The 71,481-nt window shown below is 39.7% G+C and overlaps 4 protein-coding genes and 1 pseudogene across 10 annotated transcripts; 2 read left to right on the forward strand and 3 right to left on the reverse strand.

Annotated features, from left to right (window-relative positions):
* Nucleotides 1–355: 355 nt before the first annotated feature.
* DDX25 (DEAD-box helicase 25) lies at nt 356–41,320 on the reverse strand. Of its 6 annotated transcripts, XM_078147117.1 has the most exons (13): nt 41,202–41,320; nt 40,368–40,431; nt 36,251–36,295; nt 35,592–35,727; nt 34,044–34,136; nt 33,852–33,954; nt 30,482–30,596; nt 29,960–30,137; nt 17,592–17,829; nt 8,896–8,955; nt 6,354–6,516; nt 5,597–5,785; nt 356–566 (listed from the first exon to the last, which is right to left on the reverse strand). In XM_078147117.1, exons 1-13 carry the CDS (start codon nt 41,262–41,264, stop codon nt 505–507), a joined length of 1,509 nt encoding a protein of 502 aa, XP_078003243.1. In that variant the 5' UTR covers nt 41,265–41,320; the 3' UTR covers nt 356–504. The 6 variants fall into 6 exon arrangements, with proteins under 6 accessions (XP_078003243.1, XP_020856323.1, XP_078003244.1 ...); XM_021000664.2 differs by lacking the exon at nt 8,896–8,955 and having other exon boundaries at nt 41,202–41,318; XM_078147118.1 differs by lacking the exon at nt 41,202–41,320 and having other exon boundaries at nt 39,953–40,925.
* On the reverse strand, nt 8,962–13,507 carry LOC144454574 (carbonic anhydrase 7 pseudogene; annotated as a pseudogene).
* Nucleotides 41,321–44,634: 3,314 nt separating the features above from the next.
* HYLS1 (HYLS1 centriolar and ciliogenesis associated) lies at nt 44,635–48,230 on the reverse strand. Its single transcript, XM_021000565.2, is given in 3 exon segments — nt 44,635–46,767; nt 46,769–46,904; nt 48,140–48,230. Coding segments are annotated over 3 exon segments (957 nt in total). The 5' UTR covers nt 48,154–48,230; the 3' UTR covers nt 44,635–45,960.
* An 18-nt stretch (nt 48,231–48,248) lies between these two features.
* PUS3 (pseudouridine synthase 3) lies at nt 48,249–56,466 on the forward strand. 2 transcript variants are annotated; one of them, XM_021000564.2, is made up of 6 exons: nt 48,253–48,335; nt 48,877–49,296; nt 49,404–49,975; nt 50,723–50,913; nt 51,031–51,215; nt 54,507–56,466. In XM_021000564.2, exons 2-6 carry the CDS (start codon nt 48,913–48,915, stop codon nt 54,540–54,542), a joined length of 1,368 nt encoding a protein of 455 aa, XP_020856223.1. In that variant the 5' UTR covers nt 48,253–48,335; nt 48,877–48,912; the 3' UTR covers nt 54,543–56,466. The 2 variants fall into 2 exon arrangements, with proteins under 2 accessions (XP_020856222.1, XP_020856223.1); XM_021000563.2 differs by lacking the exon at nt 54,507–56,466 and having other exon boundaries at nt 48,249–48,335; nt 48,881–49,296; nt 51,031–51,709.
* A 6,501-nt stretch (nt 56,467–62,967) lies between these two features.
* LOC110218028 (small ribosomal subunit protein eS4) lies at nt 62,968–66,518 on the forward strand. The gene is made up of 3 exons (XM_021000566.2): nt 62,968–63,067; nt 63,297–63,383; nt 65,479–66,518. The coding sequence occupies exon 3, from the start codon at nt 65,492–65,494 to the stop codon at nt 66,281–66,283; it is 792 nt and encodes a 263-aa protein (XP_020856225.1). The 5' UTR covers nt 62,968–63,067; nt 63,297–63,383; nt 65,479–65,491; the 3' UTR covers nt 66,284–66,518.
* Nucleotides 66,519–71,481: the final 4,963 nt, after the last annotated feature.

The raw sequence follows: 71,481 nt of genomic DNA on the forward strand, positions 1-71,481 counted from the left end.
GTGGGGAAGAGGGTTAGGAAAAGACACAAAAGAGAGGCTCTCAGATTAGGTGTGCTAGTCTTTTCACTTAGGCTCCAAAGTTCATGTTGCTGTCATCACAAAGATAAACAAACTAGTAAGACTCTACAGCCATCTACTGGCAAAATTCAAGGGCTTCAATATAATTTTTGGGTAAAGGATTTAGTTATTTAGATTCATCAGTGCATTCTGGAATATGTTGAGGCCCTCATGCAAATATATTTACCAGTAAAAAGATGACGACAAATCCAGGTCAAAGAATGCTCTTGAGTCTTCGGCCAATGCTGTCCAATGAGCCACATTTTAACTGATGTGAAGAAGAGTTAGGGACTAAAACTTAAGACCATCAGGAACTTTATTTTGCTGTATGACAAACAATAGTTTTCCTTCTGAAAAACTCCCAACCATCAAATTACAATTGTAGCTTTCTGGAATCTGTTTACACATACATGGGAGTGTTTTGTAAACCCCTGCAAAGTCTTCACTTTAATATTCAATCTTTTCAATTTCATCCATGTCATCTGGGTCCAGCTGCTTAATCTTGCTGTCTGAAAGAATGTGAAAGGACAAAGAAGGCAAATCAATATCATTGTCTGTAGGCAGAAAAGCCATGAATTCTATCCAATCATTTCTGAATGACACTATGATAGCACTTATAACCAAGAAGATGCACTTACAGTAGCTTCTTTGTCAGAAACCTTGAACTAGAAATAACAGGACACATAGAGATGTGCTCTGTCACTGAAGTCCAACCTCCCTGTGCTGATGAGATGGCCCTGAGTTTTAGCAAGCCATGCCCATGCAGAAAGGCTCTAGCAGTTCCTAAGAGCAAGTTAGAAAGGCTTTGAATCTGGGCCCAAACCTGGACTATAAGCAGTCTTCTGAGGTCCAAGCTAGCTAAATAAATTTGCAGAAGCTCATCACCAGGATGCAGTGATGAAAAATTTGGCCACAGCAACTCAATGATTGTCTGCTAAGCCATACAGGCTTATACACTGACCCTGGTGCGAGGACACTGTTGCTGACAAAATTAGAGGTCCCTCCTGTGATGAAGGAGGGATGTGTTTCAAGAGGTCAGGGAGAAGGGAGAGAGTCATGGTACAAAAAACAGGTAGAAACTGATGAAAATAAGGCAAAGCATAACCAAAAAACTCCAAAATATGTATCTTGGAGCCTTGGGGTGAGATGAGCGAGCAGGGGTTAGATTAAAATCAGCAGAAATTGAGGGAGGGAAATGACAATAGCGGACTGTTGGAAGGTCTGGAGAGAGGGAAGCAGTCAGGTTGGCATGTGCTAAGAATACCGTGGTTCTAGAAAAGGCGACAGAGTCAAATACATTCCCTGGACTAGGCTCCAACAATAATCCTTCCACAGCAGCAAAGGTCTTTCTAAAGTTGCGAGGATGACCACAGACAATTGTGGTCCCCTACCTCACCCTAGGTCACCTTATATGCACTTAATTAGGTTTTCACATTTAGACTAGCAGCTAGTTAAAGTCTGTAGTCTAAAAATTGTTTTTTAGCATACTCTGACCTCTTTTTTGCCACCGTCACCACAGAAGCAAACAGGGATTGCAAAGGACTGAGGCTGTATTTTCCATGAAAACTGGTTCTTACAGGCTTTAGCGTATGTGTCACTCATGTAGATTTTGTGGGTTCACATGTATCTATCTAGATATGGCTCACACGGAGGCACCAATACTTATCTCTAGAGCTTCCTCCATCCGTACTTGTCCAAGGGAGACTGATTCCTGCTAGGAAAGGAGCCACAAGGCTGTCTCCTCTCCTCTCCTCAAGGAAAGCATACTAGGCTAGCATTATATCTATTTGTCTCTTACTAAATATATTAGTCTAGGGAAATAATTTTTAGGTTCAAGCTGCTCCTGATCATTGTCCCTCAACAGGGAAGGAGTACCCTAAGATATATCCGAAGGCTTGATTCCATTCCTACCAAATGCCAGTCACACAAAGATCTAGTGAATAGTAAATAAATTCACTTATCCAAGGTGATAGGAAATAGAAATCAAACAAGTTATACAGATGATAATATACCAGAGCACAGAGTGAATGAGCTCTCCCACTGGGAGTGAGATAGCACCATAAAGAAAATTTTAGGTCTCATCAAATGAGAAATTCCCCCAAATCTCTAGCACGGTAAACTGGGGATAGGGACATGATTGAGGCTCTAGTCTAGCTCCTCTGGCTTCTTTCTAGTCAGTCTCAGTATCTTTCTCTGTCTCTTTTAAGGAACCTCTCCCTGAAGAGAATTTGGAATTAAGTGTTTCCTCTTTCAAAGCTAGAAGCCAGAAGAGGAAGTCTCAACATCCCTTAATGGGGAAGGAGTGATAAGAAATGAGGAGAGTGTCTTGAACCTAAAATTATTACTCCTAGGCTAGCAATATTGGGGGGGAGGTAATATAGATATAATTCTAGCTCAGTATTGTCTTTCTCTGAGGAGAGAAGAGTGACCAGCCTTGTGGATTCTAGATTCCTATTCACATATCCTTGAGAATCACATGATCCATGTAGAGAAACATAACCTATATGGGCAACACCCTCCCCCCATGAGGCCATGAACATCTATCTAGGTTATGGAATTAGAAAATCAGATTATCTCATATTAATTTGAGTAATTATTAATTCTGTCTATATCACAATCTATATCTATATCTCTATATACATATGTGTGTGTGTGTGTGTGTATATATATATATATATATATATATATATATATAGAGAGAGAGAGAGAGAGAGAGAGAGAGAGAGAGAAGAAGGAAGGAGAGAGAGAGAGAGAGAGAAGAGAGAGAGAAGAGAGAGAGAGAGAGAGAGGGAGGGAGGGAGTTGGCTCTCATGCCCAACATCTTTCATAAGAATTCATTCTAAGGGGCAGCTAGGTGGTGTAGTGGATACAGCACTGACTCTGGAGTCAAGAAGACCCAAGTTCAAGGCTGACTTCAGAAAAACCTGGGAAGACTTATATGGTCTGATGCTGAGTGAAGTGAGCAGAACCAAGAGGACTTTGTACACAATAGCAGCCACTTTATGCAATGACTAAGAATGTTAAACTGAACCCTTCTCAGCATTACCAGGATCTAAGACATCTCCAGAGGCCTCGGGAAGGAAAATGCTGTCCACATCTAAAGAAAGAACTATGGAAGTAGAATCACTCTCACTTATTTTTACCTTCTGTTGAGTTTTGTTTCATCTTTCTGATGGTTCCTCCTATTGGTTTTAATTTTTACTTACAACTTCACTAATGTGAAAATATGTTTAATGGGTATGTAAATGTAAAGCCTATGTCAGATTGTGCACCGTCTTGGGGAGGGTGGGGGGCAGAAAAAGGGAGAAAAACTTTCAACTCAAAAGCATATGGAAAAAAAATTAAAAAAATAAAAATTAAAAAAAAATAGAAAAAAGAAAAAGAAGACCCAAGTTCAAATCTGGCCTCAGACACTTACTAGCTTTATGACACAGGGCAAGTCAGTTAACCCTGAATGATTCCTTCCATCCCCCCCAAAAGAAAAGAATTCATTCTGTCTTTCCTACCTGCCATGATACTTCTAGGATTTAGTAACTAAATAAAAATAGTCTTCTGTAGCTGACCAGCTGGATGCTAATACCCTGGGAACTTCCGAACTTTGGATACGTTACCCAAAAGGGTTCATCAAAAACAGCTAGTCCACTATTTCAACTAATTACCTTTATCCTTCTTTCCTAAAAGTCTGTGTTTGTTAAAAATCAATGACAGAAAAAGCAATTTGGAATTATGCCCCCATAGTTAACTAAAGGATGCATAACCTCTGACCCGTGATACCACTAGAAGTTCTATGCCACAAAAAGATCCAAGAAAGGAAAAGACCCATATGTACAAAATATTTATAGCAGCTCTTTTTGAGGTGACACAGAACTGGAGACTAATCAACTGCTGCCAATCAATTGGCACCAGATGAACAAATTATGGTAAATGAATACAGTTCTATAAGAAATGATTAAAGGGATAATTTCTCAGAAACTAGGGAAGACCTGTACAGCTTGATTCAGAGTGAAGTGAGCAGGGGCAGCTAGGTGACGCAGTGGATAGAGCACTGGCCCTGGATTCAGGAAGACCCGAGTTCAAATCTGGCCTCAGACACATAACACTTACAAGCTGTGTGACCCTGGGCAAGTCACTTAACCTTGTTGCCTAGCCAAAAACCAAAAAAAACAAACAAAAAAAACCAGAGTAAAGTGAGCAGAAGCAATGAAAAATGTATGCTCCAACCATATCATAAAAACAAACGTTTTGAAAGACTAAAGCATTCTGATCAAAGGGATGACCTAAGATTCTAGCAGACTAGTGTATGAAGCATGCTGCCCACTTTCTAACAGTGGTTATGGACTCAAGATGCACAAAATGAGATGTGTTTTTGGACATGGCCAAAGGAGGAATCTGTCTTGCTTGATTATGCATATTTGTTACAAGGGTTTTCTCTCTTTTTTTTTTCCAGGGGGGAAGATGAGGTAGCATCAAGAAAAAATAAATATTTGATAACTTTAAAATGTAATTAAACAAATGAACGTCAAAAGTTCAAGGTCTGTACAATGAAACTGAGATTGCTTTGTGAATGAATCAACACTTGTGTAATATGACTAAATATTGTTTCCTCTCAGCCAGTCAGTAAGCATTTGTTAAGCACCTATTGTGTGCCAAGTGCCATGCAAAATGCTGGAGATACAAAGAAAGGCAAAAACAGTCCCTGTCAAATCAATTAACATTGGTATTGGTATGCTTCTTCTTCTAAAGTCCTACTATGATGTCTCACTGCAGTGTCAATGAAACTCTGGCTCTCAAAGTTTCTTCCGGTAGAAAACCTCTGAGGTCCTACCAGCCTGGAAAGGTATCAAATAAAGGTCCAGTACCAGACTATGTATAAATGTGAGAACCATCTGAGTTACACAGGGAACAGCTTGTCCTCAAAAGTTTGGTCACCAGGTGTTACACTATTTTGGCCATAGTGATGAAAATCTGCTGGAGTAGGTAAAGTGCAGAATGGAGGAAGTGCCCACTAGTAAAATCATTAATCTTTTGGAAAACGGAAGAATGATCACGCGTGCACAGGTGGGCCAGTGCCTGGGTACTTCTGAGTTTGTGGAATATTGTGTTCCTCAGCCTTAAAACTCTTGAGGCCTAAGTACCACAAAAGCCAGTAACATTTCTCCTAAGGATGTGTGTGTGTGTGTGTGTGTGTGTGTGTGTCAGCAAAAAATGTATATGCCTATATCATTTTTTTTGTGGCAAACTGATCTGAATCTTCACAATCTTTGGTGAAGGAAGTCTCTTGATTTGCTGTAATTCTGGGTTACTCAACATACACCATACATAATTTCCCCCCAAACTGGCTTATAAAAACACCTGGGTCTTGCTAACGATATTCTCTGTAAGTGTATATGCTGTATATATTTGGTCCTTTTAGCAATATCTTATTTTGGGGTTGTGGTCTACGTTTGGGGATAGGGATGGGCCAGGAGGAGGGAGGATATATTTGAACCAATATGGCCAATAGAGCTATAGTTCACTTTATGGAGAATGTATTACTTACTGAAGTGATCCTGAATTTTGAAAAGGAAGGGCAATTTATTCACTTCAATCATGTTGAAGGCAATGCCCTTTTTCCCAAAGCGGCCTGTTCGTCCTATTCGATGGAGGTAGGTTTCATAGTCTGGTTCACCAGTTTGGTTTAAAGGAAGGTCAAAGTTCACAACAACTGTGACTTGCTTCACATCAATACCTAGAGAGAGAGAGAGAGAGAGAGAGAGAGAGAGAGAGAGAGAGAGAGAGAGACAGAGAAAGAAAGAAACATTGACAAGTAATTCTGACTGACAAGTCCCACAATTTTTCCCAGGAGAAAAAGCTGACGAATGACCAAGTATTTTATGGAATTATTACTCAATGGGATAGACAAGCTTGCTTTCAAACAAATGTCTATTTTGGATAGCATCCTTAACAAAGCTGGATTAAAAATAGGTAACTCCTAAATCTGTCTTTAAGGTAAATATATATGGAGGGGAGGTCCTAACTACACCAAATCTATTAAAATATTTCTTTCCAGTGCTGAAGTGAAAAGCATGAAGCCATCAACTTAAATTCTCCTTTCTCAAAATATGCATCCACCTGTGCTCTCCTAAGTCCACAGGGGTTTCAGAGGGATGAATGAGAAGACTGGAGGTAACAGATGAAGAGCTTAACCTTGATGAGGACAAACCTGGAAAGAATGAATGAACCGCTTGTGAGAACCATAGGCTTTTCCAAAGCAGTCAATACCACTATCTTAAAAAAAAAAAAGTCAAAACCCACACCTCTAGCACAGACGTTGGTTGTTATAAGGACTTTCTCTTTCCCATCACGAAACCTCTGGATGATTGAAGCCCGCTGATCAACTGTCAGCTCTCCACTTAGCAAAGATACCTGGTGGCCATCCTGCATCATCTCCACTGTTAACCACTTTGCATTTTGACGAGTCTGAAAAATTGACCAAAAAAATGCACCCACAAGGTTAAGGCACAGTTACTGTATGGAATAGGAATAAGAGAGAGGAAGAAAGATTCATCCTTTCATTTCCCATTAACCCTTTAGAGTATGCTGCTCTGATTTACTTCTTTTTCCTGCAGCAGTTCTGAAAGACCAAAAGACAGTTCCAAAATGACACACCTTACATTTGTCTTGAGCTTTACAGATGTAGCAATGCTTTGAAAATGTAGTCCCAACTGATATCACTGATTAGGGGTCTGATATTCAAGATATATAGGGAACTTTTACATATATGTGTGTGTATATGTGTATATACATATATATATACACATACACACACACGGAACATATTATACATAAACACACACATATATGTATGAGACCACGAGGCAATGGATAAGTGATCAAAGGCTATAAATGATCAATTCTCAAAAAAACCCTGCAAACTATTAATAATCATATGAAAGATTGTGCCAAATCACTAGTAAGAAAAATTTGTGTGTGTATATACACACTTATTTAAAAAAAAAGAAAAGTTAATGATCTATCCATGGAAGCCTACAAAATAGAACTCCTTTGGAGTACTGGAGTGAGAAGTTTTATCAGTGTGACAGCTTTAATATTATAGGACCATAGGCAAGTGATTTAACTTGTATATATCCTTGTGCATATGTGTATGTATGTGTGTGTGTGTGTGTATATAGATAGATAGATATAGATATATAAATTGCCAAGGGGACATGATGGGAGGGGTGGTAAAAAAACAAACACAGGCACACGTATATTTCTGGTAGAGCTATGAATTGATCCAACTATTTTAGAAAGTAACTGGAATCATGCTAAGAATTGACAAAAATGTCCATACCTTTCAATTCGGAGATTCTAGTGGTGGGCATATACCAGTATAAAGGAGGTCAAAGATAGAAAATAAAAGTCCCATATACATAAAAATATTGACAGTAGAACTTTTTGTAGTTGCAAAGAACTGGAAACAAAGAAAACAGATGTCCACTGATTGGGGGATGGTTAATCAAATGGTGATACATAAATATGATGGAGTGTTATGTGCTATAAGCAACGACAGATATGAAGAATTTTGGGAGGCACAGGAAAATTTATATGAACTGATGAAGAGTAATATAAGTAGAACCCAGAAAATAACAGTGATAAGTGTAAATGGAAAGAAAAAATAAAACAAAACTGTACACAGTAATTATGACCAACCTTGATGCAGAAGAATTGAGAAAATGTACCACTTCTCTCTCCTTTGCAGGGGTGGGAGACTGTGGGTACGGAATGCTGCATACACTATCAGACTTGGTTGATGTATTGGTTAGTTTTGCTGAGCTGCCCTTTCACTTCCCCACCCCCTTTCCTTTTTTTACACTGTGTCACAATGGCCAGAGAAGGGTGTCTTTGGAAATGAAGGAGATATAAAAACAAAAGGCATAATTACATTTTTTAAAAAAGTTCTCTCATTTGTGTCTTACTACAACTTTGTGAGGTTGCCAGAATGGGTGTAATTTATCATCTTCATTTTTACACTTGGACAAGTTGCTGTATATACAGGTTAAATCACTTGCCTAAGGTACTATAATATTAAAGCTGGCATGCTGATAAAACTTCTCACTCTGACACTCCAAAACTCCAAAGGAGTTCTATTTTGTAGGCTTCCATGGATAGATCATTAACTTTTTATTTTTAATAAGTGGCATTACATAATTGTTTTTAATGGTTTGCTGCGAAATGGTTGGACCATATATAGCCTTCTGCAGTTCAGTTGCCAGGACCTGCTTTCAACATTTGAGGTGACACTGGTAAGGGATCTCCCACCTGCTATAATGATTGCTTTTGTTTTTGTCAACAGCTGCCCATGGCCTTGGAGCACAGGGCCTTGTCACAGCAGAGGGCTCAGGAAGAGGCCAGACCTGTTGCAGGAGAAGAAAGTGTTTTTTTTTTCCTAGGGGGACAGTTTGTACTGTGGAGAGAATAGAGGGAAGTGCCCCCTGGGAAGAGGCAGGTAGGCCAAACCCCAAAAGTTGTTCCTTATAGTTACTAATACCCACCTCCACTCCATCAGTCAGAAACTAGAAAGCCCTTCTCACTCTTGCATCTGGCCCCTCCAAGTGGCTCTAACCCAGGCAGACTTAAAACTCTCCCCCAAGCTTGGATTACCAAAAAAAAAAATGTATATATCTATATATATATATCTATATATATATATATGTACGTGTGTGTATATATGTGTGTGTGTGTGTATATATATATATATATACACACACACACACATATATATATATATATATATATACACACATATATATATATATAAAATTCCCCCCCAATTACATGTTAAAACAATTTTTTAACCTTTTTTAAAGTTTTGTTCTTCAAATTCTCTCTGTCCTCCCTTGCTCTCCTTCCTCCTCCCTGAGATAGTAAGCAATAAGATATGGGTTATACGTGTATTATCATGTAAAACATTTCCATATTAGATATTTTGTACAAGTCATACTTGGAGTGGTGTGGTCAGGGACCCTGGGTAGGTCCAGTAATACAGGCTCATGAGTTGGAACTGCTGACCTGGGCTTTGGTTCCTCTGAATCTGACCACGTACAGTGCACCTGTCAATATGTTCATGCTGGCATGTTTGTCTTCGGGCTCCAGGGGGATGCCGACTGAAGCCAGGCCATCCAGGGCTGCAGCTGCTTCTGAGATGGTCTTGTACTTTTTCCCATTCCAGAGAACTAAATGAAACTCACTGGAGAAAGACTTCTCATCTACTGTGTTCCAATCCTAAGCCGTGTTTTTCCTCTGTGAAATTGGAATTGTTAGCCAGTAAGCCCATATTGAGGACCACCCTTCACCACCATCATCATCTATATCACTGAACTCCACCATGACAGAACGTCCATTGTTGGCAATGGTTGGTGACATGCAGATCTTATGGACCAGGACCACAGACTTCAAGGTGGGATCATACACACACAGCCCGATTGAAGACAATGTTGATGGGAGACTGGTGGTACCCCCTGGGCAGTGGGGTATAACCTATGACCCAGCTGTGATGGCCAGTCATACTGCTCTAGCCACCATCATTGCTATGCACCTGTCTTGGCTACAACTCTGGCTCCCGGAACTTGTTCTATACCGAGCCACTCAGCCATAGCTTAAAGCCTCCAGAGGCTTGGCTGTAGGAAGAGAATCATCACTTCTCCACACCTTAATAGTTCCATTAGTTGCTGTGGCTTCTCCAAGATGATCACTTAAAGGCCAACTTAGGCTCAACGAGGGTAAAAATTTGGTGGGTTTTGCCCTTTGTATCTCTAGTACCTAGTAATGTGCCCTACATATAGCAGGCATGTAATACAGGTTGAATTGTAGAGTAGAATGAACTTCCAAACTTAGCTAGATTCCCAGTCTATCAGCAGGCCTGTATTCAAGGCCCTTCCAGCCTGGCAGGATCCGCAAGAGCTACCGGCAATCTGTTGGTAAAGTTTTTGAGAACCTAGGTTCACTTCCATATAGTGCTGGTGTAGGACTTTAGTGAAGAAACAATTATTGCTTATGCTTATTTATAAAAAAATTTTTTTGAAACATATACTAGGTTGTTAGAGCTGGAGGAGATTTTAGAGGTGCTCTAACCCTTTCATTTTATAGATGAGATAACTGAGGCCTGGAGAGGCCAACTGCCAGATCTTCTGACTCTAGCCTAGTGTTGCCTGCCACACCTCAGGGACTCCTCATTTACAAAGCATTTCAACAACCCTGAGAAACAAATGGTAAGGGCCAGGATGAAGAAACTGAGGCTTAGAGAGTTGACATGAGCAGAAGGACTAAGCATTTATTAACTATACATTATGTGTCAGATGCTGTCCTCTCTGTAAACCTCTCTAGGGCTAAGGTCCTGCATGGCCTCCTTGCCTACCCTCTTGTCCTGGGAGGTTGGGGAGATGGACCAGCTGGAAGGGCTGCTTTTGCTTCATGACTTGAATTTTCCTACAGAAATCCTTTCTGGATTGGCATCACAAGCATGGTGGTACAGAGGGAACATATTCCACTTCTGGAGCTCTTCAAATCATTTCTCCTTTAAGGTTCCTCAAGCCAGGAAATCTATCTTTAATTCACATGTGCTCAAGTCCTGGGTTTTGCTCTTTATGAGGCCAAAACCATACCTCATTCTATGCTTCTTTGCCAGACAGATATGAGAGCTATAAACCTGTACTTTATCCATGTTATTTTATGACTAGAATTCACCTGAAAAAATAAAAAAAAGAATCTCCTGGAACTATTATGGGACTGATGGGGACTTCATTGGTCCCCATCAGTCAATAGCAAACTCTCCCCCCAGACCTCCTAGAATACTTTGTACCTCTCTGATGTGCTTTTGATGTATTATCAATATTTGTGTTTCTTATCCCCTTAATAGATTGGAGGCTACTTGAAAGCAAGGATCATAATTTAAACTTCATATTTCTCTTGCTGTGGTCTAGGGGTGCTAGGAACCCAGAAATGCAAGGGTACAGGGAGAGGTTGAAAGAGTTCAACCACTCAAGCTTTCTTTCAGTCCAAGTTGTGAGTTTATTATGACACTGGTTGGGGTGGGTGAGATTCCTAGCGAGTCTTCAGTATTTGTGATGCCAATCCAAGTGGGCCAGATTTTAAGAATCTGTGCATTTGATGAGGATAAAATTGGTACTTTTATACAGAAAGACTGTAGGAAGATCTGGATGGGACCTGGGAGTGGCAAGTAGCTGGGCCAGGTATAAACAATGAGTGCCACAATGAAAGGACAGTTAAATGGAGCATTGACTGGGATGGGCTGTGCGCCTCAGGTGAATGCCAGAGATCTGGGTACAGGGGCCCTGGGGCCCAGGTCCCAAAGATATGGTCCCTTCCCCTTAGGGGTCTAGTGTGAATCCCATCCCCTCTCATTCCTTGGTGTCAGGAGTTGGAACAGCTAAAAACATCTTAGCAGATTCTGCAGGTTTTGAGATTGATCATTTAGGAGTTTTGAAATACCTACTTACACTGGTCACTCCCTTTGCTTGAGTCAAAAGGGTATCTCAGTGTGGGGATTGCAAACAAGCCAGGTTTTCTGTTAACCCTTCTCATACCAGATAAGACCAGGAGAAGAGAATTTCACTCTTCCTCCCCCATCTTCGAATTCACCCTCCCTCACCTGGCAAAGGAAGGAGGGGGAAGGGGCAGCAGCTAATGCGTGGGCCCCACTGGTATGAGCACCCTGTAGCCCACCTAGAAAGCCTGGAAGTATCACCCAGGTTCAGTGCATCCTGCTCGCCACCCCCCAGCAGCCGTGGGGAGAGAGAAAAGGCAGTATGAGGTGAGAAGCTAGCCAGCCTCAGCAATTAGTAAGCCCATCCCTGTATGAATAATTTTTATATGATATGGAAATGCAATTCATGTCATCTGATGTCTGCATTACAGCTGAAACAATTTAGCTATCACTTACAAAAAGTGTAAAGATTGTTGGTTATTGTTTTAACGCCAAAACCTAAAGGTGGTAACTGATTTTGTGTGTGTATGTGTGTATGTGTGTGTGTGTGTGTGTGTGTGTGTGTGTATGTAAAAGGCACAGCACACAGCAGCTCTAAAGGTAGATGGGGTCGACAGGAAGCCCCGTCTCTGGGGGTCCCTGTTGATCCCTCTTTATTTTGTAAACTTGCCAAGAAGATTGTTTGGGTTGTAGAGTTCCTAAACAATGAACTTGGCTTGCTGAGAATTTGCAAGTATATTGAAATGATACCTAATGATTGGCTTACAGCAGGACAAATTTAAATTTGAGATATAAATCCTGGAAAATTTTCCTTAAGCTGTGATTAGTGAAACTTGCTTTTTGAGGTAAAAGCTCTTGGGACTGTAACTGATTTTGAGTTGTCTGATGGATCAATAATCCATCCATAATCAACCATCAGAGAGAAACGCCACCAGCTACTCGAAGAATGTGATTTAGGTGAAGGTCTGCATCTGTAAAAGCTGAGAGGACAATTTTAGCCTTTTTCTGAGATGGGATCCTCCTGGCTCAGTTTCCCCACTGTGTTCCTTTGAAAAGGAATGTTACCCACCTGGCTATTCCCGAATCTGGCTATGAGATGAAATTGATACTGCATGGTTGGAAAACTGAATTATCTGAATTCTAAGGATGTTTTATCCTGTCCTACGTGGTATAAATCTTGTCTCTGCTTTATCTTTTTGTAGCAAATTTCTATAATCAGAGCAAGTAGTCAGTAAAAGATATAAACATAATCCAAGTGTGTGAGATCTTGCTGTTTTGACCTGAATTCCACATCCCAAAACAACTGAAATTAAATCAGAAACACCTTCAGTTTGGTTTGGGGAAGAGAATTTCAGTGCAATCAGTTTTCTTAGAGGGAGGTAACCTATTTGGCCTAGTCATTACTTAAATAGCCTCCCAAGTCTTTTGTTATAATTGGAGTAAAAACCAGTCTCTGACAAATTCATTTGTGTAACTATTGAACCCAGGGGTGGGAAACTTCTACTGCAAAAGTGTGTTACTTCCCAATAGCACCTGATCCTCCTAAAGGAATAGGAATCAGAGAGGAAGCTGCAGGAAGTAACAAGATCAGATAATCCTGTATGTCAAAAGTAAACAATTCTAATGGGGCTCTTGCTTTCTTTCTTTGTTGTCCCCCATTCTGATATCACTTTTACTTCTCCCTATATTGGGCCCTACATTTTGAACTTGTTAGTCAGTTTTTTGTCTTCTAGATTACTGGCCATTCACCTACAGCTGGTAGCAAACAGTGAGTACCAGCCTCTGTCCCCCTCTTCCCTGCATCGTCCCCTGGATGCAGCCTGTGCTCGGTTCCAGTCAACCTCCTCTATGGGACTCCCTCAAGGCAGGGACAGCTCTACTCCCCTTGCCAGCAGGAAGAAGTTTTAGGAGCCAAGACCTTCACTCCTTACCCTAAAAGAATTTGGGTCCTATTTGTTTGAGGGAGGAATGATAGGTGATGGGATTCACACTAGACCCCTAAGGGGAAGGGACCATATCTTTGGGACCTGGACCCCAGGGCCCCTGTACCCAGATCTCTGGCATTCACCTGAGGCACACAGCCCATCCCAGGTCAATGCTCCATTTAACTGTCCTTTCACTGTGGTACTCATTGTCTGCACCTGGCCCACCCAGATCCCATCCAGGTCTTCCCACAGTCTTTCCGTATAAAAGTACCAATTTTATCCTCATCAAATGCACAGATTCTTAAAATCTGGCCCACTTGGATTGGCATCACAAATACTGAAGACTCACTAGGAATCTCACCCACCCCAACCAGTGTCACAATAAACTCACAACTTGGACTGAAAGAAAGCTTGAGTGGTTGAATTCTTTCAAGGCAGACTCTCTCCCTGTACCCTTGCATTTCTGGGTTCCCAGCACCCCTAGACTCCGCAACACTGGGACACCTACTAGCACAATTCACCTTACACAGTAATAATCATAACAGCACTAAGATTTGCAAAGCATCGTACATACGTTGTCATTTGTTCAGTAGGCATTTGATGTTTTCTAGGTTGAACTGTTAATTTTAAGATGGGAGGGACATTTTTGGAAGACAAAACTTTAAATATATACCTATAATTCATAAAAAAGGACAAGAATAGTTTCTTTTACCTAGTCAAGAAAAAAACAAAAGAAAACAAAACAAAAGATCAATCTGGGAGGGGGAAGACCCTCAGGGTTTCTGGCCAAAATATAAACTATTGCTATTCACCCTTACGCTAAGCTGTCAGAACCCAAACAATGACCAAGTGAGGCTTGGGCTGGGGCATTGTTGGCCTGACAACTAGAGCCAGAATGATTTGGGTTTAAGGCATGGTTCTTAAAAGAATTCTAGCCCATAAACCCCAAGATATCTTGCAAGGTTTCAGCAATCAAAATTTATATTCCTTTGGGCAGAGCACCCGCAAGTAAAGGTATGATCCCCTATGTGGACAGGGGGGAAGAAGGAAGGCAAACAGGCACGAAAACAGGAAAGGAGGAGGGAAGGAGCTGAGATGCTCAAATGGAACTGGCCAGCTGGGTCCCCCAGCGGGGTAGCTACTACTACTCACAGATTGTTTGTCCTTCATTCTTGAAAAGGACCATGACATCTGGAAGGTGATGCCATGACTTGCAAGTGAATTGGATTTCAGTGAGGGAGGGCTGTGCAAAGTCATCAGTCTCACTTTCTCCTCCAGAGCCATCTGGGTCCAGTGGCAAGATATAAATTAGGACTACCAGGCTCTGAGATATAAGGCAGATATGAAGCACAGTAGCAGCAAGTCTTGGGGTGGGGAGATAGAGGTAACAACTAGTAGAAGGTAAATGCCTTGAGGCCAAGGACCTTCCCTTTTGTCTTATTCGCACAAATGCTTGTCGAACTGAACTGAATACCTATATAGCCCAATTTAAGGAGTACCTCTTAAATTCAAATCATCTGGCTCTCATTGATTGGCCAACAATAGGTCCCAATCCAAGCCCCACGTGGTCTTTGGGCCCTGATGGTTCAGAATGAATGTAAATAGCAACTGTTTCTGCTTTGGCCAGAAACCCATAGGGTCTCCCTCTCCCAGGTTGACTTTTTTTGATCAGGTAAAAGAAGCCATTCTTTGAACGAACTGCTTTGGTGTTTGGTAGGCTCCAAAGGAAAATGTGGGAGAAAAGAGGTATTAGACTGACTACCAAACTAAAGGTCTATTGAGCGTTGTGCTGACCTCGTTGTTGTATGCCTGCAAAACCTGGACAGTCTACCAGTGCCATGCCTGGAAACTGAATCGCTTCCATTTGAATTGTCTCAGTAAGATTCTGAAGATCACCTAGCAGGATAAGATACTAGACACTGAGATCCTTTCTTGAAGTAAACTGCCAAGCATTCAAACTCTACTTCAGAGAGTGCAATTCCGGTGGGCTGGCCACACTGTTCAAATGCCAAACGTACGTTTGCCAGAAAGACTTAGTTTATGGAGAACTCACACAGGGCAAACGCTCACACAGAGGTCTGAAAAAGTGATACAAGGATACTCTCAAGGTCTTTTTTAAGAACTTTGGAATAGATTGTTTGACATGGGACACACTGGCACAGGACCGCCCAGCATGGCATGCTTTTGTCAGGGAAGGTGCGCAGCAGAATTAAAGTAGCTCAAAAAAAAGTGAGATGCGCAAATTTAGAGATTCCACGTCAAAGTTCACATGGACTATTTGTGCCTGACCTGTGGTAGAGCATTCTGAGCTTGTATTCATCAGACACACTATAACGACTTTAGCATAGCATGTCACTGTGGTCTGCTTCCAGAACGAAGCACAACAACCAACCACCTAGCCTTAATCACTGAATGGACATTGCCTCAGTCAAACTGAGACCTGGGAAAGACTTTAGCTTAAAAAGGCCCAGGTCTCCCACTGCATCCGGGGCCATCTCCAGTCATCCTGATCTATATCTGGCCACTGGGCCTAAATGGCTCAGGTGCAGAAAGTGAGCTGGTGACTTTGCACAGCCCTCCCTCACTTCAATCCAATTTATCTGCAAGCCATGGCATCCCTTTGCTGATGCCATGATCCTCTTCTAGAATGAAGGACAAACAACAACAACAATGAATACCTACAGAGAAGAGAACCAGGTGGGAAGTCCCAGTGGGTGCTTGGGGTAGGGATATGTGTGTGAGAGAACCAGGCAAACTCTGCTTGCTTCTAAGGCTGGCAATTCATTGTAGTTTCCATCCTGTCTACTGCAATGTTTGGGAAGGAATATCCAGTCCCTTGGTATACTGTTTATGATCTACTACTGTTCCTAGAGTACCCTGTCGAAGAAAGGAAATGATTACTCTGGCATGACTGCAATTCAAGAAACATTTAGTAACTGCTCCCTGTAAGGGCCTGGGCTTGGCACTTAGGATACACAGGCAAATGAAAACCAAACAAAAGTTTACGCAGGGTACAATCTGGGCACCACATTATAGGAAGGACACTGATAAGGGAGAAAAGATACTAAGGAAGAAGGAGCTAATAGATCACACCACTCTAGGATCAGCTGAAATAACTGGGGAGATTTAAGTCTTTCAGAGAAGAGATGGAGCTGATGGTCTCTTCAAGTACAGGCAGGGCTGTTACATGGAACAGGGACTTGAACTACCAGCAATGGGTAGAAGCTGCAAAGAGGCAGTTTTTAGGGTTGATGTTAAGAAAAACCTCTTAGCCGTCAGAGCACTTCAAAAGCTGAATGGGAGGCAGTGGGTTTTACCTCCCTAGGGGTCATCATGCAAAGGCTGTCTGACCACTTGTTGGGGAGGTTGCAGGACTGATTGTTTAGGAACCGTGTGGCCTGCATGGCTTGTGAGGTGCCTTCCAATTCTGACATTCTGTAATACTGAAGGGCAAGATAAGGTAATACACAGATACAAACTCACTTGTTCATTTTGTGTAAAAAGGCCTGTTCAAGGAGCTGCCAGTCCCCCACACCTGTATTATACCATACTGCCTCTACTGCCACCAAAACCCTTTTCAGGGATTCATCTTTGACTTTCCTATTGAACACTCCCATGCTGGTTTGGTTGCATTTCAGCTCACTATTCAAAAGCTGGCTGGGTATCCTGCTGCCATCTTCTCCTACACATCCATGCCAGTCAGGACCTTGAGACATGGGACTATCCAAGTTGCTGCATGTGTTAGAGATTAAAAAAAAAAATCTAGTTCTCTTAAAATCTCACCAGGCATTGTAGGGAGCAAAAAGAGGCCTGTGCAGATGTGGCCATGATCAAGTCAGCCTATTTTTCTTTCCTGCAAAGGAGAAGGAAGCACTAAACTAGTTGGAAAGAAGATAGAATGGGAAAGGAGAAGGAAAGCTGAATTGAGTAGGAATTCTGAGATGAAAAGTATCCCAGTTCTGATCCTCCTTTAGTTCTAGCAAGATTGCAAATTTAGTAAATATGTTTGAACCAAATGTGTTCCTGGCTACTGAGTGCCTACGCTGCACAAGGCACAAACACTGGGGAACTAGGGAAATCTGCTCGCGCCCCCTTCAGAGAGGATTCAACCCAGCCAGTGTTACCTGGCAAAAGATGATGGCCTGACCAATGGTGATGCCTCCATAGATGTTGCACAGGGCTTGGTATTTGTCTTTCCTACTGTCACACAGAACATAATACTGCCTGATGTTGTTCAGAGTCAACTCTTCTTTGCGTAGCTTGATCACATTAGGATCAGGAATGATTCGCTCGGCAAACTGCCACACGGAATCCTCAAAAGTTGCCGAGAAGAGCAGCATTTGGCATTCGGGCTGTAAAGCTCTGTAAGAGAAGAGGCCAGTTACCTGTCTGTTGCCTTTCTCACCTCTCAGAAGAGCCTGAAGAAGGCTGAGTTCCACCCTCACCCTCTGTACAACAGATGCTCTCTCCATCTTTTGCCTTGGGAGAGGCAGGTACCTCTATACAAACAGCCAAGGACAAAACAGCTAAAAATGTCCCACAAAATGCACCAAGCCCACCAACCAGGAAATACACTTAGAGAATAGAGAAGTCTCATCTGCATTGTGGGGCAGGGTCAGATTTCCTTATCATAAGGACCCATTAAATTCATTAACAATTTTTGGTTAAGAAAATGTCAAGTCAAGGATTCTGGAAAGATGGCAGAATAAAGGAGGAAATTATCTGGTTCTCCCAAATTCCCCCATAAACAGTTTAAAATAATGCCTCAAAGTGAACTTTAGAGTAGCTGAAGTAATTGAAAGTTGGTGTAAAGCAGTTGTCCAGCTTAAGACAACTCTGGAGGACATTAGGAAAGATCTGACCAGATCCCCCACCCCCTTTCAGGCACTTCTGACTTGACCCATGGACAGTGTGGGGGTCAGATGGCTTATCAGGATAAGACTGCAGGGCTCTCCAGTGGCACTGGACTCAGGGCCTAGATGTGCTGACCAGACCCTGCCCCAGGCTGTGGTTGCGGATGAGGAGGGAATACATGCTGGTGAGCGCTGTCTGTGGTCACTTGTAGGAGAGTGGAGTCCCTGGTTTTGGTTCCATGGCAGAGGGTGAAATGAAGCTTACAGCCTCTGGAGGGAACGCAGGGAGTAAGAATGTTGTTGGCTACGGTGTTGCTGGGGGCCCTGATTGTGGTTCAGGAATAGAGAGGAGTACCTGACATCAGGCCCTCAGGTAGAGCTCAGAAAACAACAGCATGAAAACTTAAAATTTGAGATATTATTCCCCATACCTAGGGACTAGAGCTGGACTCTAACATAAAGTCAACAGCCAAGAAATAAGCCACTAAAATGAGTAAGCAAAAGAGAAAGAATCTGACCACAGACAGCTACTATGGTGATAGAGACGATCAGAAGAAGATAGTGAAGTCAAAACTGCTACTTCAACTTCAAAGAAAAATGTAAAATGGTCATAAGCCCCAAAAGAGTTCTTGGAAGAACTTAAAAAGTACTTTAAAAATCAAATAGGAGAGATTGAGGAAAAATTAGGAAAAAAATAAGAGCAATGCAAGAAAATTATGAAAAGAAAGTCAACCAACTGGAAAAAAAAAGATCTGAAAACTTATGAAAGAAAATAACTCCTTAAAACTTAGAATTGGGAGAGAGGATTCTGGGAAGATGGTGGAATAGGTCAGAAAATTTCAAACTCTCAAGATTTTCCTCCACAAAAGAGATATAATATCACCTCTGGGGAACACAGAACCATGAAAACAAATAACAGCAGGAATAGAAGAGGGGTCCTTCTGGGACAATTAGAGAAGATCTGAAGAAAAACCCTGGAGGAGATTTCTTCCCTGTGAAGAGTAAACACCTCCAGGCTAGGATCAGCTTCAACTAGCACCAAGCCCTGGGGTTAGCTAGTTTGGAAGGCTGCCTCCATCCCAGCCATAGTAACTTTTACCCCCAGGACAATGAGGGGAGTTGGACATCTGACCTGGGGAGGATTGAGGGAAGCTCTGCTGACAAGGAACTCCAGCCCCAGCTGTGCTGTGGAGAGCAGCCTGGGCAAGAAGGAACCAGCACGTGCCCAGTGAGTGCAGAAGCAGTGGGGTGGGGACAACTCTGCTGCGGGCACTTACAGGAAGCTGGAGGTCTTGTTTTGAGTTCAAGGTCAGAAGGGTGAACTGAAGAGGATCAGAGGCACCATTCTCCATACCCCAGCACTAGAGGTGATTATAAAAACTAAAATATTACCCCCCCCCAAAAAAAAATGCACAGGCAAAGGAGAAAGAATCCAACCACAGAGACCTATTATGTGAATAGAGAAGACCGGAGTTCATCTTCAGAGAAGGATACTGAAGCAAAGAAACCCTTTTCTACCCCAAAGAGTAATATCAAATGGTTACCTGCCCAAAGAGAACTCACTGAAGAACTTAAAAAAGACTTTAAAAATCAAATGAGACTGAGGAAAAACTAAAAAGAAAAAATAAGAATACAAGAAGATTATGAAAAGAAAGTCAACCAATTAGAAAAGGAGATCTAGAATCTTAAGGAAGAAAATGACTCCTTGAAAATTAGAATTGGGCAAGAGGAAGCCAGTGAAGTCATAAGAGATGAAGAAATAGGAAAACAAAATATAAAGAATGAAAAAATAGAAGAGAATGTGAAACATCTCATAAGAAAAACAATGGATCTAGAGAACAGATCAAACAGAGAAAACATAAGAATAATTGGACTACCTGAAAGCTCGTTCTTTCTTTCCTTTTTTGTGAAGCAATTGGAGAAAAGTGACTTGCCCAGGGTCACACAGCTAGTAAGTATCAAGTGTCTGAGGTCAGATTTGAGCTCAGGTCCTCCTGACTCCAAGGCTAGAACTCTATCCACTGTGCCACCTAGCTGCCCTACCTGAAAATTCTGATAAAAAAAAGAATCTTGATACAATAATATAAGAAATAATTAAAGAAAATTATCCTGAAGCACTAGAACAAGAAGGGAAAGTAGAAATAGAAAAAATCCATCAATTACTACCTGAAAGAGATGCTATGAGGAAAACTCACAGGGATATTATAGTCAAATTTCGAAACTCCCAGATCAAGGACAAAATATTACGAGCAACAAGAAAAAAAAAATTTAGATATGGTGGTGCCACAGTTAGAATCACACAAGACCTAGCAATAGTGACACTAAGAGATCGAAGGTCTTGGAACACTGTATATCGAAGAGCAAAAGAACTGGGCTTCTGGCTGAAAATATCATACCCAGCAAAGCTAAGCATAATTCTGAATGAAAAAAAAATGGACATTTGATCAATTGTCAGACTTTCAGGTCTTTGTTAAAAAAAACAAACAAACCCTGAACTCAATAAAAGATTTAATGTACAAGAGCCAAGAGAAATATAAGGTATATACCAATGACCAATTACAAGGGACTAAATAAGTACAGAATATTCACCTTGTATGTATGAAAAATGTAAAACTTATAGCTAAGATTGTTACTAGTAACTTATAAGGAAGATTGGGTAGACCTGAGTATGATATGACTTCAAAAAGTAAAACTATTTGAACATAGCTAAAAGAGTAATTATCTTTTACAAATGAGGTACAAGAGGAAGAACCAATACAGAGGAATTAGATGGGGGAAGGGGCTGTTAGTTTTAGAAACCTGCTCTCATTGGGAATGGGTTTAAGAGGGGAAAATACATATGCACTTAGAAGAGTATAAAAGTCTTCTAAATTTAGAAAGAAATAAAATTCTAAGGGGATAGGGGAAGAGGGAGAGGATAAAGGAGGGATCATTAGAGGGGAGGGTATGGGAATAGGTTAAAAGGGGATATAGAAGGGGGTTTAGATTTAGAGGAATGGGGGAGGATAAGGAAGGGATTGCTGGAGAAGGGGTAGGTTAAGCAATAAGAGTGTGAGGTAGCAGGCAGAAGTAAAGTAGAGGAGTTAGGAGAGGCAGGAAAAATAAAGAGATATGCATGAATTTAAAAACAAAGATTAGGAGTAGAATCTCTTAGGAAATGTATATGTATATGTACATATGTATGTATGTGTATATATATGTATAAGTGTATGTACATATCAATACCTATATATAAATATATCCAATGTTCAGCTGTAATCTTGGGGTGGTTGGTAGGGGGGAGGGAGGGAGGGGAAAAAAAAGAACAAAGTAAAAAGTGTATAGCAGAGAACAAAAGAAAACCTACAAGGAAGCAAAGAAAAAATAGATAGCTTTCAACATAATGAACAGTATTTAATCTATAGGCTTTCTTGAAATGAAAAGTTATTACTACATAATTTGAATCCTCTCCTATGTTCTGTTGTACACATGATTTTTTTTATTTTATATTTAAGTTTGTTTCTTTTTCTTACTATGTATTAGTTTTAGCATTTGTCTAAAATTTAAAAAAAACATAAAAAAACCTTAGAATTGGGCAAGGGAAAGCTAATGACTTCATAAGATGCTAGGAAATAATAAGACAAAACCAAAAGAATGAAAAAATGCAAGAGAATATGAAACATCTCATTTGAAAAACAACTGATCTGGAAAACAGATCAAGGAGAGACAATATAAGAATTGCTGGACTACTTGAAAGTTATGATCAAAAAAAGAATCTAGACACTATACTTCAAGAAAATATTAAGGAAAATTGCCCTGAAATTTTAGAACTAGAGAATAAAACAGAAATTGAAAAAAATCCACTGATCACCACTTGAAAGAGATCCCAAGATGAAAACTCACAAGAACATTTTAGCTAAATTTTGAAAGAGAAAATACTACAAGCAACTAGAAAGAAATAATTTAAATACTGTGGAGCTATAGTCAGGACAACACAAGATTTAGCAGCTTCTACATTAAATAACTAAAGGGCATAAAACATGATATTCTGAAGAACAAAGGAGCTGGGTTTGAAACGAAGAATAATTGACCCAACAAAGCTTAGTGTTAAACCTGCATGGAAGAATTATGTCATCAGAACTGGGTTATAGAGGGAACATATACATCTAGAAGATATATAGTCTTCTTAACTTACATAGAAATAGGAGAATGAGGAGATATGATAAGGGAGGGATTCTTAGAAGGGTTTGCAGATTAAGAAATAGGAGGGATAAGGGAGAGACTCATAAGGTGGCTAGCTTAAGGAACAGGAAGGCAAGGAGAGAGGATAAGGGAAGGATTCTTAGAGGGAGTGTAGATTAGGGAGGCAGTAGTCAGAAATAAATTAGACATCTGAGGAGAGATAGTGTAAAAAGACAGGAAGAGAAGGACATAAGTGAGGAAAAATGGGATGGAGAGAAATATACAACTAGTAATTATAACTTTGAATGTGACAGAAAGGATAGCAGAATGGACTAAAACCCAGATTCAAAAATACGATGCTTACAAGAAAAACATTTTAAAATAGAGATATACAAAGAATAAAAATAAAGGACTGGAATAGAATTTACTATGCTTTAGTTGATGCAAAAAAAGCAGGAGCATGATCTCAGACAAAATCAAAGCTAAAATATTTAATTAAAAGAGATAAGCAGGGAAACTACATTATGATAAAATGTACCATAGATAACAAAGTAACATCAATGCTAAACCTATAATGCACCAAATGCTATAGCATCCAAATTTTTTAAAAAGCTAAATGAATTATAAATGGAGTTAGCAAAACTGCAGTAGTGGTGGACTTCAACCTCCTACTCTCAGAACTAGATAAATCTAAAAAAAATAAGAAAGAAGTCAAGGAGATGAATAGAATCTTAGATAAGTTAGATATGATAAATATCTGGAGAGAACTGAATAGGAATAGAAAGGAATATACCCTTTTCTCAGCAGTATGTGATACCTTTACAAAAACTGACCATATTTAAGGCATTAAAACTTTGCGGTTAAATGAAGAAAAGCAGAAATATTAAATGCATCCTTTTCAGATAATAATGCAATAAAATTATAGTTAATAAGATAACGTGGAAATAGATTAAAAATCAATTTGGAGACTAAATAACCTAATCTTAAAGAATGAATAGGTTAAAGAATAAGCTACAGAAACAATAAATCATTTTATTAAAGAGAATGTAATAACGAGACACACCAAAACCTATGGGATATAGCAAAAGTAGTAATCAGAGGAAAATTTATATCTCTAAATGCTTATATCAATAAAATTGAGAAAAAGCGGACCAATGAATTGAATATGCAATTTGAAAACACTAGAAAAAGAACGCATTAAAATTCTCCAATTAAACATCAAATTGGAAATCCTAAATATTAAAGATGATATTAATAAAATTGAATTAAGAAAATCATTGCATTAATAAATAAAAGTAGGAGTTGGGCATATGGAAAAACATAATACAGATAAACCACTGGTTAATATGATTAAAAAAGAGAAGAAAACTAAATCAGTAGTATAAAAATGAAAAGGGTGAAGATGAAATTAAAACAATTATTAGGAGTTATTTTGCTCAATTATATGCCAATAAATTTAAAAATTTAAGTGAAACGGAAGAATACTTACAAAAATATGAACTTGAAATAAGAGGGCAAAGGGAAAGGGTGGGGGGAGAGGATAACGGAAGCATCACTGGAGGGGGCAGATTAACTAATAGGAGGGCAAGGCAGTGAGTAGAAGTAAACTAGAAGAGTCAGGAGGGATAGGAAATAAAAAATACACGCAAACATAAAATAAAGATCAAGATTAGAATTTATTAGGGAAAAAAAACCAGGGGTAGGAATCATAACCTCAGAGAAAGTTAAAGCTAAAATAGATTTAATTAAAAGAGAAAAATAGGGAAACTACACTATATGTTAGCTATATTAATTAATATTGCTTTAGACTATTTAAAATAACTAGATATTATAAGGTTGGAATATTGCTGTGGTATAGAAAATGGTGAGTTGGTGGACTTAGACTTGGAATTATGAAGGAAGATATATCCATCCTCAGGGAAACAGAGGACAAACAAGTACAGTATAGTCTTAAATAGATGCCTATGAATGCATATAGCTATATATGAGTATGATTATAGATATCTTAGTATATGTATGTAAGTACATGTGTGTATATGTCTATATGTATGTATGTATATACATACACACATATGTATGTGTATATATGTATGTGTATCTATATAGCTATATCTATCTCCACACTTAATTGTTGCCTTCTTGGGGGTAGGGAGTGAAGAAGGAGGAAAAAAACAATAAAGTTAAAAGTGCACAGCAGAAAAAAAAAGAAAACTCACAAGGAAGCCAAGAAAAGATGGATAGCTCTGAACACCATGTATAATATTTATTATACAGGCTTTCTTGAAATGGAATTTATTGCTGTATATTTTGAATCCTCTCTTATGTTCTGCCATGCATATGACAATGCTTTTTTCCTTACTGTGTATTTAAGTTAAAATAAATTAATTAAAAAAACCCCAAAATATGAACTTCCTAGATTAACAGAAGAGGAAACAGAATATCTAAATAAACCTATTTTAGAAGAAGAAATTGAACAGGCCATCAGTGAGCTTCCTAAGAAAAAAAGCATCAGGACCAGATAGATTTACAAGTGAATTTTATCAAAAATTTAAAGATCAATTAATTCCAATATTAAATAAATATTAGATAATAGGAAAGAAGGAATCCTACCAAATTCCTTTTATGAAACAAATATGGTGCTGATACCTAAACCAGGAAGAGCAAAAACAGAGAAGACCAATTTCATTAATAAATATTGATGCAAAAATCCTACATAAAATACTTGCTAGGAGACTACAACAATATATTACAAAGATTATACATCGTTACCAAGTAGGACTTATGCCAGGAATGCAGGGTAGGTTTAGCATAAAGAAAACCATTAACATAATTGATTTTTTTTGACAGGGCAGTGTGCTTTATTGTCACGTTCATCCTTTGGAGGGTCCTGGGGGCTCTTGGCACAAACAGCAAAGGAGGCTGGGCTTATCCTGGTGCCGTGGGCAGTGTCAGACATCCAGCGCTCTCCTGACAGGCTCTGAGACCAGAGGTGAAAGTGTATGCCACCGAGCCCTGTAATGCGGACGACTGCTTCCAGTACAAGCTTAAAGGGGAGCTAACCCCTAACCCTTCTCCACCAGTCACCATAGCAGACGGGGTTAAATCAAGCATTGGGCCCAACACTTGGCCTATTATAAGGGACCTGGTGGATGAAGTCTTCACTGTCACAGAGGATGAAATTAAGGTAAGAAACCTTGGGAAATGGGGCGGGGGCGGGACAAGCTAGAAGCCTTCCCAGTAAGATCAAGAGTGAAACAAGGATGCCCATTATCACCAATATTATTCAATGTTGTATTAGAAATGCTAGCAATCACAATAAGAGAAGAAAAACAAATTGAAGGAATCAGAATGGGCAATAAGGTAATAAAACTATCTCTTTTTGCAAGACGATATCATAAATACTTAGAAAATCTTAGAGATTCAACTAAAAAGCTAGTTGAACAAATTAATAATTTTAGAAAAGTAGCAGGATAAAAATAAACCCACATATGACATCAGTGTTTCTATACATCACCAATAAAACTCTGCAAGAAGAGATAGTAAGAGATTCACAAAATATCTGGGAGTATACCTGCCAAGAAAAACCCAGGAACTACATCAACATAATTATAAACCATTTTTTAAACAAATGCAGATTTAAATAACTAGAGAAGTAGAAATTGCTCACGGGTGAGCACAGCCAATATAATAAAAAATAACACTTCTACCTAAACTAATCTACTTATTCAATGCCATCCCAATTAAATTACCAAAAAATATTTTATTGAGCTTGAAAATATAGTAACAAAATTCATGTGGAAAAAAAAGGTCAAGAATAGAAAAGGAATTAATGAAAAAAAAGTAAAGGAAGCAGGTTTAGCAGTATCAGATCTTAAATTATATTATAATAGTTGTTTTAGTAATTATCAAAAATATCTGAATCTGGCTAAGAAATTGAAAGGTGGATCAACAGAACAGAATAGACATAAAATGAATGGTAGTAAATGATTATAGTAACCTTTTGTTTGACAAATGTAAAGATTTAAGCTTGCGGGATGAGAAATTACTATTTAGCAAAAATTGTTGGGAAAATTGGAAAGTAGTCTGGCAGAAATTGGGTATAGACCAATATCTTACACTATTTATCAAGATAAGGTCAAAATGGATACATGACCTAGATATAAAGGGAGCTCGAAGGAAATCAGAAGAACATATTACCTGTCAGACTTATGGATAAGAGAATAATTTATGAATAAACAAGAGACAGAGAACATTGCGAGATGTAAATGGATAATTTTGATTACATTAAAGTTTTTGTTCAAATAAAACCAATGTAGTTAAGCAGAAAATTGTGAAAAAAATCTTTATAGACAGTTTCTTGGATAAAGGTCTCATATCTCAAATATATAGAGGACTTTGTCAAATTTATAAGAATATCAATCATTCCTCAATTGATAAACAGTCAAAGGATATGAACAAGCAGTTTTTTGATGAAGAAATCAAAGCTACATAGGCATATGAAAAACGCTATAAATCATTATTGATTAGAGAAATGCAAATTAAAACAACTTTGAGAGATCATCTAACACTTATCAGCTTGGCTAAAATGACAGAGAAGGAAAATGACAAATATTGGAGGGGATGTGGAAAAACTGGGACACTAACACATTGTTGGTAGAACTGTGAAGTTATCCAACTCATTTGGCGAGTAATCTGGAATTATGCTCAAACAGTTATAAAACTAAGCATACCCTTTGACCCAGTAAAAACATTATTATGTCTGTTTCCCAAGATGATAAGAGAGAAAGGAAAAGAACCTATGTGTTCTAAAATATTTATAGCAGCTCTCCGTGTGGTGGCAAAGAACTCAAAATTGAGGGGATACCTCTCAGGGAATAGCTAAACAAACTGTGGTATATGATTCTGATGGAATACTATTGTGCTGTAAGAAATAATGAGGTTTAGAAAAACATGGAAACACTTGCTTGAAATAATGAAGAGTGAAATGAGCAGAACCAAGAAAACATTTTATGTGATAAAGCAATACTGTGTGAAGAATAATTGTGAATGACTAAGTTATTCTGAGTTTTGTAAATACTAGAATCAACTACAAAGGACTTAGAATGAAGATATTTTCCTCCAGAGAAAAAACTGATAACTATGCATAATATGATAAGTATGCATAGTATGGTTTTACATATCTATCTATCATCCATCTCTCTCTCTCTCTCTCTCTCTCTCTCTCTCTCTCTCTCTCTCTCTCTCTCTCTCTCTCTCTCTCTCTCTCTCTCTCTATCTCCATGGCAAATGGTGGCCTTCTCTAGTGTGAGGTGGGGAGGGAGGGATTAAGACAGTTCAAAACTTAAAAAAAAAAACCCAACAAAAAACGCCAAGCTCCTCTGGGAACTAGTCAGGCCTGAGGTCACTTTTCTGGGCAAGATCACATTTCTAGAGAGAGGAAAAGAGATATTTAAAGATGAAATGTTTTGCTTCAAGATCATAGAGTAACCACATAATATTGCCTTGGCTATAGGGCACAGATTTTATGAACTCCTCAGGCACAAAATCTAGTTTTGATGTTCCAAATGAAAAGGAAGTTAGCCTTTGAAAACAAGTCAGATTATGAAGGAAGAAGACAAGGTTAAACAGAGGAGATGGGAAATTAAAACAACAATCAGATCTGATGGAAAGTAAGAGACAATTTGGAAGAGGAGAAACAAGTAGAAATTACTAACCTTATTCACAAGGATTGCTGCCTAGCCCTAAACATACAATATAAATGGGGCCAAAAGTATTTTAAGTAACAAAAATCAAAAAGTGACTAAAATGGAAAGCAGATGGAGAAGCCAAAAGAAGTATTTATCTACTCTCCCCTTTTTTATTTTTAGGCAATTGGGGTTAAGTGACCTGCCCAGGGTCACACAGCTAGTAAGTGTCAAGTGTTTGGTCTGATGCCGCATTTGAACTCAGGTCCTCCTAACTTCAGGGCCAGTGCTCTATCCACTGTGCCACCTAAGCTGCCCCTCTACTCTCCTTTTCAGGAGTGCAAGTATGTTGCATGAGAACTGGACAAGGATTAGGAGGACTGTTTTCTTGCAGAATTTTTGATGCCACTTCTTTTGAACAGTTTAAAAACTACCTTCTACAGCTTTTCCCTCTTTGCTTCCTCCTTTCTTAGTAAAGATGAACAAAGTGGAGAGAGGGGTGTTGGGGTAGAATCATAAGAATTAGGATTGTAAATGAAGGAAAAACTATAGTAAAACTATTCCCTTTCTTTTTTATTTCCCTGACTCAGAATCATAGACTCTTAAGAGATGGTAGTAACCTTTAGAAATCTTGGAGTCCAGGACTCAACGTACTTCTTTGGAAGCCAGGTATACTTTTTGGCTTTCAAGGAAAGGAAGACAAAAGAGAAAAAAAGTATTATGTTACTATAAGATATTGGTCACTAGTCTCTGGTCAAGAACCAAATTTGAGTGACTAAGGGTCCTAAGAAGATCAAGAGAAAACCTCTGAAAAGCTTCAGGGTTCAGAACAACTGAGTACATGCTGGGCACTGTCTAGTCTCCTGGAAAACTTTTTTTTTTTATATTATTGAGATGACAAAATAGTAACATGAATAGGAAGAGCAGGATACATTTATATAGTTTCATGTAAGATTGTACAAAAATATTTAGGTATAAAAAGAAATTGGTAGGGACCACGGTCAGCTGGCACCTGAGATTTTTCAAGCCCTAATCTAGTTTAATCCCCTCATTTAACGGAGGAAACAGATTCTAGAGATGAAGGTAGAAGTAACAAAACTAGTTAGGACCATGCCCCGACTCTTCTCATCATTATAACTATTTTGACATGGAACTCCGAGCTCATGAATATAGGAAACTCCTGAGATATAAACTCCACCAATGTAGATTTGCAACTCAGACGTAACTTAATGTAACTTAGACGTCTTAGAAATTTGCCTGGAGTACTAAGAGGTTAAATAAATTGCCCGCTGGTACACACAGAGAGTATATGTGTCAGAGACATGACTGGGACCCAGGTCTTCCCTACTTCAAAGCCAACCCTCTATTGATGTGGTCTCAGTTATCTACTGTACCCTCACAATAGCCTTTAAAAAGTGGGCAGGCAGGCATCAGAATTCTGTGTTCGTATATTTGCCAAGGGAGGAAGGGAAGGAAACATGAATAAACCTAGCACAAGGGCACAAATCCCTTGAATCTTCACTCTTGTGAATCAGCTACAGCCCAAGCCTTTGCTGCCCCCATGTGTCAACACAGACAACCTTTTTTCTAGATGAGCCAAAATAAAATGAGGCATCCCAGAAATCACAGAACTCTACAAAGCCCCTGAAAAAAAAATATGAGAAAAATGAGGAGATTAGGTGTTAATGGGGATGGCAATGGTGAGGGGTGGGGAAAGATGAAGTCCACATAACAAGGAGCAGCACATACATCAAGTATTATGATACAGGAAGAGGCACAATGCTCTGAGATTACCTCTGAATTCGAATGCTTTGGTCTGAGAATCCTTGGGTATCAATCATCACATCTGCTTCATCCAGGACAAAAACACGAATCTTATTCAAATCTATCACTTTTCGTTTAAAACACCAATCTAGAACAGTCCCAGGGGTGCCAATTACAATTTGTTTGGTTATATCAGTGCCTCTCGGAGCTAGAGGAAAAAAAGATTAAATTTTTTTCTTAGATGCAAAGTCTCACCTTTCATAATATCCAACTGGTTAAGTCAGAGTACACAGCACTGGACTGCAACTTAATGAAATAAGTTCCAAGATCTAAAAACTAAAAAACGCTGCCATTTTGGCTTTGTAAATGTGCAAGATAAAGTCCTGGAAACAGCTGGGTTAATAATAACAATCAAAAGAACAATGTGAGGGATATGATCCTACCACACAGGATACTGAGCCTATTTTAGAAGCCAGCCTGAATGAAATCAACTGTCTAGGAGCTTATAAGAGTACTATAAAGTTAGCCAAGACTTTCTTAGTTGGCACATACCTTGGTTTCCTCGAACAGCATACATCACTTCAACATCAATACAAAATCTTCCCATCTGCTCAACCACACGCCCAGTTTGCAGAGCCAATTCATAAGTTGGAGCTAAGCAGAGACACTTAAGATAGAATAGGGAAAAAAATTTACAAAAGCAAACCTTTGGGGACTGGGGCTAGAAAGAAGAACGGAAATGCCTAGTTGTAGAATTTGGGTTTAAAATGTCAACGCTAGCTGAATGCATTTAATGGCTGGCACATTAGTTGAAGACTTATGAGATCGGGAACGAGCTATCTTTCACATATTCCTTTTGAAAAAGTCACAACAAGGAATAACCAACAATATAGCCACTAGGTACTACTATATTTGTAGATGGGAGTAGGGAATACAAAGAGGTAATACTAGGAAATCATACTATAAATGTAGGTTCTTATTACTTTATCCAGGGACTATTATAATCTTCTAACTGGTCTCCCTGCCTCTAGCCTTCCCCCCCCCCTAAATTTCTCATTCCCAACATCCTACATCCACTTTAATCTTCCTATTTCACTGCTCTGCCTCATTTTACTGGCTCAAAGCCTTTAATGGTTTCTAGATACCAGGATAAAGTCCAAACCCTTTAGATTGGCATTCAGAGCTCTTCCAAACGTACATTCAACTTTATTTTTTACCTCTATGTGACTCTTCTACTCCAGCCAATATGGTCTACTCATTGTTCTTGCACATGGTACGCAGATATCTATCCAGTATTACTCTGAAAATCCTCTTACCTGGGTTGGCTTCCTCTTTCTCTATATATTTAAATCCTACTCTTACACCAAGGTCAAATTCAAGTTCTGCTGTTCTACTCAAAATCACTGTGATTCTGAGACCCTTTTTCAATCTCCCCAGTCCTACAGCCCCTGGTGTCTGCATCATTCATTTAGGACTTAACTTTTGCTACCCTTTACTGTTGTTGATTTTTGTACATTTATGTCCTATCTTCCCAATTATACTATAAGCCTTGGAGGCTAGAAAAGAATATTAGGCCTATTTCCTCAGTGCCAACCACAATACTCTGCACAGATTAGGTCTAGGAGGAATGATGCTGACGGTGGAAGAGAAAAATGGATGTATAGATCCGTGGCTGCTCCGGCCAGGGTATTATAATCCTAATATCAACTAATTTAGACTGAAAGAGGAAAATAATGTGCTATGAGGACATTGAAAAATATTTTATATTTGTGTCTTAACTTTAATGCAATGAAAAACATTTATTTTCTACTGTGTGCCAGGTATTAGAGAGAGAAAAATAAGACAGCTCCTGCCCTCAAGAAATCTCAAATAAAAATAAGTACAAGGTAATTTGAGGTAAGTGACAGCACTAAACACTGGAGGTGGGAAGGACTCAGGAAGGATTCCTGAAGAAGAGGGCACCTAAGCTAGGCCTTGAGGAGGATTCTGGGAGGCAGGGATCATGAAGGAGTACATCTCAACAGCTGTGTGAATATAGGGAGGCAGGTGCTGGGATGCCAAATTTGGCTAAGCTAGCAGTACTGTCTAGTTACACAGCAGAATTCACAAAATAAGGTTAAAAAGAGACAACAGGGGGCCTTAAATGATAGGCTAAGGAGTTTGCAGGGAGCTATAGATAGGTTTGAGTCAGGTAATAACATGGTCAGACTTGTGCCTTGAAAAAGATTATTTTGACAATTGTGTGGATGAAATGGAGAGGTCAGAGACAGAAAGCAGGAAAACTAGTTAAACGACTAGTGCAGTGGGCCAGGTGAGATGTGATGGGGGCCTGAAAGAGGATGATGGCTATATGAATGGAGAAAAGTGAATGAAGACAAGAGATGATGTGGAGATAGAACTGCCAGGTCATGGTGACTGAGTGGACCTAAGACATAAAGCAGAGGGAAGAACCTAAGATGACTTTAAGGTTATGAATCCTGGTAACTGGAAGAACAGATGCTCTCAGTAGAAATAGTGAAGTCTAGAGGAGAAGCACATCTGAATGGAGTAGATAATTTGTTTTGGAAAGGCTGGGTCTAGAATGTTGATGGGACATTCAGGTGAAGATATCCAGCTGGCATTTGACAGTGTGGGATTGGGGAGCAGCTAGGCGGCACAGTGGATAGAGCACCAGCCCTGAAGTCAGGAGGACCTGAGTTCAAATCTGGCCTCAGACCAAATACTTGACACTTACTAGTTGTGTGACCCTGGGCGAGTCACTTAACCCCAACTGCCTAAACATGCAAAAAAAGACAATGTGGGATTGGAATGTTGTTCCACTGTTGGTTAAGTTGTGTCTGACTCTTTGTGACCCCATTTGGGGTTATCTTAGCAAAGATAATGGAGTGGTTTGCCATTTTCTTCTCCAGTTCATTTTTCAGATGAGGAAACTGAGGCAAATAGGGTTATGTGACTTGCCCACAGTCACACAGCTAGTGTCTGAGGCCAGATCTGAACTTAGGAAGATGAGTCTTCTTGACTCTAAGGCCCCGCGCTTTATGTACTGTACCACCTAGCTACCCTAGAAATTAATACTGAATTTATAGATTTAGGAGTTACATAGAGGTCATAAAGAGGAGTAGATGAGATCACCAAAGGAGAAAATGTAGTGAGAAAAGTAAAGAGGGCCAATGGTAGAACTAAAGGAAAAAATGATATTCATGGGGTAGTAGAAGGATAAACTAGCAAAAAAAACCCTGAGGAATGGTCAGACAAGTAGCAGAAGTAGGAAAGTAGTGTTCTAGAAATCCCTTTGGTAGCTGTGTAGAAGATGAAATGGAGTGGAAAAAGACTTGAAGCTGGAAGACTAATTAGGTAGCAAATAGAATACCCCAGATGTGAAGTGACAAAACCTGAACTAAAGTGGTGGCTGTGTGAACAGAGAAAAGAGGATCAGAGGCAAGAAATGTTGGGGAGGTATAAATGGCAATATCTGGCAACTGACTGGATATGTGGGGTGAGGAAGAGTGAGAAATTAAGGAAAATGCCAAGGTTACAAGACTGAGAAGCTGGAAAAATGGTGGTGCCTTCTATAGAAATAGGGAAGTTGTATGGAAAGATAATGAGTTATACTTTGGATGTGTTGATTTTAAGATGTCTCTGGGACATCCAGTTTGAAATAACCAATAGACAGTTGGTGATGTGAAACTGAAGCTCAGGAGAAAGACTGGTGCTGGATATATAACTCTGAGAGTCATCTGCATAGAGATGATAATTAAACCCATGGGAGTTGATGGAGTCACCAACAGACTGTAGAGAGAGAAGAGAATGAATGAGTGGCTGCAGTTTGAGAAGAGGGAAGAGGTTTTTGTACTTTTTTCCCCTGGCTGGCCATTACATATACTACAAAGGTCACAATTATTTTATCTCACCTCTTTCTTACCTGGGGAAACAGCTCTGAGGCATTAACTCTGCTTAGCATTGCCAAGATAAAAGCAGCTGTTTTGCCTGTTCCAGACTGGCTCTGTGCTATGAGGTTCTGAGGTCTACAGGATAACAGGAAACCATTAAGCTTAAAGCCAGTCTAAGAAATGAAAACAAGCCAAGCCACTTTACAAGAGCCCTTGGGACTTACGGGTGTGCCAGCATCATGGGGAGGGCCATCTCCTGAATTTTTGATGGTCTGTTGAATCCCATTGCATAAATCCCTTTCAGTAACTCTTCTTTTCTATTAAAAATAAATCAGACTTACAGGTCTTTGGCTAATTTATATATTAATGATCTGTAGATATTCCCTACATTGGAATACAGGACAATCTACCTATTCCTTCTTATCCTGTGTGATTCCTGTCCCTATTCTCTGACAGATCCCCCACAGAGGATCAGCCTACCATGCTTGAGGTCTTCTAACACTGAATGGAGAGGAGGGGAGCACATGGTCCGCTCTCCTCTTATTCCTCATTCTGACTACACAAACATTTAAGACTTCAGAAATACATACCTGAATAGTAACTAAATGCTGCCAAGTTATTTTTATGGACACGGGACTGTGACTTGTCTTAAAAAAATACATTTAACATAACTTTCTTCATGACCCAAGTATCTACAAACATAGCTCAGACCAGAATACTTGCACTTTATCAATTATTTGCATGTAAATTACTCACCTGAATTTCTGAAAACCAATTTTAAATCTGAGAGGCTTCTTTACCTACCATTCATCAGGCCCCTGGGCTACTTCTCATCACGAGCAGGGTTGTGAAAACTCATTTTATTTACTCATTTTAAGTTAGCCAAGACAAACTTAAGTTGGGAAGATCAACATATATTCTTCCTGTTTCAGGATCACATGATTTATTCCAAAATTCAATAGAAATGATTTCTGGATTATCAATGCTACCATCTCCCTCCAAAACTGACATTCCACCTCAATAATAAGCACCCTTGACACAGCACTGTAACAGTTACAGAATATTTAATACACATTATCTATTTGCTTTTCATAACAGACTGGGGAGGGAGCATTTTTCCCCCTGGTTGGACTTGTGATTTCATTGGTGTGGTGAACGCCCTCTATGGAAACTGTACTAACATAGATCAGTAACCTACCTATAGCTTATAGCTTTAGAAAGCTCCCTGGGGCACTGACCAGTTAAATGACTTGCCCATGGTCACAAAGCTAGTATATGTCAGAGGAAGGACTTAACCCTAGGTCATCCTGACTCCTAGGTTGGCCCTTTATCCAGTATGCCACAGTTAACTCCCATGAGACAGTTACTTATATGTATTATCCTTATTTTATAGATGAAGAAACTGATGATCAGAAAGTGACTTGTCCATGGACACACAACAAATAAGCATCAGAGAAAGGATTTAAATTCAGGTTTCTCCTGATTCCAGGTCTAGCATTCTTTCCATCACATCACACAATCTTACGAGCAAAGCAAGATACACTTTTTTTTCCTTATCAACCGCTATTCAAAACAGACGTAGAAGTAATATTTTAATGTTCCTAATTTAGTTGTATTTTAACTATTTCAAACATACATGTCTCATTCAACATTGAAAAAATGTCAGAAAGCAAAGAAGTCCCTTCTTGAAGCTCCTTTGTGCTACTGACACAATCTCTCCTGAGCCATGGTTTTTGGCATTTCCAAAGCTGACCCAGTAATGAAATACTCACAGTCGCAACTCTTCAAATGTCTTTACTGAATAGAGAGGAGAGCTAGGATCCTTCTGTAAGACTTCCACACGGTGAGTGGACTCTACTAAGGACTGCCGAATTAGTTTGTTCAAGAGTGAGTTGGCAGCCAAATCCACTGGGAGAAACAAAATAAGAATGGAACACTGTGGTGAACTAGGTACATAGATTGCATCAAAATTGAGAGTTTACATTTTAATGCATCTGTGGTCACCTGTTTTCTTAATTAAAACTGGAAAAGTGACTGGAAAGGATGCCAGTGAACTAGGTAGAGGTTGTCTTCCTTTTTTTGTGAGGGTACAGAGCTTTCAATGTTTCTAGTACATATACCTGCTCTCCACCATAAGCAAGCCCATATCCACCTGAGACCCAGCTCTTCCTTATTTCTTCCCTTAATGAATGATGCTTAAACCTACTTTTGCTTATTCCACTGTCACTCCATTCTTCTTCCCCCAAATACACTTGGGCTTCTCCTGTTTTTTTCTCTACTCTTTTCTTTTTTCCTTCCTAAACAATTCCCATGATATATTTTTGTTCAAAAAGGAATCTCCAATGGAGATTAACCTTACACAAGGCTGTGAAGAATAACTAAATGGACTAAAACCAAAATGGCAAATAATATACATAAATAAACATTTTACCGATATCCTCTTCTTCATCATCTTCAGAATTATTAATGGAAGCACCTGAAAGGAAGAAATATTCCCCCCACCCCCCAAAAAAAAAGGGAAAGGTAAGATATATAAATCTTGGGAAGGGATATACTCTAGCCTCTTCCTCTCTAATACGTGTTGTACAAGCCAATGAACACACTGCTTTCATGTCACCCTCCTACTAAAAAATCTGCAATCTCTCTCCATTACTGACAGGATAAAGTTTAAATTCCTTAGTTCATCACTTTACACTTACAGTGGGCTGGGCACAGTTGTATATACCTGTAATCCCTGCTACCTGGGAAAGCTGGCAGATTGCTTTAGTTTGGGAGTTGTGAGCTGCAAGAGGGCTAAAGCTGATCAGGAGTCCATACTAAGTCCAACACCAATATGACGGGCCCCTGGCAGCACCAGGCTAAGGAGAGGTGAACTGATCCAGGTCAGAAAAAAAGAGGTTAGAACTTCTTTGCCAATCTGTTTTGGGATTGGGCATGTGAGTGGCTGCTGCATGTTCTAGCCTAGGTGAGATGGGACAATACAGTCTCAAAACAGAAGCAAAACACCTACACTGATCTCTTCCCCCTTTTTATTTTCCAGTACTATCCTATACGAATTCTGTACTCCAATTATATTGCTTTACTCGATATCCTCTGAACATGCCATGCACATTCCTTTTTCTGTACCTTTGCCGGAAGTATTTCCCTGCCCTCTCTCTGCTTATCCAAATTCTATGTATCTTCCAAGTATCCACTCAAATTCAATCTTTTCTATGAAACCACATCTGACCATCATAATCTCTCTTTTGTTCTTATAGCATTTACTACGTGTGTCTTGCATTTGGCACTTATCATGACTGTTTTATAATATGCTGTATTGTTGTCATTACTACTTAATTTTTCACAAGAATGTTTCATTTGTCCACTGGGACTATGTGTTTCTTTGTATAACATACAATATTATAAAGGATACACAAATTTCTGCTGAATGAATAACTTGCACTTATATAATACTTTAAGGGACATAAAGCACTTTCTATACAGTTAAGTGGTGCAAGTAACATGGTTGGTTTACATGTAATATCTATACCCCATCTAATAAGCCATTATGTCCAGCTCTCTCCAAAGATGCCAATGATCTCTTAATTGCCAAATCTAATGACCCTTTCCCAGTCTTCCTACTTTTCGATTTCTCTGTAGCCTTCGATATGGTAGATCATCCTCTTCTTGATACTCTCTTTTATCTAGGTTTCTGTGATACTACTTTCTCTTGGTTTTTCTCCTACCTGTCTGATGGCTTTTCTTTAGTTATCTGTGCTCAAACTTCATCTGCATTACATCCACTAACTCTGAGTGCTCCCCAAGGTTCTGTACTGGGCCCTCCTCTCTTCTGACTATACTATCTGACTTTGTAATTCCATCTAGCTTCCTTGGGTTCATTATTCATTTTTTCTGCAGATGATTTCCAGATCTACATATCGAAACCTAGCCACTTTTCTTAGTTATGGCTCCTTATCACCAACTGCCTTTTGGACATTTCCAACTGAATGTCCCCTAACCACTTCAAATTTGACATGTTCAGAACAGAACTCATTCTCTTTCCTCTCCCCCACCCTCCAATTCTCCCACTTATTCTGAACTTTCCTATCACTGTCCAGGACACCACGTGCACAACTAGTAAGTTTTAGAGCCAAGATTCAAACGCAGCTTGTGTCAAAGTCTAGCATTTTTTCTACTTACCATATTGTATCTCATGAGTGAATCCTAGACTTGCATAAAGGCTATATAGAAACTTCAGACCTTCAGAAAAATCCACTCATCTGTAAAATTTACATTTGCTTCCCCTACATTTACCAAAATTGCCTCCCTAGTCTTTATTCCCTTCCTTCTCTCTATAACTTGGGTAAACATTTGCCTCAAGAACGCAACAAACTTCTCCAGAAACACTTCTTCCCACAAAATCTAAACAATATGAAATCAATTTCTTTCTGGTCTGCTATCCGATTTTATAGGCCTTCCTACATTGTCATGGATTAATCATTTAAGCAACAAGGTTTATTAATTTCTCATTCTAGCAACAGGAGTTCATGTAACCAGGCATACTTTAAAGTTACCATTCATCCTCAAACACACAGCTGTCTCTAAACATGTTTGCATAAGCATAGTAACTATGCAGGGCTCAGGTACTCATTTAGCTAGCACTGCTAGTCTGTTTTTATTTTATTTTTTCTTCCCCCTTCTAGCTCACTGATAATAGTAGCAGCTGTTTCTAATGCATGGAGTCAAAGCTAGGACTACTTAGCTACCAAGAGGTGGTAAATTGTGATCTCTTGTAGGCAGAAATAGCAGAACCACCCAAATGCTTACACAAGGCTCTAGGATTAACCCCCTACTTCCTTGGCCGTTTTTCAAACAACTGTCACTCAGATATAGCAATCAAACCATGAGGGATGTTTCTCCTCTTTCCCCCCACTGACTTAAGCAGAGGCTGTTTAATAAACAGTTTGCTAACAAAATACATGATCAGCTTGAATATTTAATTCAATACTTAAAGGATCCTTTTTTTTTTTGTCAAGTAGATGCTCCTTCCAAATGTAACCTTTCTGCATCTTAGTAGACAGTTGATTTTCTTGTTTCATGAAATACCTTGGTCAAAATATTCATCACCCTGCTGCCAATCTTCTAGTGATAAGCCTTTTTGAATTTACCTATGCTGATTCTCAGACAACAAACATCCCTCATTTGATGCTTGTGCTCCAATGGCATAGTTTGAAAACCTGGTTACCTCCTTTTGGGAATGAGACACTGGAATGGGATTATAGTCATTTGTGCTTGAATTCTCCCAGCTTCCCTCCTGCTACTTTCAAAGGAGAATTTAATACATTATTTAATTTCAGTTTATCTTTATTTCACTCAGATTGGATAATGCATTTCAATTCTCTGGAAAGTACGATAGGTGACATGAATGGTTAATAATCAAAAAGAAAAACATTTGGTAGCTGGGCAAGCGGAAACAATAACTAGAGGAACTGTACCAATTCCAGGGGAGAACAAAGTTTACTCCCAGCTGGAGAGGAATCATGGTACGGTGGAGAAAGAGATGGCTTCCAAGCCAGTAAGATGTGGGTACAAGTTCCACTTCTGACACTTACTGGCTGTGTGACCTTGGGCAAGTCACTTACCAGTTCAGTGTTCTAGGCAACTCTCTAAAACTGTAAGTGCCAAAGAAGGTACCAACCTGCATTAGTAGAGGGAGCTTCTTCACCATGGAGTTTCCTATATCAGTGAAATCACAATTGCAGGTCCATTCCCCTGCCTATTTCTATGTTTGCCCCTCAACTAGAATACCATTACCCACTATGGATGCACATATGTATGCCTTTATCTGTATTCAAAATACATAATTTATATGCAAATATATAAATTCATTCACAAACATAAATATATTTGTATATAAATTGCAAGGTATATATAATACAAATAGAAAAGACGTGTACGTATAAATACACAAGGTATTAGCTTAAACCTATTAAAGCTATGTATGTATATATGACATGTATTATACACATATAAAATATAAAAATATATAACAAAATCGAAAATAAAACACACAATTATAAAAGCTATATAACATATAATAAATATATATTTTGTTATATAATAAAATAGTGTATAAATACATATAAATACGCACCTGTTTTTTCAATGTGTTTTCTCAGTGCTTTGCATATAGCTTTTAGTAAATACTTTTTCATTTATTCATATTTTCTCTAGGAAATGCTGATTAATTCTACCCCCTTTGACTATTTTTTTAAACTCTTGTCCCTAATTTAGTCTATATCATATCCATGTTTTTGTTGGTACTTTGCTCCTTAGTCCTTTTCTTGTTTCATGTATATTGTCATTCTTTTTTCCCCTCAACAACAGATGCAATCTCTCTGAGTACATGGACTACAGCTTATGAATATGGACTAGAGCTATAAGGACATTAACTAGAATGCCAGTGCCTTACACATGTGAAGTTCTCAACTGGTTAACAGAGACATGCATCAAAAGGCAATACATTTGCCTACACGATATCAACTAAGCTTTTTCCTAGCACCACTCACCTAGTCCAGGGATCGTGGTACTCTTAAGACCCCGAAGACTCTTCCGGGGAATGAGATTTGACAACTATTGAAAAACATAAATTTCAAGCAGTCTCAACTAGGGAATGTCAGCTGAGTACTAAGGGCTGGAAGGGTTTGTACTTAAAAATCATCAAGGATGCAACGATCTTGTAGTCCCATATAATTGGAGTGGCCTGTGGTCACGATTAACCTAAATCTGAAGGAATATCTCTGCTGGCCTAGTTATCCACATATTTTCTTCTATTATGTCACTGGTCCCAAATTGCGGGGTACCTGTCCCTTGCGTGGTATGTAGATGCTAAACAAGGACAAATCATTGTAGGCAGCTGCTGCCTGTTGGTTTACAAGGGGAACTAGGAAAAGACCCGCAGGTAAGTTGGGGCACTTGCAGTTTGCCCCTTTGTGCATCCCTTTCCTACTGGGCTCCTGCACGAGCAGCTTTTTTTCCAGCCAAGAGCTCCAGGGCGTCTCTCCCAGGGATGTCCAGACTCGGTCTCCCCCTCCCCCTGCCCTCCTCCTGAGGTGAGGTCCCAGGTCGGTTCCTCTGAACATCTCTTCCCTGCCCCGCGGCCCTCCCCCTCACCCCCCATTTTCGCCTCCAGGAAGGTCTCCCCGCCACCCCAGTGCTTTCCTTCGCCTCCAGGTGGTCTCCGGGACAGTCTTCGTCCCATCCCTACCTCTTCCTGCCTTCTCCCTCCAGGGTTCTCCCCGCCCCCCCCTTCCCCCAGCCCACACGGTGCCCTCAGATCCCTAGCTGGTTGTCCAAACCCAAGGCCCGCGTCTGCCCCAGCCCAAGGGGTGGGGGGCCGTTACGTGGCTACTGAGCCGCTCGCTCTCCGCTGCCCCAGCGTCGCCTCCCCAAAATAACGACGCCATAGCTCCTGCCGCTTGCCGCTACTCCCACTGAGGTTCCGGCCCCCCAGCACGTGCTTCCAACCCACGCACGAGGACGTGCCCCGCCCCCGCGCCTGGGCCAATGAGCTGGCCGAAGGGGTCGGCGCCTGAAAAATTTCACTAGGACGCAAGCTCCGGGCCACACGTGGGTTAGCTGAATTCACCTGTGTAGCTCCGTGGGCTCTTAAGCTTTTAGAGTTCAACCTTGGAGATCATGTAGCAGGGGGGGTCTTTACCTGCGACCTTGAATTTGCCTTTTTTTAAAAAAAAATAATGGTCTTTCCTTTATAATCTTATATATTTTATTTTATGCATTTTCAAAACGTGATTCTGAGAAGTGGTCCATAGGTTTCATCAGATCTATGACACATACAAAAAAAAATGGTTAAGAGCACCTAATATAGTCCAATTCCCTCATTTTTATATATGAATAAAGTAAGGCCCATAGGTGTGGGTAACTAGATTGGGCACTGAGCATTGCAGGTGGGGGAGTATGTTGGACATTGCCCTAAAGCAAACTTTCTCCAATGTCAAACCTAGAACCAGATAACTATTGATGACCTTGATGTGTGCCTAAGCTTCCTCCTTGCTGTGACTAAATGGGTTATTAGAAAGCACACATACACTTCAGACACAAAACATTGTGTTTTGCACACAATGCAAAACAGCTAGTAAGAAGCTTGGAGAAAGAGGGGTGACAAGCTTTATCTGAAGGGAGGGTGGAATGCAAAAGGATCAAGGTGATCAAGGAGCTGGTGGCAGAAGGAAGCCAATTTTTTTTTATAGCACAAAAACTTTAATTCTTTTTTTAGTTCCAAATTCCTTCCCTCCTCCTCCTCCCTTCTCCACCAAATGAGAAGGCAAGAGAAAAAAAAACTATTACATAGATATATGTATAGTCATGCAAAACAAATTTCTGCATTAGCCATGTTAAAAAAAAAGCAGAAAAAATATGCTTCAGTCTGCACTCTGAGTCCATTAGTTTTCTATCTGGAGGTCTATAGCACATTTCATCACTAGTTTTTTGAATCTGTGGTGGATCAATGTTGATCAGAATTACAAAGTCTTTCAAAGCTGATTATCTTTACAACATTGCTGTTACTATATACATGTTTCTGGTTCTATTAGTTCTTACAAGTCTTCCCAGGTTTTAGTGAAATCATCTCTTTCATCACTTCCTATGGCACAGTAGTATTCCATCACATTCATATACCATAACTTGGGGGCAGGTAGGTGGCACAGTGGATAGAGCACCAGCCCTGGATTCAGAACAACCTGAGTTCAAATGTGGCCTCAGACACATAACACTACACACTTACTAGCTCTGTGATCCTGGGCAAGTCACTTAACCCCATTGCCTAAAACAACAAAAACCAAAAAAAAAAAATCATATACCATAACTTGTTCAGCCATTCCCCAGTTGGTGGATATCCCCTCAATTTCCATTTCTTTGCCATTACAAAAACTGATATTTTTGTACATAGAAGTCCTGTTTCTCTTTCTTTGATCTCTGGCGTATAGACCTTGGTAGCAATATTGCTGGGTCAAAGGTATGCAGAGTTTAATAGCCTTTTGGGCATAGTTCAAAATTGATTTCCAGAATGGTTGGACTAGTTCACAACTCCACCAACAATGCATTCAAGTACCTGTTTTTCCACATCCCCTCCAACATTTGTCATTTTCCTTGTCATCTTAGCCAATTTGTAACATGGTACCTCAGAGTTGTTTTAATTAGCATTTCTTGTTTTTTTTTTATATAACTACTGATAACTTTGATTTTTTTCACTCTGAAAACTGCCTATTCATATCATTTGATCATTTATCAATGGGAGAATGGCTCTTATTCTTGTAAATTTGAATCAGTTCCCTATATATTTTAGAAATGAGACCTTTAGCAGAGAAACTCCTTACCAAAAAAAAAAAAAAATCCTCCCCTCCCACCTCCGTTTCCTGCTTTTCTTCTTATTTAAGCTTTAGTGGTTTTGTGTAGTTTTTTTAAATGTATATACTCAAAATTACCCATTTTACCTCCCACTTTGTTGAGACGTAGATTTTTTAAAACAAAAGGCAGAGGCCACCACCAAAGGCAGATCTCACCAAAGGAGAATAGTAGTTGTAGAGGCCCACGTTTACATTAGAGTGTTTTGTAAACTATTGCGCACTTTCACCTGTTGTCTTAAAATCTTGATCAGTGTCCAGGCCGAGCTGGAACGTGGGCAGATCTCTCCATGGTGCTGAAGCCTCCCTACTAATTGGCCACAAGTCTTCCTCGTAGTCCCTAGCCTGTTTTCACTTGAACACAGATTAAAGTTTATTGCCTATATCTTGGAAAGGTAGAGTTCCACCTACTTATTTATGTACAAATAGCCCATGTTTCTTAGCTCTCAGTCTTACAATTTACAGCAGAATTTTAAAAGTTACCTGTTTAAAAAAAAATAGCACCGAGTTCTCTCTCCTTTCCCTGCCACCTTAAGAGTGGAGTTGGGCGGGGTTAGGGAACTGGTACATCCTAGGCTAAAAAAAATGTGGTTGGGTTCCTCCCTTCAGTCCTAGCTCTGTGGTTCTTCGAACTACATTTCCCATCAAGACCTGAAAACAACACGTGACTGAAGCCTAGTAATCACTTCCTGTATACCAGAATGCTTCCTGGAAGCTTTTGCTGCCGGAAGGTGAGTGTGTTACGGCCAGCTCTTGGGCATGTGCCTTCTTTTTATCACCAGATCCTCGGTCCTAGGTATAAAGAGAGTATTGGGGTTGGGAGGACCACCACGCGCTGTCTTTACGTCAGCCCCATTCTCCCTGCTGGAGGTACAGTAGACGGGCGGCCCTAGCTTTGACCTGCGGTAGGTGCATACCCCGGCAAGTCCCCTGCTTTGGGGAACTGAGCCTTTCCTATGGAGTTCCATCCTTCCTGAAGGCTGGACGCTAGACGGGTGGCTCCTAGAGACCTTGGCGAAGGGAGCTGTAAGTATGGAGAAAGAGCAACACAGCTGTAGCTACTTTCTTAAAAGTTTGTAAAGAGTTTTTGTCTTTGAGCATAGCTATGCAAATGAAGAATCCTCACTTTGTTACTTTAATCAAGTCATCAAAAACTTCTCTTGAACACAAATATTACCGTGAGGAATTATTTGTACTTGGTGCATCCCTTTTCCCTAAACCAAAAGTCTGAGATCTGACCAAGTAGATTTGAAATAGAACTAAAACTTTGCTAGTGGTGAGAATGCAAAGCCAAAGGGGTATATTGCTGTGGGGAACACGTGGTTTTTAATTTTAAAATAAAATCTGGTGGAGAAAGGGAAATTTGTCTGGCATTAATGCTTCTAGATGGAATTGATTCAAATGCAAAACTAGATTGTGAATTATTTTAGGTTTTTATTTGAAAACATCCTTTGAACAGCTCCTGTAGTTACAAACCATATTAATAAAAACAAGTGGCCACAATATCAGCAGGGACAAACATGAGGGAAAAGAGTGCTAGTAAAAGACTGAACAAGCCCAGAGCCTAGGCTGTGACCTTATAACAATTCAAGAAAGCAAAATGTCATTGGTAAAGACAGAAAACGAAAATGAAGGTTTAGGGGATCATTTAAAGCACCTCTGGCTTCAGATACTTAGATGAAGATTCTCATTTTCTTTCCCTGCCCTTTCCCTACATCTCTACCCCCAAAGAGACCAATTAGTTGCTTCTACCCCATGCCACGAGAGTGAACCGGATTTAAATCTTGTTCCTAAATCCAGTTTTTATTTGTAGTAGAAGTTATACAACAGTATTCTGGAATTTTAATATAGTACAATTTGTTCTATAATATGCCGTAGGCCACAGGAATCAATAGGGTTACATAAGTTTAATCAATCCTGAAGTGACCAAGCTGATAAATTACATTCTTCAATTTAATAAATTAAATTCAACAGACATTTATTAAGTGCCTACTCTATGCAAGGAATTCTTGATCAAAGTTCTGGAATGAAACATAGTGCATCTATACATTATAAAAAGCTGCTTTTAGGAGCCTCACATTAATGACTGGATATATTAACAGCTTTCCTTTAGCAATAGGAAATTTGACCTCTGACTTAATTTCCTTTATTCAGGAGCTATTATGGGGAGAGCAATGTTCTTATTCCCTACCCTTCCCCTCAGGTGTTATAGAATTAGGAAGAAGGGGAGCTGGTTGGTGGGGAATGTAGGCAGGGACAGAATCCTATGAACTGGAGTTCTAGTTCATTATGATCTTGCTGTATTAGGAAGTACCTGGTAGAGATATGGGCAAGTTTATACATTTCTAAAACATTCTTTATTAAGACAGGTTTAACTCCCAGCAGCTATAAAAAATCACACACAGCAACAACTGACTAATAAAATCACACAACAACTCAGCCTGGCCAAATGGGGAAAAGGCATAGAATACAAGTAGTGCTTATTATCAAATGTGACAAAAAGACTACGAGTTTGGTTCTTTCTCTGGCATGATTTGTCTTAAGAGTGCTGGGTTTGTGAATGGTAATATGGAAGTTAATTGGCATCTGACACGGTTTGGAACAGAAAGAAAAAAGCCCGAGATGGATGAAGTCCTTCCTTAAAATGTTCTTTGTTTTTTAAAAGTCAGTTGTTTCTTTTTATGGAAAGTGTGAAAGGGAGTCACAGATTATCTTGAGTAGGAAACTAGACAGTAAAGGACTAAGAGGGAGAAACAGGGGAAGGGAGCTTCCTGGGCATGATACCATTTGCTAGGTCACAGCGCACACCCCAACGTAAGGCAGATCTCTTCTTCATGGTTGGTACTAAGTAGTTGTTGGGGACATATATGTGCTGAGGCTTGGGTTGGGGCTCTGACCGACAGATCATCTGCTCTCGAACACCCCAACGAAGGTCCTTCCTTTGATCTTCTCCTGGGAACCTCATTGAATCCCAATCTCTTTTGTACTCAAAATACCGTGCTACTCGGTCAATTTTTCCCCGGTTTCGGCCCAGCTGATCCAGCTTTGGGAGGATGAATGACTTGGGTCGGTTAGAAACAATCAGATCTTGTTCATAACCTGGAGGTTCCATTGCTTCTCTTTGTAGGTAGCAGATGATTTCTTCTTCTTCCTGAGAAATGTGATGGTATGAATGTTGTGGGTACAACTTTTCTGAACTATCCATACCTTCAGCCTCAGACTCATTGTCTTCCTGGCAGGGCTGCAGATTCATTAGTCTTCGCCTCAAGTCCCAGAGCTCCATGTCCTTTTCTATACTAGACCCTGAATCACTTACAACAGACTCATCTGTAACCATTACTTCACCATCTGGCTTCCTACGAAGCACTTTCCTCTTCATTACTGGCTTCTGGGCTATCTGGGAGGTGTCTGAGCCAGTCTCTGAAACTATAAGATCTTCTTGTGCGCACCGCAGATGCACAGGAAGAGAGGGTGCCTTGCCCAAGGTCACTGAAGCTTTACTATAGGGATCATACTGGTTTGATCTGGCTTCTCTTATGGTATCCCCCCTCACCCTGCCCTGCACAGATCTGGGTAAAGGCTATAGCAGCAGCTGCCATACGTTCTTCTGGATCCATCGTGGCCCATTTTTGTTTATCAGGCCCCATGAGTTTCTCCATTGCTGCTTCTATGTTGTAGGCATGGCTGTAAAAGAAAACAATGAAGAGTATTTCACAAGAATAGTCTAATGTTGTATACCATATTTACAAATTTGTCAGTTTTCTATTTCTGACAGAAATTTATAGTAGTCATGCCTAATACTTTGGAAGTGGGTAAGGGAGCATTCTAAATTTGTTTGTACTTCTGACAAGTCAACAGTTTACATATTTATAGTAGATGTGAAAAACTACAATACTTTTTAGAGATTTAGAATTCATTGGGTTGTCTGGCTTCACACTCTGCTCTCACATAATACCCTCTGTGCTTTCTACCTTTTTTATCTTCTATTATTCATCCAATGCTAGATATATTTTATTGCTATTCTTTTTCAAACTTAATTTGTGATTTGTCTACACTTGATTTCTCATATACTCTCAACATACTCTTATCACTTTTCTATCTAAACAATGATGCCTTGTCACTCTATCAATAGTTGTTACAGATGATGAATGGGTGAGGAGGGTCAAGAATAATACTCAGCAGGCTAATAGTTTTCCTAGGATAAAAATGTTTAAGGTTGTAAAAGTTGATTTTAACATTCCTTACTGTTTTTACTTAGGCATTGTATTTTTCAAAAGAATAAAAGGAATATGCATCAAAATGATTTAATCTCAAGATTCAGTGTAGGAAAAATAACACTAAAATTTTATGTGAAAAATTAAGCATATAACTTAAGGATCTCTATAGTTACTTGTCTTTTTTTGAAGTCATACAATACAGATTTCTATATTGGCCATGTTGACAAAAAAAATTGAAGAAAAAGTGAAAAGCAGTATGCTTCAATCTGAACTTAAGAGTTCATCAGTTTTCTTTGGAAATGGATAGCATTTTTCATCCTGAGTCCTTTGTTACTGTCTTGGATCAATATATTGATCAAAGCAGCTAAGTCTTTCACAGTTGATCATCACTACACTATTGCTGTTGTTATGTTCCACTTGTCTTACCCAGTCTGCTCATCTTATCTTATAACACGACTAAGGAAGTTCTAGTTACAATAAGCCCAATTGTGTTGCCAGTACCTGGTGCCATCATGCCAGATATTATTGATAGTGCCTCCCCCTACTTATTAGCCAGCTCTACAGTCTTAATTTCATCTGAATCTGTTATTTTTGAGGGAGCATTTAAAAAGTAGAGGATTGAATGAGTTATGCAGAGGCTGTTATCAAAGTCAGTATTAATACTTGACATGGGAGGCAGTCTTTTATAAAACTTAAAATTACCTTTTTTCTGCCATTGAAATTACTTAAGGTAAGAGTTTCTTAGTTGTTTCTGAGCTTTGCTTCCAGTGTGGAATAAAACCATTGATTAAATTCTTTCAGTCGGTTTAGTCTTCCATTTTATCACCTTGAAGATGGAGCTGAATACTTAAGAGAAGATGTGGATCAAGGCACTCAGAAATCTTCATCTGAAATATTGGTAAGCGACAAAACCTCAGTAAGGTAGACAGGTTTATTAATACAAGTAGCAAGATTTTACCAAACAGGATCTTAGAAGGTCTAGCAACTAAATACACATTTTTGGCAAACAAGTGCAATTGGGAAAAACCAATAGTCTGTTTTCAATGATCCCTGCTAACAAAATCCATATAAACTAAACAGGTGGATAAAATTGAGAGAACCCCCAAACGTCATTTTAGCTATTTCTGAACAAACTTACCAAGATAGTTGGTAATGGCTCTTCCCTAGTTTGTGTTTCTCCTTCCCCTGCCTGATGGAAAGGACCAGAAGGCAGAGTTTAGGATGAAGTAGGATGTCAGAGATAGTCAACAGGTGGCTAATTACTTTAGAATTGTTAATTTCTTGGATTCAGGTACACTGACAAAGGTCAGGGCTTTTCAAAATACAGAAGCTAATGAAACCTGAGAATGTATTTGAAAGTGTGACTGTAGTAATAACTATGATACAATCAACAGAGTGTGATCACCATGAAGTGCTTCATTTCTAAATTCTGATTTAAGGCAGAGAGAAACTATATACGTTTTTACATTTTGGAGATGGAAGGAAACATAGAGACAAATCAGACGGAGACACTCCTCAAGAGGATACAAGAACTGGAGAGAGAGGTAGAGAGGCTACAACAGGAACAGGCTGACAAGAGCCCAAACATCAAAGGGGAGAGTTCCACTGAAGCTGGGAAACCAAAGAAACGGCAGCAGCGTACTTTTAACTTCAGTACATATGGCCAAAGACACGTAGCTCTAAGGATAGCTTATTTGGGTTGGGGATACCAGGGTTTTGCCAGTCAAGAAAATACAAACAACACCATTGAGGAGAAACTGTTTGAGGCACTAACCAAGACTCGGCTAGTAGAAAGCAGACAGACATCTAACTACCACCGATGTGGGCGAACAGACAAAGGAGTTAGTGCCTTTGGACAGGTTAGTAGTTTTTTCTAATTCTTGTAAGATGCTGGGGGGTGCTGGATGTGCATGCTGTGGAGTTAGGTTTATTGTAAACGTAAGATGATCTTTTCCTAATTTCATAGGTGATTTCCCTTAACCTTCGCTCCCAACTTCCAGGGAGTAAGAAGCCAGAAGATCAAAGTTTGAAAGACGGTATCAATGACTCTGTTGAAGAGATTCGTTATACCCATATTCTCAATCGGGTGCTCCCTCCAGACATCCGGGTGCTGGCGTGGGCCCCTGTAGAACCCAGCTTTAGTGCCCGGTTCAGCTGCCTTGAACGAACTTATCGCTACTTTTTCCCCTGTGCTGATCTAGATATTGAAGCCATGAATGATGCAGCCCAAAAATATGTTGGTACACATGATTTCCGGAACTTATGTAAAATGGATGTGGCCAATGGTGTGATAAATTTCCAGCGGACTATCCTGTCTGCTAAAGTACAGCTAGTGGCCCTGCGGGGTCCAGGGGAGAAATTTCAACAGCAAGAACCATTCCAATTATGTCAGTTCGAAGTGACTGGGCAGGCATTTCTTTACCATCAAGTACGTTGTATGATGGCCATTCTCCTCCTTATTGGCCAGAGGATGGAGAAACCGGAGATCATTGATGAACTGTTGAACATAGAGAAAAATCCTCAAAAACCACAGTACAGGTAATGGAAAATTCCAACAATTTTACATAAGATTCTTTTTACCTGGGGTAGTTCCATTCTCTTATTTTCATTAGCTACTTATATTTAATGTTTCCCTAACATACTCTTGGCCCAAGAACCTTAAATATAAATAGAATATTTCCTCCAAATAAGTACTCATATAAGTTCTTAACTTCTACATTAGTGGCATGAGAATGTATTATTACTTCAGGTGAGTCAGGCAGCAAGCATTAATTTATTATTTTACTTGCTTTGTTTTTATTTAATGGGTTTCACTTATATTGTACTATTATGACACTTTTAATATCTTTTCTAATGTTTACTTCCTATTTGTTAGTTATGGGGCAATAAAAAGAGATTCCTCATTTTGAGAGCAGATTGAGGCTCTAGGATTGGGCTTATTACACGTAAGACTCCCCCTTCTGCTCAACCTTTATATAGCTAGGTTTCAATTAACAAAAGTGTGTGTGTGTTTTTAAACTAGTTTTACAAAAGTTAGCTTTTGTGGTATAAACTCATTTCTACATAACCTGGGTTAATATAGGACTTTTTTCTTCTAATGTAGGTCAAATCTAAATGTCCAAAAAAGGATTTATTTCTGTTTTGATTATAAAATACTTCAAAAAATTTAATTCATTGGTATCTATATAGCATCCAAGAAAATACTGTACATTGTAGTGGGCACTTAATAAATACTATTAACTTTTATAAGAAACAGAAGAAATAAATGATCTTGTCTTTTTGCAGCATGGCAGTGGAATTTCCTCTAGTTCTATATGATTGTAAATTTGAGAACATCAAATGGATCTATGACCGGGAGGTCCAAGAGTTCAATGTTACACACTTGCAGCAACTGTGGGCTAGTTATGCAGTTAAAACTCACATGTTATATAGCATGCTACAGGGACTGGACTCTGCTGCCATATCTCCTGGGTCAGGTAGGTGAAAAAAAGTGAAACCATGACTCATACGGGGGGGGGGGGGGAGGCAGAGTACTAGAAAGACTGGAGGATTCATTGTATTAAGTTCATATAATTGCTAATTGTACACTGCAGGAACAAAGAGAAATGAAGTGGTCCAATGGAGAGATGTCAGACCTTCTGTCCAGAAGCAGATTAGTGCCTTTGTAGAGGGAGTGAAAACACGAACCTATAAGCCATTATTGGATCGTCCTAGATGTGAAGGCTTAGAGTCCCGGATCCAGCACTTTGTTAGAAGGGGACGAATTAAGCAGCCACAGGTATGTCAAGAGGAGGAAAGACAAACCAAAAGAGACCACAGTGATACTATGGAAGAAGAAAGCAACACTTCAGAAAAACTAACAAAGAAGATGTGTTAATAGGAATTAAAAGTGCCATCTGATATTAGGAAAGATGATGAAACTTGGAGGGGCAAATCAGTTTAGAGTTAAGGAAGACCAAAATGAATTTCTGTTAAAGAGCTATAGAACAAAAATTCCTTTTTAAAGGAAGAGTTTGTTCTCTGAATTTTACCTGCTGGTTTTCCATAAGGTTTTAGATTAAAAAAAAAATCTAAACCTTACAGGTTTAAACTGAACTTGCCTATGTTCCAAGTATGGAGTTAGTGGTTGAAGAAAGCACAACTTGGACCAATAGGAACAGGGATGAGGCAGCAATATAAATGGAAATATCTGCCACAGCTAGAGATTTGTGCCTTTGTTTTCAAATTCATTAAAGAAACTTGATTTAAAGGGGAAAAAAAGTTACTTTTCAATCCTACTGTCTGTGTTTTTCATTAATTATCTGAGCTTTACAAGAGTTTTCCCTGAGTGGAATGAAGATAGCACAAAGGATGAAATAAGGCTAAAAAGATGGGTTGGAACTAGATTGTGGCGATTCTTAAATGCCAGGCTGAAGAGTGTATCTTAAAGGAATCCACTTTAGATTTATAAACAGCATAATGATATGGTAATTCTGTGGCTGTAATCTTTATAATTGTGTGGAAAATGGACTGGAGATGAATTAGGAAGCTTAATATAGGAAGAGGTAATAAGGATCTGAATTAGGTTGGGAGCTTTATTAGTGGAGAGAAAGGGTTGGATGTGGAGGATTTAGCAATTGATTGAATATGAGAGGGGTGTGTGAGAAAGAAGAAGCAAGATTGACTCAGTTTATGAATCTAGATCACAGGAAGCTTGGAAGAGGTAAATTTCTTAGGGAATAGATAACTAAGAACTGAAGATGATCAGAACAATCTAGCCTCTTTTGTTCTAGGTTCAACATTTGTCTGTTTACAGTGTCTTGAGAGAGAGAGACACACACACACACACACACACACACACACACACGTGCGATATCCTCTATATGCTATCTATACAAGTGCATATCTTAACCTTTTTTTGTACATTTCACTTTCCTGTGTGAATGGTTAGGTGAAACTCTTCTTAGAGGTAAATTCGCTGCATCAGCATTTTCTATCTTACTCAGATCATGGTGGTTGGTGTGTCTGCGCCCCAGGTTATTATTCCCTCTCCCTTCTCAAGTTCAATACGTGATCAGTCTTCCTTCTCAATCTGTGCCCTTATACGAGGGGATTTAATTATGCATACTGATGCTCCCTCAAACCCCTTACTATGACCTCAGCTCCACACAGGGATGATCATATCTATAAGGGTTAAGCTTCCTGTGTCTCAGCCCTCCTAACCTATTTGCTCTCATTGTGACCTCTAATCCCTCTATTTTCTCAAGCCATTATTCGTACTCTGATTTCTCCTCCCAATCATGACCCTGTAACTACTTAACTGATACCCTTAAACAGCTTGCTGTTTCATTACTGGTAATCTCTTACCAAATTCCTCCTCATGTGCTATGAAACAGACTTGGAAGTCAGCAAACAGGTACACTATAAATTCATGTTATTCAACTTTAACTGGGCCCTTAATACAGCAAGATAATTCTTTTACTCCTCCCTAATTGATTCCTTATTTCATTCCCCACAGCAGCTAATCCACCTTAAACCTCCCAAACGTTTCCCCAGCCCTAGTCTCTGCTGAGGACCTAGTCTCTTTTCCTGAGAAAACAGGAACTCTTCCTTTCTTTTCATCTCAAAACTCGACATCATCTTCCCTCCCCCAGTCTTCTCCTTCAGACTAATAAAGATGTATAACTTTTCCTTGGCAAGGCCAACCTTTTTATATAGCCTTTGATCTCAACCCATATCATCCTTTCCAGCTTACTGCTACCTCAGTCACCCTCTAACCAGCACTCTCTCAATCTATTGGTTCTTGCTAAAAACCTTTCCTAGACTCTACTCATCTATCCTCCCTTTCTCAGCTAAATTTCTTGGGGGGGGGGGAGTTCTCTACATATGCCTCCATTTTCTTTCCTCCCTCAACACACTCAACTCTTTGTAATCTGGCTTGCAGCCAGTCAGTCACTCAACTGAAACTGCTCTCTTCAGAGTTACCAGTAATATCTTAATTGTCCAATCAGATGGCTGAGTTAGTTCTCATTAATCTTAACACACTGCTGCATTTGACACTGTTGATCACTTTCTCTTTTCTGGGTTTTTGTGATACTCTCTGACCATTCCCTTTAATCTTCCTTGCTAGCTCATCATCCGTATCACATTAACAACTCCAGGTATTCCCCAAGGCTTTTTCTTGGGCCGTATCTTTGCTCTTTACACTTTTTCTTGTTGATCCCATCTCCTATAAGTTTCATTATCATCTCTATGCCGATGTCATATATTAAACTCCTGTCTCCTGAGCTTCATCAAGTGCCTTTTGGACAACAGAACTGGATGTCCCAGAGCCATCTCAAACTCAGCATGTCCAGAACAGAACTGGTCTTTCCTGTGAAATTCACATTTTTTCTAAAGGTCCTGATTTCTGCTGAAATCACCACCAGTCTTCCAGTCTCTAGACCTGTCCTTAATTCCACTTTCTCCCTCCCCAAATACAGCCAAGCTGTTGCCGAATCATGCCATTGTTACTTCCACAATATATCTTGCACCTGTGCTTTTCTCTTCATTCATACCTTAGTTCAGGTTCTCATCATAAATTGCCCAGATTGCTCCATACTGTAAGTGTCCTTATCGTTCTCCCAGCCTCAAGTCTCTCCCCACACTCCAGTCTATCCACATGAATGCTAGTCATTTCCTTTAGCGTAGATCTGGTTGTCACTCCCATTATTTCTCGTTTAGTTTTTAAACAGTATGGCTTCAACAACCTTTCTCACCTCACTGTACACTACTTCCCTCCTGTGCTCTGCAATCCAGCCAAAGTGGCCTTTTAACTTCCCTACATGTCACTACATCTCCCATTTCTATGTCTATACTCACTGCCTGCAATGAACTCCTTTCTCACTTCTGCCTCTTTTTCTTCAAGATGTAACCTGAGTAACACTTCAACAAAGCCCACCCTAATCTTCCCAACTGTTAGTCCTCTTCTTCCCTATTCTGTTTATTCTCTATATTTATTATGTATTTACTTATACATGTATTTTTTCCCTGTTAGAATCCAAGTTTCTCTGAGTAGGGATTGTCTGATTCTTTTTATTTGTATCCCCAGGGAAGAAAAGAGTGGATGCTCAATAATTGCTTGTAGATGGATTGATTACTTGGTCATGGATCTCGTCCAGGGACCCAGATTCAGTCAACAAACATTCATTAAGTGCCTATTACATGCCAGGCACTGTGCCAAGCACTGGGCATATAATTAAGAAAAAAGACAGTTCCTGCCCTCAAGGAGCTTACAATCTAATGGGGGAAGATGCAGTCAGTGTTATGTCATCACCAAAGAGGAGCATCTGGAAGAACTCATCCTCCACAGCAAGGGTTAACCATTTTTTGTGTCATGAAGTTTATTTTTAGTAGTTAAAACTTATGGACCCCTTCTCAGAATAAAATTTTAACATAGCTAACTGCTAAAAATAATAGCATTTGCAAAGTGCTTTACAATTATCTTATTCTAATTAAAGGAAATAATAAATTTCAGTTAGAGGTTTTATTTACTTTTTTGTTTTGGTAAGGCAACTGAGGGTTAAGTGACTTGCCTAGGGTCACATAGCTAGGAATTCTCAAGTATCTGAGGCTGGATTTGAACTCAAGTCCTCCTGACTCCAGGGCCTGTGCTCTATCCACCCCCAGTTAGAGATTTAAAATAAGTATGTAACTTCCCTCCTCCCCCTATCCAAATCCACAGACCCAACCCAGGTTATGAATTCCTGCTCTATAGCAATGGTTCTCAAACTTTTTTCTTTTAAACTTTTCTTATGGCACAGTATTTTTTGCTGTGAGGAAGTGGGGCACTCTCACTACAGGAAGGTGAGCAGACTCATGAATACGAAGACAATTGCAAATGTTAAGTTCCATTTAAGGGCATCGTGGTGGGTGAACAATGAAATGACTAAGGAAACAAAGGCTCAATCTTCTAAACATACCGATTTAAGCAACACGTGACAACTGCCCAACAAACTTTGACCAGGACCAGACCTCCTCAGTTTATTAGGGCGGGACCCTGAATACTGGGGGAGCCAGACTGTTATATACTAGAAACAATTAATCAAATAAAACTAATTAATTAAAACAATACATTAGGTAACCTGATTTTTAACTGGAGGAAAGATTAGGGACTTTCCAAGTTGGGATGAGGAGAGTGAACAGGGGCAATTCCCTGAATTCAGAAAAAGAGATGTCCCATTCCACCCAAGAATCTGTGAACAATCAAAGGAACATGGAAACAATAACTGATTGATCAAGTACTGGGTTAGTTTTCAGATAAAACGTATGGGTTGCTTGAGATGAGAACTGTGAGAAAATTCCTTGCATCAATCTTTGAATCTGACTGGGTTTCTGGTCAGCATGACTCAGGTCCTTAGTTAAGGGTCTCTAAACAGCAGGTAGAGGTGGTGTAGTTTCCCATCTATGAAGGGCTAGGTTCAAACAATGCAATAAGTTCTCCTAGTTCCCACAAATGAATAAAGTTTTCTCAGAGAATGGACTAGACCCATAATTGAATAGAAAAGGAACTGAAGTATCTCCAGAACTGAGTCACAAGATGGAGTCATTGTGATTCACTCAATTCCACAATCAGTTGTGGTACTAAAATCCCCTCAATTCCCTTAGCATTCCAATTAAGGGCACACCTAGCCCTTGCAGCACATACACACTTTAGGAAATCCCTCACAAATTTGGACCCTGACCTGTATCTCCTCTAAGACAATGAACACATTTGGCTGTTTTATGCTTTACCTGATATTAATTCAAAAGGTCAGATAGGTTCTCTCTATATTTTGGGGAATCATTTATCCTTTTGATGCGCACAAGAGACATCTTGTTAGAGAGGTCCTTTTAAGGCAGTGTTCCAGTTAACCAAAATTTGAAAAAATCAAATAAGAAACAACAAGCTCAGTTAAATCTTGTATTCTCCACATCTTTTTGTCAATTGTATGATTGCTTTGGGAAATTGCAAAGTTCTTTTAATGACCTTAAACTTTTCCCTGAATAAAGGCCCATATTTTTAATACCAATGTTTTACCAGTGTGGTTGTATGGCTCTAAGTCACGGAACATTAATCTCCAAAGAAATGAAAATGAATATAACTCAGAGGGCAATGGAGAGTAGCATAACAGGTGCAAATAAGCTCCAATACATTACAAATGAAGAATTACAATGAAATATGTGAGCAAAAAATAAGGTGATCAGTATAAGGTGATTCATTGGATAGCCTGTGTTCTTCACTGGTATCCTCACATTGTTAAGAGAGAGGAAACGGACAAGAGTAGGGAAATTTTGATAGATAGCAATCTGCATTATTAATACAACGATGAGATCTGAGATTCATTTGAGAGGTAATGATTTCAATTCTAAATATTTTGTTTAGTTTGAGACAGTGAGGGGACACTCATGCATGCATGTATGCATGTATGTATGTACGTATGTATGTATGTGTGTGTGTATATAGCCAGTAAGCAGCTAGCACCATGGGACTGAATTTCAAAAGAAAGTAGTTGAATATATGGATTTGGGAGTTATCTGCATAGAGACAACAAATCTATATGAACAGACAAGATTCACCAAGGAAAGTGTAGAGAGAAGGCTGAGGATAGAGTCTCGTCAAACATTGGCACTTAGGGTTTAGGATACAGATGGTGCTTTAGCATACAGATGGTGCTTTAGCGAAGACTGAGAAGGAATGGTCAGACAGGATGATAACCAGGAGACAAAAGTGTCATAAAAGCCAAGGATGTAAAGAATATCTGGAGAAAAAGGAGAACAGTGTTACCAGCTATTGTGAGGTTAAGAAAGATGAAGTCTCACTTATGAGGCCATCAGTTAGCATTCAGGAGATCACTGGTCATCTTTGAGAAGGTGGTTTCAGTACATCTGGGGGATCAGAAGCCAGAGTATTAGAAGTGGAGGTAACTGAGGACACTGAACTCTTTCTAGAACTTTTTCAGTGGAAAGGTGGAGAGATTATAGGAGGTGGAATGTAAAGTTGCCGGTTTAAGGGTGGGTGAGGACCTGGGTATGTTTACCTTCTCTGCTACCTACAGATAGGGAGAGTAAAAAAACAAAACAAAACACCGCCACCTAGCATTAATATAGCATATACTTTGTGCCAGGGACTGTGCTAAGTGCTTTACCAATATTATTTCATTTGATCCTCCCAACAACCCTGAGAGTAGGCATGATTATGGGGAAACTGAGGCAAATGGACATCAAGTGACTTGTCCAAAGTCACACAGCTAGTAAGTGAAGCTGGATTTGTACTCAAGTTTTCCTGACTTGAGGCCCAGTCCTCTATCTAGGTGACTGAATGAAGATGGCCATACTCCTGGAGAAGCAGGGTTCAAGTGCACAAATAGACAAAGGGAAGTGCTACTTCTACAAAGATTGAAGGAGTAGGGAATAGATTAAGAGGTCAGAAGTAAGCCTAACAGATAGGCTTGACTTCTTTAGTAAAATGAGAGGCAAGGGCATTTCCTGAAGGACAGGGGTTTGGGGATGGCACTGGACATTTGTGCAAGGTTTACGATATGTTTGTCCCTGTCCCCCTCAACTTCCCACCTTGTTTTAATGAACTTTGACAGACATTCATATTCCATAAGAATCTAGAAAAGAGCAATGTTTAAATAGTTACTTCTAATATGCATTAGATTATTATTATAAAAATGCTATATCTAAGAAAAGTATAAGATACCATCTATGAACATTGTAAATTATCAAAGTAACTCCAAATTAAAGCCTTGCATCACAAGTGAAATATAGCTATTTAAAGCTAGTCAGAGGGATTCTGAAATCTTAAATCTAGATCAAAGGGACAGTGTAGCAGATTTAGAATTGAAAGATGTGAGCAGAAGTCTGGGCACTGATGACTATTAGCTGTGTTAACTGTGGTTGCCTATCCTCCCTGAATCTGTTTTCTTATTTATAAAACATGGATAATACTACTTGAATTATTTACTTCAGATTTGTGAGAAAAGCACTGTACCCATGTCAAACTGATACGATGAGGATTTGATGAAATTTCTAGCACTTTCTATGGGAAAACTGCTGTAGAACGTGATTATAATCTGCTCATGGATTCCTGTCCTGTGTAACTCATTTAAATCCTTCCATAGATTTGCCAAAAGGGATCAACCAATGTGTTGAGGCTACTTGCTAGGTCTTTTTTTCAGCAGTAAGCTTGCTGATTATGTTGGTACCCATGTGGTATACAGACTATAACTCTTACTACATGAGTAGCTTCATAATTATGTAACTTCCATTCTTTGGGCTATTGATCTCTTATGCCATTAAATTCTGTCTGTTAGATTGTGGTAAATCATGACAATACCCAGTGCTATGACATAGGCTAGAAAATGGAATTCTACTTCATGTTCAAACTATACAAACCACAAACTAAACACAGAAGGGGAGGCAAGTAAGAGACAAAAAGAACAAGAGGCCACTAAAAATATTTGTTCAGCTTACTTAAAATGTTTAAAAGATCCATGATTTCATCAGTATAGATACCTTTTTCACCTACAAAAATCACAGGACTTCTGTGCATTAGGTCTTCTGCCCTAGTTTAGCGAAAAGAGCCCAGAATTTTAAGTAATGAGAGTTAGGTTTGTATCAGACTCTGTCACTAACTAGCTGTGTAATCATTTGGATAAGTCACAGTCCCTTAATGGAACAGTTTCCTAATCCTTAAAATAGAAAATAACACTTGTACTACAAATTGCCTCCAAAGGTTGTTCTGAGGGAATAAAATTGGATTATACATAACATTCAGTAAGCAAGTACTATATAGGCAGTGCAGTGGCGCAGTACCATGCCTGAAGTCAGGAAGAATCATTTCCCTGAGTTCAAATCTGGCCTCAGACATTTATTAACTTGTTATGACTCTGGGCAAATTAAACCACTGTAGTATCTTTGCCAAGAAAACCCCAAATGGGTTCATGAAGTGTCAGATGTGACTGAACAACAACAAAAAGTACTATGTAAACTTCAGCTATTATTAACAAATAGTCTTCATGAGTTCACTGCTTTTTCTAGTATGTTCAAAAGACTTGAAAAATTATTTTTAAAATTTTCTTTAGGCCTAGTATAGCATCCTGCACATTAGTCAGGGATTCATAAATGATAAATCTTAATAGGGATTTGGATTTTTACTCAGAGGTCTTGGGTTCAAATCTCAGTTCTATTACTTACTACTGTTAACCAAAAAAAATGTCCCAAGTGCATGAGACATGTGTTGCAACTGGATTACAAGAGAAATGAACATGCATTTGGAACTATCATCTCCTCCCCACCCATTTTCCGCTTTCTTTAGTGTATCTTCCCCCATTAGACTGTAAGTTCTTTGATGGCATGGGCCTCTTTTCCTTTTCATATCTGACACAACAACAACTATATGATACCCAAAGCTTAGCAAAGTGCCTGACACACAGTAGGCAGTTAATAAACATTTACTGATTATTGCTACCCATGTGATATTGGGCAAGTCATTTAACCACAGGGACCTCATTTTTCTCAACTGTAAAATAAAGATCTAGGTCTTAGCTCTAAACCTATGATCCTAAAAGCCTAACAAAAACTAACTTTTAAATAACATTTTAAGGTTTTGAAAGCCTTTTATATGTATTACATTTTTCTTTTCTTTCTTTCTTTTTTTTTTTTTGCTAGGCAATGGTGTTAAATGACTTGCCCAGGGTCACACAATTAGTTAAGTGTCAAGTATCTGAGGCTGCATTTGAACTCAGGTCCTCCTGACTCTAAGGCCGGAGCTCTATCACTGCGCCACCTAGCTGTCCCTATCACATTTTTCTCATAGCGCTTCTACACCCAAAACTATATTATAAAGCATCAAAAAAGCATTTGGTATTGCTTAACAAAATAGAAATGGAGATCAATGAAACAAACTAGACAAGGGAGAATCAGAAAAAAATATCAAGTGTTTGATAAACTTGAAAACGTAAATTACTTAGAATTTCCTTTTTGTTAAGAATTGCTGGCAAAACTGGTAGTTTGTACTAGATAATTCTCCATACAGACAAAATTCTAGGTCTGGTGCAACCCCTACTCTTACCTAAAAACAAACAAACAAACAAACAAACCCCCCCCCAATAAAAAACCCCTCATAACAATTTCTAAGGAAATTAATCCTTATCTCCATTTTAAAGATGAAGTAATTGAGGTTCAGAAAAATAAATCACTTCATGGTTTATATATGAAGTAAGTGGTAGAGACTGATCATGAACCTTGGTCTCTGATTCCAAGTCCAGGCTTCTTTCCATACCATACTTGTTCACTCAGTCAACAAGCATTTATTAAGCTCCTACTATGTGGCAGGCAAATGTGTTAAGTGATAGGATTACAAAGAAAGCCTGGTTGCTTCTTAATTCTATAAGAGTAATAGCTGACATGTACTCTGGTTTAATGTTTGCAAAGCGCTTTAAATACATTAGATCATTTGAGACACACCAGCCTAGTGAGGTACTTATAAATGAGGAAGCTGAATCTTAAAGCAGTTAAGTGACTTGCCTAGGGTCACACAGGTAGCACCAGACTTCAGCATAGGTCTTTTATACTCTGCTCTCTCTACCCCACCTTCAAGAATATAAATTCCCACAGCCAACTATTGTTATGCAGAATGTTATCTTAACATCTTAATATCAGATTAATTTTCTTCAATTTAGGAGTTAAAAATAGAGATAACAGTAAAGGTTAAAAAAAACCCCCCAAAACAAAGCAAAAAATACCTTCCTGGCACATGTTAAGTGCTTAATAAATGTCTGCTGACTGAGGGCAATCCTTTTGATAACTGTCCCAGTTAACCATACAAAACCAGAGGGCTTTAGCTATTTGGGAGAGAATATAAATGGCATTTAGTGTGGCTTCATAAATGTAGAACAAAAAGTTGTAAGTAAGTTGTCGGTTGCAGTGAACTTGGGGCAAGAATTTGGGCCGTTTGGGGACCTGAATATAGCATGCTCTCTCCCTTAAAGAATGAGCTGGAAAGGACCGAAATGTCTTTTGCCTTTTTTAAAGAATATCATAAAGCTTAACAAAGCGCCTGGCATACAGAAAGCATTTAATATGCTTAGGGACTGAATAACTACAGCATTTGGGAGGCTCCTGTTGAGTTGATGGCATCCTCCTAAAACAAGAGACAAATCCTGCTTTCGTGTTCATAGTTCCAGGAGTCTCCCCAATCTTGGGAGAGGAAAATATGTCAATTAGAGAATCTGGGTTAAAGTTTTGTTCAAATTTACATCTTACTGTAGCTTTATCTTGCAGAAAGGATAGTTATATTTCAATTCAACATTTATTAAGTACCTGCTACTTACAAGATCTCATCCTCTGTGAGGAAAAATTGTTAAAAAGGGGAATTCAAAACAGGTGGGTACTGGACGCAACAAATGTTTTTCTCCTGTTTTTTTGACATGCATTTTAGGCAATAAAATCTCAAAGATTTGTTCTTTTTTGATTGGGAGTTGCCTTTAAATCTTGAAACCACTAAGACCCCAGAGACTTCGTTTCTTTCAACACCAGCCGTCTCTCCTTTCCCCCAGCACCTGCTGTCTTAGCCTCAGTCCCAAAAGGTAATTAGAGCAAAAAGACCCAATACCCTTGTTCGCATTCGGATGGCACTTTGTTAAAAGCGTTTCCCTATAAAGAGGACAGTCTTGTGAGGGAGTAAGTAAAGCAAGCACTGTGACCAGGAGGGAGACGAAATGACTTGGTCATACAAGTAGTGGGGGGGGGGGGCCGAGGACGACTGTCTCTACTCTCCTCAAGCTGCCAGGAGCAACAGATCCTAAGAAGCTACTGAGAAGCTGGTGGTAACTGAATCAAACATTTAGATCTAGTCCAACCCCCTTATTTTACAGATGAGGAAACTGACGCTCAGGGAGGCGAAACGACTTAGCCAGAGTCACACAGCTTATTTGGGGTTGATTACAAAATCGAAGTCCCAGGTCTAGTGCCCTCCTCTCACCTGAAACCCCACCCCCCCAAACCTTTACAACACGTCCACTTCCCAGGGTCCGGAGTTCCAAGTCCAGCATCCTTCCGACTGAACCCCTGCCTCCTTCCCCCGGCTGAGCTATCCTATTTAACAAGACCTTCGGGGGAGGGGGATTTCTTGCCCAAGCCCAGCCTCCGAGAGTGTGGGGCTTTATTCTGAAAATGCCAAGAGAAAAGTGAAACGTTTCCTCAAAGTCCTAGGAAAGACGCTAAATCGTGTCTCTGCCCGACCCAGACCTTTCTTGAGAAGAGTTTCTCACCGGTTGCCAGCTGCTCTGTCCAGTAAGCAGCAACCAGTCTTCTTGGACCCAGTCGCCGTTTGGGTGGGACCAGCCACCTCCGGCGCAAGCGCAGATCTAGCCCACGCTCTCAACAGCCGTTAACCGTCGTATGGGGTTTAAACAGGATGTGGAATACTCCCTAACTTCCTCCTTTTTCTCCGCCCACTCTCCAAGACCATTGGTCGTATGTCTGAGTCATCTTCGAGTCTTCTCTCCTATTGGCCTAACCGTTCTCTATGCCCGCCCCGTAGCCCCCGCGAAGATACCTGGGAGCGTTTCTGGAGACACGTGATCTCTTGCCGCGCGGCCTTGGGACCGGCTGGTCGTGCTGCTGGTGAGTCCGGGTGGGTTTCCTTGGAAATGGAAGTGGGGGGTGTCTTGGGTGCCGGGAAGTCCACATAGGCCGCAGGCTCAGACTTCCCTCAGCCGCCAGTGTTGGTTCCCTTTCACATCTCCGGCTGGGTGGTGTGCTAGGTCTAAACGGCCTTCAGCCCTGAGACTGGGTGGGGTGGGGTGACGCGCGTTGTGAGTAGATGGTCTAATCCCAGTCCTTCATTTTACAGGTAAAGTGACGTGGCCAGACGCACACAGCTTTTAAGTAGACGGAGCCTCTGACCCTGTAACCGAATAAATTTTCCACTCTATCTTTGGTAAGTTCAAATATTCAAGTAGCTGCTTTTTTGTCCTTCCCTCTTCCCCCCGCCACCCCCACCCCCGTTTATGGTGTAATATTATTAAGTCGTGAATTCATTCCCAGAAGTCTTAGTGTATTTTTTAAGCTTTGATACAAAAAGAACAAACATAAAGTAAATTTAAGGTAGTTGATGGTGGGAGATAAATAAAGGCTTCTGTAAAACATGGTGGTGCACCTGCGTCCTGGAAGAAAGTAGGGATTCTGTGAAGGGGAGGTGAGGAGTGAGTACATGCCAGGATGTTAGGCTACCATCCCCATATTAGGCTGGGAATGGGGTGAAGAAGTGACATGTGTGAGGAACAGAGATCAATTTGGCAGGATCTTGGAAGAGGGGAAAAGAGGAAGAATATAACGAGAGTGAAGAGGTAAGTTGTGAAGGATTTTAAAAGGCAAATAAAGGAGTTTTTATTTGAGCCTAGAGACAGACAGCAGGGAGTCAGAACCACTAGAATTGGAGTTGGGCAATGAAATGGTCAGATGAGGAAAATCACTTTGACAGCCCTTTAAATGAATGACCGGCGTGAAGAAGGGAGAATAAAATAATAACAATGATAATAAGCCTTTATGTAGCACTTTAAAGGGACAGCTAGGTGATGCAATGGATAGAGTTGCTGGGCCTGAAGTTAATTCCTTAGTTTAAATCTGGTCTCAGACACTAACCGTATGGCCCTGCGTAAGTCACTTAACTCTGTTTGCCTTAGTTTCTCAGTTCTGTATAATGAGCTGGAGAAGGAAAGGGCAAACCACTCCAGTATCTTTGCCAAGAAAACCCTAGGTGGGATCACTAAAAGTCAGACACAATTGAACAACAACAATAAAGTACTTTAAAGTTTGCAAAAGCTTGTCTTGTTTGATTCTTTTATCATTTAGAGGTTATTGTAATGGTCTAGGTCAAAGGTGATGAAGGTCTGAATTAAGGTGAAGCCTGTTTGAGAAGAGAGGTGGGGACATGTAAGAGATGTTTTGGAGCTAGAAACAGGCTTTGCATTTGATTGAATATAAGAGGTAAGAGAAAGTAAGGACAATGTCAAAGTTATAATCCTGGGAGCCTTGAAGAATGGTTGTGCCATCCACAGAAATAGAGAAGTTTGTCAGAAGGGTAGGAGGTTTAGCTGTAAAGATAGAAAGTTCTGTTTTGGATATGTCTGGCATCTGGGACACACATTTCAAAATATGCAAAGGGAAGTTGGTTATTTGGGATTGGTTCTCAGGCCTAGAGGCTAGCTCTGGTCAAATTATCTGCAGAGGTACTGATTAAAAAACACGTCAGAGATGAGGTCACCAAGAGAAGCCTAGAGAGAGAAAAGCCTCAGGAGTATACGGAAGGAGAGTGGTCAAAAATGTCAAATGCAGCCAAGAGGTCAGGAAGGATGAGAACTGAGAAAACCCCAACTTAGTCAATGAAGACATCGCTGGTACTTTTAGAGAGAGCACTTTCAGTTGAATGAGGTTGGAAGCCACTGTGAGCTTTTTCTGGAATGTAGGTGAGAAGGGTGAAGAAAGGATAATAGGTTTTTTTGAGGGAGTAGGTGGTAAGGTCTAGTGAGGCTGTTATAAGAATGTAGAAACTAGAACATACTTGACAGCTTTAATGAAGGAACCAGCAGATAGGTTTAGAGAGGAGATTAGAGGGGGGCACTCTCCTGAAGAAGGGAGGGAATTCAGTCAAGGAAGGGCATGTATAGAGGCTTTGGCAAAATACTATCTTTTCATTAAGTAATGGAGAAAAGGAGTAAGAGATGATGTCAAGGGGTTTTGAGAATGAAGAGAAGGGGGAAAGAGAGAGCTCATGTCCAGTGGCCTCAATTTTCTAGGTAAGAGGTGCAGTTCTCAGCTAAGAGGATCAGGGGAACAGGAAGTATGAGCAGATTTAGGAGAAGGGTTAGAATGGCCTCTGTGGAGTGAAGTAGAGAATCATTTAGGGAGGTGCATAAAAGCGTTAAAATGAGCAAATTGGAAAGAGGAAATAAAAAGAAATTATTAGAATCTCCTGAGTACATATTGTATATTTGCAAAAATGAGAATTTAAAGAAATGAATTCCTTTCCCCAGTTACAGTGTAACCATGGCTCGTGGTCCCAAGAAGCATCTGAAGCGTGTAGCAGCTCCAAAGCACTGGATGCTGGATAAGTTAACAGGAGTTTTTGCTCCAAGACCATCCACAGGTCCCCACAAGCTGAGAGAGTGTCTCCCACTCATCATCTTCCTGAGAAACAGACTCAAGTATGCCTTGACTGGAGATGAAGTAAAGAAGATCTGCATGCAGCGATTCATCAAGATTGATGGCAAGGTCCGCACCGATATTACATACCCTGCTGGCTTTATGGATGTCATTAGCATTGAGAAGACGGGGGAACATTTCCGGCTGGTTTATGACACAAAGGGACGCTTTGCTGTTCATCGCATTACAGCCGAGGAGGCTAAATATAAGTTGTGCAAAGTGAGAAAAATCTTTGTGGGTACAAAAGGTATTCCCCATCTGGTGACCCATGACGCCCGTACTATCCGTTACCCAGATCCTCTCATTAAAGTGAATGATACAGTTCAGATTGATTTAGAAGCTGGCAAGATCACTGATTTTATCAAGTTTGATACTGGTAACCTATGTATGGTGACCGGTGGTGCCAACTTGGGTCGAATTGGTGTGATCACAAACAGGGAGAAACATCCTGGCTCTTTTGATGTTGTCCATGTAAAAGATGCCAATGGCAATAGTTTTGCCACTAGGCTGTCAAACATTTTTGTTATTGGCAAAGGTAATAAGCCTTGGATCTCTCTTCCTCGAGGAAAGGGTATCCGCCTTACAATTGCTGAGGAAAGAGACAAGAGATTAGCAGCTAAGCAGAGCAGTGGCTAAATGATTACAGAAAAGAATTTGTAGGGTTTCAATCAAATTGAGATATTATAATTTTTAACCAAAAAAAAAAGATTGCCCTACCAAAATATAAAATCACGTAAGAAATAGGTAGCTTAAACAACTCAGGCTTATCAAGTGAAATTGAACAAGCCATAAATGCCTTTCTCTTTCCTTGGATTAGGGTGCTGTGGGCTGAATGGTGCATAAAATGTTAGAAGATGTAGCTGTATTGGTTTTGTTTAATTGCTTTTCTTTGTTACATGGGACATCTCACTGTTTGGAGGATGGGGAGAGGACATATCTCAAAATGGCTGATGTGAAAACAAAAGATATCAATAAAACTTCAAGAAAAAAGGTTTGGACTGTTTTTAATTATTAAGTACTGGTTATGTGCTAGGATGGATTTTTATAATTTATGTAGCACATTTATGTTATCTCTTTTGATAATGGTATATATACACATTACAGATGAGTGTGAAACTGAGAGGTTAAATGATTTTGCACAACCTCAGGAGTTGGAAGAGACCTCAGCCAACCATCTAGTCCAATATATGAACAAGAATTTGCTACACAATGCTAGATAAATGGTTCTTCAGTGAGGAGTTCCCAGTCTTTGTGGACTAGGGCATGGTTGCCAGGTCTGACTGGTCTAAACATATGTGTGGGCTGTCCATCTTTGGCTTTATGGGATTGAGGCTGTGAAGCTGGCAGCCTGTCTTTTTAAAAAAAATCAAACCTTGCTCTTGGGGAATAGTATTTGTGTTGATGTCTCCTTGAGTACCTTGACTTTCCAGTTAATTCACTTCCTCAACTCCTATGATTGTGCCTCAGTACCACAGCTACCCATTGGGACAGTTGTTAGCTCTTCATACTGCCTGTCCACTACTTTAGGTCAACTAGAATTTAAGTGCTTAAATGAGCCTATACAGACCTCCAGCTAATAGGTATAGGGGATGACCTCTATGATCTGCCTGCATAGTTTCTAGTATCTGTCTAGCATCTGAATATTGGACATTAGACAACATTAAGTCACATTCTGTTCTATATCCTTGAAGCTTGAAAGCATCCTTTCCTCTTCTGAGTGGTTATTTTTCTTAGATAACCTGCCTTAGATATGATTTAATCTCATTAAGATGTATCAGCATAGTTCTGCTCCTATCTGATTAGCTTAGCTTCATTTAGGTTTTATCTATTTTGGGGTTCATAATCTAGGTTCTGTGGTCCTTTATCTTTGATGTTAGCTTGTAGTTGTCCCTCGTTTTAATTTTTTCCTCCTCTGAACTAAGGCAATCAATCATGTAGATGCATACCAAAAAAAATCAGGGGAAGAACAACCTTCAATATAACTGCATTCTTTTCCAGATCCAAATCACTTTGGCTCTAAGCTATGTTAGTCTTTTGATTACTATAATAGAAATCCTCCCATAGATCTAACCATCACTTAAAATTGCCACTTCCGTGATCTAGAACTTTGAGATTCCCTTCTTTGTATGTCTTCTGTTTTACTTATTCTTTATTCCTGTTTGTTACTCAACCTTTAACAGCTTTTCCCTCCATCTTTTAGTCCATCTGTTTTCAAACTTTTTTAATCACATCAAAAAGTTTTTGACCATGCTCCCCTAGTATGTAAGTTATATTTGTAGTTCTGTACTGTAGTAGGTAAAGTGCACTATAAAGTAGAAATTTAAAAGGGTGAGATAACGATGAAATAATTGTTCTTGGAATCAATAAGGAGCTGCTGGAATTAATATTTAGGGGTCCTGAAGTGCATGGTCGGCCTTGCATTTTAGGAAAATTACTTAGGAGATCTAAGGGTTGAGTAGGGAGACTTGAACCAAGAAGATCAATTAGGTGGTTAACAATAGTTCAGGAAAGAATAGAGGGCTTAAACAAGGGTGATAACTTTAAGAAGAAGGGGATAGATGCTACATAACTTAGGGGCAGCTAGGTAGGGCAGTGGTTAGAGTTGTGGGCCTGAAGTCAAGAAGACGAATTCAAATGTGGCCTCGGATACTTAATAACTGTGACCTTGGGCAAGTTACTTAACCTCTGCTTCCATTTCCTCATCTGTAAAATGGGGGTGACAATAGCATCTGCCTCCCAGGGTGGTTGTGAGGATAAAATGAGAATATTCTTAAAGCACTGAACACAGTGCCTGACACAGGTGCTTTATAAATGTTTGCTGTTATTAGCTATTGTGAAGGTAATAACTGGGGTGAATGTGAGTGAGGAAGACAATTAGGTTTTGAACTTAAGTGATTGGAAGAATGCCCTTGACAATAATAGGAAAGTTGGGAAAAGGACTGGATTTAGGGGAAAGATAATGTAGTGAGATCAGTGATGCAAATCTAAACCCATACATGTCTGCTTTTGTACAACTCATTTTGTTCACCCAAATCAAAAAGGGGGGATAGGGACATTTCTCATTTGCACCTGCACATCTGTTGCTATGGTGCAAAGGAACAAAAATTGGGAGATTGAGGTGGGGATAGTGGAGGTGGTGGCGTTTTCATCATGACTTGGAGAAGACTTGGAAAATGAAGGTAGGTGCCCTTGTGTTGGAGACAAGCCCCAAGCATTGCTGTTGGGGAGTGTAGTATGCGACACATCTTATCCTCTGATCATTCTCCCCTTCTGGTTAGACCATAGTTCCTCCTTTAGAGATCATTGTTCTAGTTTCATAAATGAATGCCCTGGCCTCACTTCTCAATTTGGACAGTTATTGCATTCATAAATGCATTTTCCTGAACCTCTGAATGCTTTTTGTCCCTTAGTCGTTTATGACTTGACAATCTGCAATCCTAAATCACTTTTATGATTATATGAAAAAGCATTTATTAAGTACTCAATATGTGACAAGTCATATGTTAAGCAGTTGAATATGTTAAGCAGTGGGGATACAAACAGTTTCCTGCTCTCAAAGAGCTCACAGCTTCTATATTGATTAACATTGCTGGAGATGAGCATTCCGCCATGCCAACTGGTACAGCTATAGACTTGGCCTCAGCTGGGTCACTCATCAGAGTACTTCTTTTCCTCCACCAACTAACCTGGCATCTTCATTAATAGTTCTAAATCTCATCTCAAAACTCCCAGTTCACCCCCAATCCCTTTACTTGCAGTACTTTCCTGAGGTAATCCAGACTATCTGTGGTAAACTTCCTCATCTACCCTACTCTACCTCAAATCCCTTTTACATTAATTCTTCCATTCTGTCCTTTTGGTCCAGTCTGAGGAAGAAGTGGGTCTTTAATGCCAAGGCTAACCCCTCTCTTCCTGTCCTTGATCCCATCTCTTCCTGTTGGATCTGAGATCCAGGATGCTGTCTCCTGGTTGAGCTGAGTTATCTCGCTACCGGTGGGAGAGCTTCATTCTGTATACATATGCGTATACATACATGCATGTATAGATACACATATATCTTACGTATACCTTCTCTGATTTCTATTTTGTTATGATTTGGATAAATGAATTTTTTTTGCTATTCAAAAACAAAGCAGAAAAATCTCCAACCCAACCAGATCATTCTGTTTCTCTTCATTTTTTCCTTTCTTGCTGTCCACAAACATAGCCAGATTTCTTCCATCCTTAACTTTCTTTTGACTCTGCCATTTCTTCAGGCTGTTCTATTTGTTATATCTCTTTTAGAACCAGCTCCCAAGAAGGTCACTTACTTTTGCTGTTTCCGCTTCCTCATAATAGCATTTATATTGCACTTTCGGATTTGCAAAGTATTTTACAAATATATTATTCTCACAACAACCCTTAAAGGTAGGTGCTATTATCACTCCCATTTTACAGATGAGGAAACTGAGGCAGATAGTTTAAGTTACCTTCTTTGGGTCACAGCTGGAAAGTGATTGAGGTGGAATTGGGACTCGGGTTTCCTGCTCTATCCACTGTGCCATCTTGCTGTTTCTTAACTCTTCACCGTTTGGCTTCTAATCTTATTCAATCAAAACTGCTTTCTCTAAAGTTACCAGTGATCAGGGGCAGCTAGATGGTGCAGTGAATAGAGCACTGGCCTTGGAGTCAGGAGGACCTGAGTTCAATTCCAGCCTCGGACACATAACACTTACTAGCTGTGTGACTGGGCAAGTCACTTAACCGCAATTGCCTTGCCAAAATAAAATACAAAACAAAAGTTACGTGATCTTCTGATTGCCAAATCTAATGGCCTTTTCTCATCCTTCTTGACCTGTCTACCTTCTACTTAATACTCCTTTCTCTAGGTTTTCATGAGGCTGCTCCTGATTCTCCTCCTACCTATCTGACTACTTCTTGGTTTTCTTACTGGATTTTCATTCATGTCACTTGCTGACCATAGTGTCCCACAGGGCTGTGTTCTGGGCTCTCTTGTCTTTTCCCTCTATACTGTCTCACTTTGATCTCATCAGCTTTCATGGATTTGATGATCATTCGATGATGATAATTCTGAAATGTAGATATCCAGCCCTAACCTCTCTGCTGACCTCCAGTGTCCAACTGCCTGGACATCTCATACTGGATGACTTGTAAACATCAAAGTCAAAATTTCCAAAACTGAACTCATTGTCTTTTTCCTGAAATCTTTCACCCTTCCAAACTTTATTATTGTTGAGGTATCACCATCCTCATAGTCCCTAAGCTTGCAACCCTGGTGTCATCCTTGACTCCTCTCTTACCCCTCCCCCATATATAATCCAATCTAATCCAGTCCAATCCAATCCATACCCAAAGCCTATTACATCTAGTTTCTGTAGTCCAACAGAATAAAGAAGACTTTTTGTCTATAACCTCTGTGAATTCTTTGGTTTTATTTTATTTTTCGGAGTTACCAGGGTGTCTCCTAACAGTGAAAAGAGAGGGGGTGGTCTTGGTATATGGGGATCCTGACTGATGAGGATGGGATCTAGACCCCAAAAAGGAAAAACCCTGGACTTTCCCACATGGCCAAATCTCTGGCGTTCCCCTGAGGCTATAATTCCATCAACTGGCCTTTTGTTATTGCTTGGAAAACTAAGGCCATAGGTTGTTTTATTAGATGCAGGGAGAGGGGGATGCTGTTGCTAAAATGAAGATGATCTAAAAGATGGAGGAGAATTCTGGACAGCCATTTGATGAAATTGATCTTTCCTGTCTTGTGATTGACAGTCTAATTTGCTTCAATATTTCAGTGGGGATGGACCCTTGACCCCTTTACAATCTGGTTTCCATCC

Source organism: Phascolarctos cinereus, unplaced genomic scaffold, assembly GCF_003287225.1.
Source record: "Phascolarctos cinereus isolate Bilbo 61053 unplaced genomic scaffold, phaCin_HiC Scaffold_726;HRSCAF=1367, whole genome shotgun sequence".
Lineage (NCBI taxonomy): Eukaryota > Metazoa > Chordata > Mammalia > Diprotodontia > Phascolarctidae > Phascolarctos > Phascolarctos cinereus.

Bases quoted from the DNA above. Each gene is read 5' to 3' on its own strand.
- DDX25 (XM_078147116.1), bottom strand. From the start codon at position 36,431: ATGAAAGCAGTGTGTTCATTGGCTTGTACAACACGTATTAGAGAGGAA. The intron at 17,830-29,959 runs GTAATCTCAGAG...CTTCTCTTACAG, and splicing joins CAAAGCATTCGAATTCAGAG to AGCTTTACAGCCCGAATGCC. The intron at 6,517-8,895 runs GTTAAAAAATTG...TCAATTTTTCAG, and splicing joins AGAACAAAACTTTAAAAAAG to ACTCGTCAAAATGCAAAGTG.
- LOC110218028 (XM_021000566.2), top strand. From the start codon at position 65,492: ATGGCTCGTGGTCCCAAGAAGCATCTGAAGCGTGTAGCAGCTCCAAAG.
- PUS3 (XM_021000563.2), top strand. From the start codon at position 48,913: ATGGAAGGAAACATAGAGACAAATCAGACGGAGACACTCCTCAAGAGG. The intron at 49,976-50,722 runs GTAATGGAAAAT...GTCTTTTTGCAG, and splicing joins CCTCAAAAACCACAGTACAG to CATGGCAGTGGAATTTCCTC. The intron at 50,914-51,030 runs GTAGGTGAAAAA...TGTACACTGCAG, and splicing joins TGCCATATCTCCTGGGTCAG to GAACAAAGAGAAATGAAGTG.